The sequence below is a fragment of the Lytechinus variegatus genome, chromosome 19 (assembly GCF_018143015.1).
Source record: "Lytechinus variegatus isolate NC3 chromosome 19, Lvar_3.0, whole genome shotgun sequence".
Classification (NCBI taxonomy): Eukaryota; Metazoa; Echinodermata; class Echinoidea; order Temnopleuroida; family Toxopneustidae; genus Lytechinus; species Lytechinus variegatus.
The window spans coordinates 4,925,118-4,997,206 of NC_054758.1; the positions used below are offsets into that span (position 1 = coordinate 4,925,118).

A 72,089-nucleotide genomic window follows, 5' to 3' on the forward strand; every position below is an offset into this window, starting at 1 on the left:
AAGTGCATGGCACACCAAATAATTTGTTGAGAGCTGTACAAGCAGACATGAGAGTACCCATTTTCACTCTAAAAAGTCTATATACATGTAAGGCAGAGAAAATATATATTTCCAAACAATTTCTTCATTTGTCTGAGAAATTAAGTCGAAGTTCTGCAATCATGGCGGCTGCTCAGGCATTGCCCGACTTGAACGAATTTGAGTCTCTTTCGCTGGCAGAGATTGGGCACAGATTTAAATACAACAGGGATGCCACCAGAGACTGGTGCCGCATGTATAGACTATTAGCATCAGAGATGATGTGCCCTGGATGCGGAGGTCGTTGTAGAGAGAGAATGTTCCACCAGGCCATTGACAAAGTTTGCTGGAGATGCCCTGTTGAAGGATGCCGAAAAGTGACAAACATTAGAAAAGGAAGTTTCTTTGAGAGGAGTCATCTAGAAATTTGGCAAATCCTAGGCATAAGGTATATATGGTCATCTAGTTGCGGGAAAGCAAGGGTATGTCCCAAGTGAACATTAAAAAAGAGCTTGGAATTGCAGACTATACCGTCGTAGATTGGAAACAGTTTTGCAGGGATGTCTGTGTTCAGTATTTCTTGAACCACCCTGAACAGCTCAGAGGTCCTGGCGTGCTGGTTGAAATCAACGAATCCCTGTTCCCAAGGAGGAAAACTAACGTCGGCAGGGCTGTAGCCAAGAAGTGGGTCCTTGGAGGCTATGAGCCAGCATCCAAGAGAGGCTTCCTAGTTGAAGTGCCCCAACGAAATGCTCCAACACTACTCCCCATCATCCAACAATGGGTAGCACCCGGCAGCACCGTTTGGACTGACATGTGGGCGGCATATCATCAACTGCCCAACTTGAACTATCAACATGGTACTCTCAACCACACCATCAACTTTGTTGATCCAGCTACAGGGGTAACAACCAACAGAGTAGAGTCGATGTGGCAGCGAGCCAAGGCCAAGTTCAAGGCTCAGCAAGGACCAACCAACAGAGAACTTGTCGGTGAATACCTGTGAGAGTTCATGTGTTCGCAACGTTTTGCAGATGCTCCATTCTTCCACTTCTGGCACCAGGTTGCCGTAGATCTATACCCCATTTAGATTTTGCTGTAATATTTCCTCAATTTCACTGTTTACGAACATGATTTCTTCATTAATTTAATTTAAAATGCCTGTTAATCATTAGACATTATACAAAAAAAAAATGTTGCGGTAATTATTTCCACTCTTTGATTCTCTGTTAACATTAACAAGACCCATGACATGGTGTTGCCTGGGATCAGGGGGATCAATCTGACATCTGAGGATTGGTGGGCATAGATTCATAGTGTCATGGCATCAGTGATACTGTCCATGCTTAACTGAGAGACGATAGTCAGAGTTAGTCCATTGGGAATAAAGACAAGTGGAATGCCTCTGGCCATCTCACCTGCATCACGCGGTTCAATATAGCAGCAGTGCTGACTTTGAATACTACTCTAACTCGCACAAGATGTTCAGTGATACATGGTTACTCTTATGTCCACTTTTTATGAACGAGACCAATAAACTTACAGAGATATGATGGTTATTCAACAAAAAACCCCAACATGGCCAAAGTTCATTGACCTTACATGACCTTTGACCTTGATCATGTGACCTGAAACTCGCACAGGATGTTCAGTGATACTTGATTACTCATATGTCCAAGTTTAATGAACTAGACTAATAAACTTTCAAAGTTATGATGGTAATTCAACAGATATCCCCGATTCAGCCAAAGTTCATTGACCCTAAATGACCTTTGACCTTAATCATGAGACCTGAAACTTGCACAAAATATTCAGTGATGCTTGATTACTATTATGTCCAAGTTTCATGAATCAGATCCATAAACTTTCAAAGTTATGATGGGAATTCAACAGATATCCCCAATTCGGCCAATGTTCATTGACCCTAAATGACCTTTGACCTTGGTCATGTGATGTGAAACTCATGCAGGATGTTCAGTGATACTTGATTAACCTTATGTCCAAGTTTCTATGAAAGGTCCATCATATATTTTCTAAGTTATGATGACATTTCAAAAACTTAACCTCAGGTTAAGATTTCGATGTTGATTCCTCCAACATGGTCTAAGTTCATTGACCCTAAATGACCTTTGACCTTGGTCATGTGACATGAAACTTTAATAGGATGTTCAGTAATACTTGATTAACCTTATGGCCAAGTTTCATGAACTAGAACCATATACTTTCTAAGTTATGATGTCATTTCAAAAACTTAACCTCAGGTTAAGATTTGATGTTGACGCCGCCGCCGCCGCCGTCGGAAAAGCGGCGCCTATAGTCTCACTCTGCTTCGCAGGTGAGACAAAAAAAGGAGGCGGTTGATTTTCTTTCATTTTTATAAAATAAGAAATATGAGCAAAAATAAAACTGACGGCCAACTCCATCGCCTGATGGATAGAATTGATGAAGTTACAACGATTCAGCCAATGAAGGAAGTGATGAAAGAGGGAGAGATCCAGGATGACAGCACTGGAGACAGGCATCATCAAATTTCATGAGGAATCATCAAAGGTTGCAGTCATGGCCCTGACTGACCTCATGTATGACATTATAACCGAGAATTGAGAAGGATGTATCAATGGTTACGGTGGTCAACTTGACCATCCTCGATGCATGCTGATGTCTTGGGAAGAACAAGTGGATATGTTCTTCCAATTGTCTTGGAGAGATTAACTAAGAAAACCCTTCTCTCCTAGCTACATCAAGTGTACAAAATACATATGATGTTTGACTGAGAACTAGATGTTGCCATATTAGAAGCAACCAAATCTCTAGAACATGACATGTAAAAGGGATGGGTTTAAGTCAGAGACATGGTATTAAGGAAACCAGGAAAATAACACATAAATTGAACATCAATATTTTCTACAAAGCTTGAATTGAACTTTATTTCCTTTTATTCTTTGTGACATACATGTCATTTTTTTCCTTCTATTTTGTGTGTTTGTTTTTTCTCTACCTTATCAACTTGCATGCATATTCGGAGATAGCCAGATAAGAACATTGGTTCAAGGAGATGTTGAATTCCCAAAGAAAAGAAGATACCAGTTCATCATAAATTCAATGCCAGGAGGTACCTGTCAGTCACCACATTGAAAAGGAGCTCTGCCACTTTGAATTCCTTCAATGCCCAGCAGTCATCATTGTGCAAGTTGAAACTAACGACATGTATGTCTGTACCAGGGAAAATTGAGTGCATGACCAAAGAGAGGAGCAAATGGGAATCGAAGAGTATAAACAGGGGTGCATTTTCCTGATCCTCTCCATAGGCACTTGTGCATTTCACTTGTGTACTACTCACCACCTAATGAGTACTTCTACTACTACGACTACCCATGATGGCCAGACATAAATCAGCATCATCATCATCACGCATCTCCGATGACACTACTCTGAACACTCCGTGTATGAAGCGAGTACCTGAAGATGACGAGTCCTTAAAATGGCCAACACAAAAACGCAAGTGTCCAGACAACACATCACTGGAATTGTCTTCCACCTTACCTGAAAATGTCTTGGCAGTGAAGGTATGTGCACATTGAATATTCTTTTTATTTATTTGTTACACTTTTTTTAAGGAGGATGACAGCAACGAGGAGGAAAGGCAGCCTGAGATGGAGGAGGAAGACACAACTGACAGCCAACTCCATCGTCTGATGGATAGAATTGACGCAGTTACAAGGGTTCAGCCAAGGGAGGAGGAGGCGGCGGAGCAGGAAGACACAAATGACAGCCAACTCCATCGACTGATGGATAGAATCAACGCAGTTACAAGGTTTCAGCCAAGGGAGGAAGCGATGAAAGAGGGAGAGATCCAGGATGACAGCACTAGAGACAGGGCTCAGCAAATTCATGAGGAATCATCAAAGGTTGCAGTCATGGCCCTGACTGACCTCATGTATGACATTATAACCGAGAATTGAGAAGGATGTATCAATGGTTACGGTGGTCAACTTGACCATCCTCGATGCATGCTGATGTCTTGGGAAGAACAAGTGGATATGTTCTTCCAATTGTCTTGGAGAGATTAACTAAGAAAATCCTTCTCTCCTAGCTACATCAAGTGTACAAAATACATATGATGTTTGACTGTGAACTAGATGTTGCCATATTAGAAGTAACCAAATTTCTAGAACATGACGTGAAAAAGGGATGGGTTAAAGATAAAGTCAGAGACATGTTGTTAAACAGTGGGTAGAAACAGATCATGCAAAATTGATGACCATTGTTGAGTCAAGGGAAAAATTCATTGGCAATCTCTCCGAACACTTAAAGATCACACAACTGTCACCGTATTTGCATTTTTGAAAGTGGTTGTTGATCGTCTGAAGAGCGAATTCCCAACAACCAGTAAGATACACTATTTCACAGTTGGATGTGCAGCACAATACAAAAACAAACATTCATCAACCTATGTCACCATGAAGAAGACTTTGGAATAGAACAAGAATGGAATTTTTTTGCCACCTCACATGGCAAGAGTGCCTGTGATGGTATAGGCTGTTCTGTCAAGCGACTAGTTACAAAAGCTTGTCTTCAGCACCCATACACAGACTAGATTCTAACTGCAGATGCCATTGTTGGTTTCTGTGAAGAAAACATTGCTTAGATCACCCTGCTTAAAGGAACAAAGAAAGCATTTCTAATGACGATTATGTGACCCTGTAACATTATTAATAAAAATCATAACCATCTACGCTTGTAATGTTTGTCATCAGAGGAGCAAAATAGTTGAAACTGAGTGAAATGGAAAGACAGGAAATTAGAAAACAGTTCAGTTGAGGATGTCTGCCAATGAAATTCTACATCAATCTAAAATTGGCTTCAATGGACGATATTGTTTGTCTTCAATAGACTGTAATCTCAACATTCTTCAGAAAATCTCAAGTTAAAGTAGGGAAAGTTAAAAAGAAGGACCAACTTGAGGGATTACTGAAGTTATACATGTACAGTCATTTTACAGCCTAAAAACCTAGTTTGCATCCAGCTATCATCCAATCCAATCCAAACGCTATCAGCACAACCTTTCTATATGGTTTGTTTTAAGGAGAAAGGTATTACAGGACAAAGAAGTTCCCGTTGATATTTGAAACAAGTTCTGATAAGGTTGATAGCACCCACTTGGACTTCTATTTAGTGGGTGCATCAACTTGATTCGGGCAAGCACTCTGGTGGAAAGTCTGATCCACTTTCATGAGGTTGCCTGGCACCAGGAGGTGGTGAAGACGTTTGTCTCCCTTCAGGAGTATTACTACCTACTACTACATGTACATTACAATATTTGATGTCCCCAAAATGTGTTACGATTATATTATTGGGTAAAGAGGTCAATGTCAAGAGTAAAAACCATGCCTACGGCTTTTTCTTAATCTCAAACCAATTGACGGATCAACTTCAGACTTTTACTCAATTTTTTTCTTAAAAAAATTGTGAAATTCAGTAATCATTTTGATTAATGCAAACCTATTCAAAAATACACAAAATCCTACCGTTTTGACCAAATAAATTTTGATTGTGTTGGCTTTATCTATTGGGAATCAGTAGGAGCTTCCAAACCCTTTCCCAAGAATTGTGAAATTCAAGTTTTCCTTGCAAATGTATTTAGTTCTAATCATTTATTTTACACACTGAACATTGGACCCGTAAACCTCTGGTTCCAAAGAAGCAATAATTACAATGACATTTCTTAATTACAGGTGATGACCAAATTGATCATGAATCATGATGAACATGTGGAGTACGTGAAAAAATATTGTTGGGTAATGAAACTTGAAGCTTACAAAGGACTTGGGGGTAATGGAAGCTGGATCGCAGCCAGAGTTACTGGCAGATAGGGAGGAAATGGCTGACAAAAAGGAGGAAGGTGCATTCCCACAATATTGACCTCCGAGAAAGGGAATTGGAGGACATGGCTGCAGAGACGGAGGAGAAACTTGTACGGGACTTGGAGGGAATGGCAGTTTGATCGCAGGCAGAGCTGTCTATGCCTTGATGAATGCACTATTTAAGAGAGAAGAAATGAGATCATCAGTAGCCACTGGGACAAGTCAGCGAGAGGGAGTACTGGAGAAGCGGATCCTCAATTAGAAGGTTGAGTTTCACTAGTTTTTTCTTTGTATAATCCTAGCCATTTTGCACATGTGACAGGATTATTAGATTGAATAAATATTTTAAGGGAAAATTCATTCTCAAACATTTCGGTTTCAAGGGGTACTCCAGGCAGAAATTAATATAATCAGTTTGGAGTAAAACTTAAGCGAACAAAGTACTGAAAATATCAAAATTGGACAAGGAATTGCATGCTTTTTTCAAAATTACATTTAGATGAAAGAGTTCTGATGGAAACCCAGTTGAGACTGGTGAAGCACTTGCCTCTAAAATAGTCTGTGCCTTAATGAATGCTCTTTTCACATTCAATAAATTGATGAGGTTGTCTGTGGCAACCGGGACTTGTCAGAGTGAGGGAGAACCAGGGAAGCAGGTCCCCGATCAAAGAAAGATAGAGTTCATTGTCAGTATCCATCTTTCATGGTTCTTGATTAGATGGGACATACATAAAACTTCACCATTTTTTAAAAATTTACTATGTGAAGTTTACTCTGTGAATACTTAGTGATTTCATTTTTCCTGTAATTGTATGTGACTGTTATACATTTTGATGTCATTGCTCATAGGCCTTGTTAGGCTGGCCGTCGGTTTTGACGGGTGTGATTTTTTAATAAAGAATAAAATATAATATGCACATCATTGTATTGAGGTAGATGAAACTAATTCTTGGAGATAGAGTATCAGTCAGGAAACCAGTTTGGAAGATCGTTTTGCTCGCGTTACCATGAATCCGAAAGTCGTTTTTAAAATCACTTCACGTAAAGTCATCTTGTTGCCATGGGAACTCTCTCAGTGGGGTGATACGTTTCACACAAAATTTGAAACCGCAGCATAGGCATTCTACACAGTGTGTGGAGTAGCGCACTCAAAATGTGCGAAGATTGCTTCCGGAAGAACGGTTGTGTCCTCACGCTTAAACCAGCAAAGCAATCTTAGAAGATCCAAGATCCCTAAGACCGTTCACAGTGATTCAGTTCGCTTATTGACTCCCAGGTACAGGTGACCCCAAACAAATAATAATGAAGATGCGCTGTAATGTCTACTTTATTTCGAACGAAAGGCGAAGGAAATAAAAAAAAAAGATGTACGGGGCTTGAAATGACAGAATATGAAAGCTAAGAATGAAGCGCGTAGCACGCAAGATGGCGCTGCTCATGATTTAAAGAATGCAATGCAGAATAAACTTGTTTTCAATCATGAGTTATTCTCGGAGATACCACTTAGGATTAAAAGGTCTGAAAATTATCTACATATATTGTAGAATGACCCTTTTCCTGCATGAAAAAAAGTGTATTCTACAGCCAAGTCATTTCAGACGTTGAAAAGTGGCATTCCATTCCTAGATTTTGCCATGATACAAAGTATAAGAAATCTGAAATACTAGATAGTACATGAATTACCCATAAGTATTGTGATTCAAATTGACTTTCATCTCAAATACATCATCTGAGAAGACATAAAGAGGCGTACTTTGTGAAACCGATGACATGTACATGTGGGTAACCACATAACAAACATGCACGATTTGACCTATAACCCACTGTACATTTCATTGCAACTGAGAGACAAAAAAAAACTTGATGTAGAGGTACATCATGTAATATATCTTGGAACCGTTTACATATAAAAACAATTATCCTCAACACTAATTTGTTGTCATGAAAGATACTTACAGAAAAAGTCAAATTGTATTATGAATAATCCATCACTGTAAGTACTGCATTGCCTTTGATGCTATTTAACTTCACCAACATCAAGAATCACACATTACAATTTTGTTGTTGACTCACGTGTACCAGCTAACAGCAAGACAGCACTCCGGTCATCAGCCAATAGGACCTCAAGACTAAACAGAAAGATCATGACAGGTGTATTGACAATGGTTGATCAAGTCTACCAAAAGTTCTGAGATGGGAAGTTCTGCTAGGATAAATGTTCCGCTCATAGATCTGAAAACCTTGTCGGGTATAGATGCCAACAATGTTGTCAGACTTGAATCTTCATGTTGGTAAACTGAAATGCTTGAAACCGTAAGCAAGGTCTGTTGGAATAAATGTTCCACTAGCAGATCAGAAAACCTCCTCCGCTACATTTAGATCTTAATAGAACAGTCAATGTTGTCGTGTTTGGAGCGTTGCATTGGTAAACTGGATTGCTTGATACCATGGGAATAAGTTCGCAAAAGTTCTTAGAAGTCTGGCTTGAAACTTCATGTTGGTAAACTTCAATATTTTTAGTTCTGGAAGGCTCCTGTAAGCAATGGATTGGATCCTCAAACAACTTAAAAAGATAAGTCTTGAGTAGGTGCTCTAGAATGCTTCCAGCCATTTGTGTTTTTCTTTTCAGTAGAAGGCTCCTTTCCAGAGATCTGATATTTGAACTTCTATCAAGAAATTCATGAAGTTAGTCAAGATGCTTCTAATAAGGCGGTAAGCCGGGCAAAATCTGTCAGAAAAATGGTTCAATATACACCATTCTGTTTCTCAGTACAGGACAAAGTGGCTGTCAAAGGCTCTGTCAGCAGATGAGATCACTGGACAACCCACGGGAAGTACAGTCATGCCTTGCCATGATGCCCTGAGATTGGTCGCCTGGGAGGTATCCTTCAAAATGGGCCAGTACACAATGCCTGAATAGAGCAGGAAGTCACTGTAAAGGGTTCGTAGTAGCAGATGCAGTCTTTGACCCTTCATAAGAAACTATCGTCACGTCAGACAAATTGGTCCAAGAAGATAAACCGGAGTCGTTCTGAAATTCGGTCCCAGACACTCCATGCATTCTCTCAGGCTCACAATCTTTCACCCACTCGGGGAAGATGATGACGTTGTGCCATGGCTTCTGCATTGTTCCACAAGCCTGGTAGCTGTAACTGCAACAACATCAAAACAGTAATTCTGGGGGTTAGAAGGATGAAAGTCAAATTCACACAACTAAAAAAACAAAGCATTCCATGGAGATTCAATAAAATAAATCCTTAAGTATCTCTTGAATATTCCACATTCCAGTCATGTACGCGTGGTCATTCGACTACATTTCTAACTGTATGAAGCTGAATTCAAGGAAAATTATTTAAAAGTATAAAAAAAGCATTTGGAAAAGTTTGGAACTTGCAGTGATTTAACATTTTACCATACTATCAAGATCATGTACTTCAAATCTCATAACCATTGAAACATTCTTCTAAGAATGAGAAATTGTCCCAATTTTCTGTCAAATCTTTTCAGATTCACTAGCGGCCGAAATAGAAATGGGTCCAAACCATATACCATATTTTTTCATCCATACGCTGCACTTTGCTCAAACACAGCAAGAATGAGTTTCTGAGACCACATAGCAGCTGTAATAAATTTTTCATCTAAAAAATAATTATTGATCAAATAAACATAAGAGTGAATATTCACATTCTCATGTTCTTACTTTGTCACTTGGCATGATATTTCACATGGAACAAGATTTAAGATTTAGGGTGTCTTAATTTCAATATGATGTTCACCCTAACAAAGAGTTTTATTGTGAAAATAGCAGAAAAGGTAATAAAAGAAATATCGGTGAAAGTTTGAAGAAAATCCATTGAAGATTTGAACAGTCAGTACAATTTTATTTTTTATTTGTCATATGCGAGCAGATTCCCATACGTCATGAATGTGGTATATCAATAAACAAATCATTTCACACCCACTCCTGAAAGAGAATTTTTGGTCAAGAACCATTAAAAAAAAAAGAAATTTGTATGACATATGGAGCAGCTGCTTGTATGTGATGTCACAAACCCCAAAATTAAGTTTCTAGCAACTTTTTTAATCTTTTCTTGATTTTCCTCAGACCTTCACTAATACCTGTTTTCCTGCTATTTTTACAATAACATTTTTGTCAGGGTGATCCCCCCTTTAATTTCAATACGATGTGCTTATTATTGGATAAGAAGGATTCACAAACCTGCATGAGGATACACGTATGTATCTTCATTCTGCTCTGAGTAAAGTTGAGATCAAATCAAGATCAACTCAGCATCAAAATGTGATGACCTTCTCTTCATTCTTGGGTGTGTAGCTGACGGTGACATTTAATAATGAAGCAACCTGTAAAAAAAAAAAGAACAGACAAACAAGTGGAACGTTTGGCAGTTTTCCTGCATTAATGTGATTCAATATAGCAGCAGCACCGACTTTGAAACGATTTAAGATGAATAATTTTTCACAAAACAAGTGGAACGTCTCTGGCAGTCTCGCCTGTATGAATGTGCTTTTCAATACAGCAGCAGTGTTGACTTTGAAAACTCTTTGTGAGGATGGTTTGCTGTCTGTGTAGTAGTGACCAAACATTTTTTTTTTAATCCAGATGTATTTGGCTGTCTAGATATATGCCTACGGCAGCAGCGACAACATGGTTTAGCCAGAGATGAATGTGGCCCACAAAGTTCCTGTGAGTTTCCTGCTATCAACCAACAAATGTACTTTGCAATTTGATGGACTGCAATCCGGGAGGGGGGGGGGAGGGGATGGGTACTTCCATACCATGCGCGACCATGAGGTCTCAAAAGCAACAGGTCTAAACAAGTATTTTCCATATTCTGATAACGTATTGGCGTGTGAAACCCTACCCTTAACAAGTATTGAAGCAAAACCGTACCCTTGGCAAGTATTCCCTAAATTGACCCCCTCAACAAGTAGTGATATTTTAATTGTTATATCACGGACATCGGTTTTACCCTTACCTACATTGGGTTTGATAAGCCCCACCTTGCGCAAATATATAGATAACCTTTTTTCATTATTTTAGTATTTTGGACATGCTCATTACGTTACGTATGTAACATGCGCTGTATTGAAAAAGACATCCTTTTTTACGTGTTTTTCGGGTCGCGCATGGTATCTACTCGTCATTGTAAGCCCCTCCCCCCGGACTGCAATGCTATAGATATACACCTTTAATTCAGCAAGTTTTTTTTCTCCTACAAAATAAACTCAAGTTGTTTGAAGTACCTCTTTCGTACCCACCCCTAATACGTCTAGCACAGCTCGGGCATCTCAAGCCCAGCAAGACCTTGGCTGCTAGCGTCGATGTTCAGACAAGGGAATTTCTCATATCACACACGTTTGTGTTGCTGGATATCTGAAGTCACTTATCAGTTTTTAACAACCAGATCATATGTGTCCTCCAAAGGCACTGAGCATAGCTGAAACCTGTGAGTGTGTAACTAAAACAAAAATATAGCTCCCTTTTGAAGTGTAACAGTATTCCTACTCATGAATGATGGGTTTAATCGATTCATCATGATTTACATGCAGTTTATAAGCCTACTTGGATGTTTAATAGTCTGCTTGCCAAAAACACTGATTGACATTTGACCAACAAATGGGTTTTCACATAAGACTAGCCCAAATACAACTTGCACAAGGTGCAGCCTGTTGCACAAAAGTCATTGGTTGGAGCTTAGGCTGCATATTCAGACTCCTGAACTTGAGTGGTAGGTTTTCAGAGCAGACTGCAGCATATTCAAGGTATTCAGAAGCTGTAACACAAAGATTCAAAATACAGTTTTTTATAATTGATTCAACACAAATCAAAGAAATCATTTGTCAAAGTCAGGTCTACAATCAATGGTTAAATTTCCAAGTGGTCTACTGCCAACTCGTCCACTCATCAAATGGAGCATTGTGGAGGGTTGTGGCCCAGTGGATTAGTCTCCGGACTCTGAAACAGAGGGTCGTGGGTTCGAATCCCAACCATGGCGTAATTTCCTTCAGCAAGAAATTGATCCACAATGTGCTGCACTCAACCCAGGTGAGGTAAATGGGTACCAGGCAGGGACTTGAAACGCAGCGTGCGTAACAGCTCCATTGCTAAAGCCAGGGTAATTATGCTGCATATACTGTAGAGCGCTTCGAGACTTCTGACAAAGTAAGTGTTAAGCGCTATATCATAAGCAAGTATGATTATTATTATCAAATGGTCTATCTCCATATATTAACACATTGTCAAACATCTATTATCTGGTCCAATAATCACTTTGTGTAATCCCCAGTTGGTCTATGACAATTTCCGGTCATTACAAGTCAGTCTAATAACTAATTACTTTTCATTCATATTGCCCAGTTAATCACTTTCCAATTAGACCAAATGGTATGGCTATTGGACAAACTGGTTGTTAGACAAAAAGTGTCCTAAACACGGACAGTCAAACTGCCCCAAACGTCGAGAAACCTCCCTTCACTCCATCCAGCTACTACTCAAACCATCGCTACTCAAGCCATATTCAGATCATCTCATCTGGTTTACAGTCCTTTTCAGGACTTCACTCACTTTCAAGAAAAGAATACTTCTCCTAACTTTCTCTTTTCATCCTATCTAATGAACTAAATACAAAAAAAGAACATATAAAATGTAATTGAGCGTGGCCGTTCACCTACAATTTATGGGGCAAAGCCCGGTAAGTACATAATTCACAGGCCACCATCTCCCAGTAAAAATCTACTTATTACAGAAACTAAATATTTCAAAAAATGTATACATAAAAATTTAACTGGGCATGGCCATTCACCTACAATTTAAGGGGCAAAGCCCGGTAGGCACATAATTCACGGGCCACCATCTCCCCGCCAGATTTAAAGAAATATAAAAATGTAACTGGGCGTGGTCGTTCACCTAAAATTATAGAGGCAAAGCCCGGTAGGTACATGTACATAATTCACAGGCCACCATCTCCCAGCCAGAATCTACTTATTACATAAACTAAATACCAAAAAAAATGTACACATAAAATGTAACTGGGCGTGGCCGTTCACCTACAATTTAAGGGGCAAAGCCCGGTAGGCACATAATTCACAGGCCACCATCTCCCAACCAGAATCTACTTATTACACAAACTAAATACAAAAAATGTACAGAAACTACACGTAACCAAAAAAATATACACATGAAATCTAAATGAGCGTGGCCGTTCACCTACAATTAAAGGCATGGTCACACCGCCCGAACGTTGTTGGAGCGGTCGTGGAGCGGAGAGAAAAAAAATTCCCCGCTCGCTCCCGTTCACCATTTTCGACTTCGATTATTTTCATTTTGTTCTTGATGTTTGTTTTTGATTTTTTCTCCATTTTTGTGAGCGAAATTCGACCCCCCTCTCCCTACCGCTCCATGGCCGCTCCAACAACACTCAGGCGGTGTGACCATGCCTTTAAGGGGCAAAGCCCTGTAGGTATGCAATTCACAGGCCACCATCTCCAAGCCAGAATCTAATATTACACAAACTAAATACAAAAAAATGTTCACATGAAATGTAACTGGGCGTGGCCATTCACCTACAATTTAAGGGGCAAAGCCCGGTAGGCACATAATTCACAGGCCACCATCTCCCAGCCAGAATCTACTTATTACACAAACTAAATACAAAAAAATGTACACATAAAATGTAACTGGGCGTGGCCATTCACCTACAATTTAAGGGGCGAAGCCCGGTAGGCACATAATTCACAGGCCACCATCTCCCAACCAGAATCTACTTATTACATAAACTAAATACAAAAAAAATGTACACATAAAATGTAACTGGGCGTGGCCGTTCACCTACAATTTAAGGGGCAAAGCCCGGTAGGCACATAATTCACAGGCCACCATCTCCCAGCCAGAATCTACTTATTACACAAACTAAATACAAAAAAATGTACACATAAAATGTAACTGGGCGTGGCCATTCACCTACAATTTAAGGGGGAAAGCCCGGTAGGCACATAATTCACAGGCCACCATCTCCCAACCAGAATCTACTTATTACATAAACTAAATACAAAAAAATGTACACATAAAATGTAACTGGGCGTGGCCGTTCACCTACAATTTCAAGGTAAATTGTGTCATTGGTTTATTTCAAAACTTTCTTTTTAATTTAACTCTTGCTTTCCACAATATTCATAACAAGTTCTGAGTCCATACAATGTATTGTATTGGTCAAAAAGAACTGTTTTTATTCTTTAAAACATATTTTAAGATGAGAAGTTTTGCAGAGTGTGCTTTCTTTGGATGTATTTTTTAGAACTGACATAAAATTGAAAGCGCCACCTGAGACCAAATGACATCAATATTTGCTCATGAATATTCATGTCTCTCGCCTCTGCGAGAGTGCCGATCTCAAGTGCCAATGCACGGTACGAGCGCATACCGCGGAGTCGAGTGGGTTTCTCTCCGGGTTTCTCCTGCGACTTTTTCTTGCATTTCCACAGTAGAAAGCGTGTACAATCGTGCAGTCCCTCGTGGATATATACATGCTAATAGAAATAAGTCGTTTGAAGCTCCTTGGAAACAACCAAGGAGCTATTTGAAATGACTATCGTAATGATTGTGATGTAATGCATGTTTTTTTACATCTGGATATCTGGGCAGAGAATCAGGTGCCGAGATGGAGAGAGAAAGAAGGGGGGGGGGGGGGGTGATCTCCGATGAAAACAATGTCTGACGGTTTTTACCTTGCTTTCATCTGTATTTTTTATTTGTTTCGGATTCACTGAATTGTTATCATTTTCTTCAGGTTCTTTATTTTTATTTGATCATTATGTTTAAATAATAGGTCTATGCTACATTTTTTAAAGGAAAAAATAGAAATAATTTTTATTGAACTAGTTTGGCCGCCAAATTCGTTATTTTGCTTCGTGTGACCTATATGCCTATTACATGTATACGATCTTTCTCCACCACTGCCTCAACGTACATGTATTTGTCAATTAAATTGGACAAATACCGCCTGGCCTAGTGTGTGTGTTTTTTTTTAATACCCAGGGGCGGATCCAGGTTTCAATGATATGGAGGGAGGCCGCGGAGGGGGGGGGGGGGACTGAAAAAAATTTGCTCGGTCAATCGACAGCTCAAAGTTATTTAAAAAAAAAAATCTATTTATAGTCGTAACAGTTGCTCATAAGCCCTCTAAAAAAGCGAGTGCGAGGTAAAATTTTCGGAAATTGTGTATTGAGTCCTGAAAATTGACCTGACCAATTATTATCGTTAACAAGGTGAGCACTGACGGAACCAACACGGGCCGGCTGTGCCCCACCCCCTCCAGAGATACAATCAATCTACCGTTAAAATTATTTTTTTTGCTTGTCAAATTTTCCTTGGGAAAATGTGCCCCCCCCCATTGGAAAATCCTAGATCTGCCTCTGAAGATAATTATAATAAAACAAACTAATCACAACGATACGTAGGGCCTATGGTGCACTGGGTAGCCACTTCAGTTCAGTAAACTGTTTTCCCAGCGGGCCATGCTATATAGTTTTTTTCCCGTCCAATTTCATCAAAATTTCAACCGATAATGATGTGATAGTTCAATTTGAAACTAATTTGAATGACCTATGAGATCATCATTTAAATAGCCAAATACTTCATTCAATTTATTCACTTGGCACGCGCGATCTCACGGTTATCTCATGAGTAAAAAGAACGATTAAATTAAATTGCTGAAGAAGTTTTTTCAAATTCGCCCCGACACCCTCCTTACGAACGTTTAGGAATTCAAAATCATTTATAGGATACGGACAGTGTTTTCGTCGCTTTCTTGTTTACTTCTTTTGAATGATTATGGAAATGGATTTTACTTCTAAAGTGGATGTTTACAATTTTTCTAAAATGTTCCATCCATCGGATAAACCATCATCGGAACAATTCGGTTTTGTTCCACTTTCATAACTATCATGACTATATAGACTGTGGTCAATACCATGTTTCCCATCCCTTCCAAACCGATACAAAAAATAAAAAAAAACAAGATGATGAATAAAAAAAATACCTACCATTGGTATAGGTCATCCACCCACTCACTGGCGATCCAGGGGGGGGACAGCCGCCCGTGCCCCCCCCCCTTTGAGAGCCACGATTTTGTTTGCTCGTCAAATTCCTAGGGAAAATGTGCCTTTCCCTTTCGGGAAATCCTGGGTCCGCCCCTGCACCCACTCATTAATCACTAAAAGAATAACCGTTTACAATCATATCCTATAAATGTTACATGAATTACGTCTTTATCAAACATAATGGAATAAAATAATTCTAACTGAAAAGGTCAGAAAAAGATAATGTAAGGTTTAAAATAAAATGTATAACTTACAAAAATAAACACAGGAACATTGGACGCTTAGAGTGCAAATATGTGTGGCGATAAATGAAATTGAAAATGGTATTTTTGGCGAAATTAAACGATCAGTTTGTCGTCGTGAAATTAAATGACAACTTTGGCCATTAATTTGAACGAATTTTCCTCTAAATTGGATTCATACCAAACTTCAAAGGAATGATATAGAACAGAATTGAATGATGGATACATGAAAAAGAACCATGTGTGCAGAGGGTTGAGAAAATATTTCGAATTTGAACGTCCTTTCATTAATTCAAATGAAACTTTTATCAAATTGGACGGGAAATCCTATATTGCTCAAGCATTTGAATTAGTACAGACCTATATTCAGTTCCCTTGTTCGTGTTACTAAAGCCTGTTTTTTTTACATTGATCAGCTGATATTTCTTTAATTTGATATGAATTATACTTGTTATTGTAATTGCTATTTAATTATGTTTTATTGTACAAGGACTATAAGATTAAAAAACAGTAATTACAAATCTGATCTTGTCAACCTGTTTAAATATGATTGAATGAATAAAGAAATTAATAATAAACATTCCATCGAACAGGCAATACGAACATGAAGCTCGGGATAAATTGTTTTATATAATAACATATGGTCCCCCAGTCTAATTTCCCCTCACCTTATTTTATTCATTGTTCCTCCTCTTATATTTTTGTCTTCTCTCCTACCCTCTGCTTTCCATTCTATTACATTTCTTCCCTTCTTTCTTTCCTCCTATTATGCCCACCAATAGGAGGGGGGCGTCCCGTTAGCCTCCTGGGTCCGCATATGATACCGGCACGTCAGGCCTGTATGTTTTAAGCAGTTGATGTTTATGTAACATCAATTCCCCCCCCCCCGAAAGTTCTGCTTTGTATTTTTCTTTTCAACTTGTTATGGTAGTACATGCATGGGCGGAAATCCCAGGGGGACAGGGGGGACGTGTCCCCCCTACTAAAAATAGTAGGGGGACATAATATCAAATGTCCCCCTACTATTTTGGGTCTTTCGTGATGCTAAAATGTGAATAAAAACGGGCGTTATCGGACGAGATGACCTTTATTTTTTTTTTGCTTGTCAAATATATTTTTGTCGAAATGACCTTAAATTTTAGGTATGTAATAGCATTTGTTTTTTGCTTGTCAAATTTTCCAGACCCTTGTCCCCCTACCTTTGGGAGAGATTTCCGCCCCTGAGTACATGTACATACTAAACAGTTATCACGTTTGACTTTGTCCAACTTTGTGACCAAAATGTTATTACGGTTTTCTCAGAGAAATTGATAATGACGTCTTCTGGGTGCCCCCCCCCTTCACCCCACTCCTCCTTGGTCCTCTGGGCTTGGAGAATAAATTACGTACGTATCATCGAGAGAGATATATATATTCGAGGAATTATTGGGGGGAGGGGTCTTCTATTTCTTTGTTATTCCGAAGTTCCGATGATGGTGCAGCGAATGTGCTCTATGCAAAATCACATTTTGGCACGACTTCTCTGCGCTTGGCATGTCAACGGACAAAAACAAAATAAACGCAAACGTGTCATGGATCGAAATGGTAAAAAATATATATTTAAAAAAAGACATTGTTATCAAATGCAGTCAAACCAACATTCATTTTTAGTGCATGCATTGTGCAAAATTTCAGCTCGCGATTCGCGCTCACATTTTGCAAGAATGTTCGTTTGACAATAATTTGCGCGGAAAACCATTCGCTTGCTACGCTCGCTCCCGGAAAAATAAATAAACTAAAAAAGCCTGATTACATATTTTATAAATCAGAAAAGACTTCAAAAAGGCTTTAATGCTGAACTTAATTACTGTAAACGTGCAACTACTATAACGCAAATGATAATCACATGGTGAAAATTTCACTTTGCATAAAAAATACATATAAGTGCCCTTTTTTGCCCCCCCCCCAAGAAAATACGTTCCACTGCCCCTGACTAGCACCCAGCGCACTCGCTTGTATTTTTATTTATCGTCATTCCCCCTCTCAAAAAAACCCCTAACCTTTTGCCCTTTATTTAGCCTGCAATGGAAATAGCAGGAAATTTTATTCAAAACGCGAGCATATCAAACAGGATGCAAATGGAGGTCACTATTTATACGCTTTGGATTCTTGTTTGCCTAGAAAATGTAAAATATTTCAAGACTTCTTATATTTTCATTAAATCTTTGTCTTTATTCTCTATATCTTTAGCTTTGCCACGCGCACATTCGGGGTCCTCAGGCACGCCCCCCCCCCCAGTAGGCGAAAAAGGGGCGCTAAAAATAGGAAAAAAGAAGGAAAAGGGGGAAAGAAAAAGAGGAGGAAAACAAAAGAAGGAAAGGGGAGCGCCGAATTGATGTTCACCCTAGGGAGGGGCGCCGGATTGATTATCGACCTATAGGGGCATCGACTTTATGTCCGACCTAGGGAGGGGCGAAATTGATGTTTTGCTTAGGGTCGTCGAATTGATGTTCGACCTAGGTGGTGCCAAATTGATGTTCAACCTAGGTGGGGAGGGGGTGAATTGATTTTTTACCTCGGGGCGCCGTATAGATGTTCGACATTGCTCGCATCAAATATACATTCTGTTCATGATTGCCAAAAGTGCATAGAAAGTCCTAATTTTAGATCAGAAAACAACAAAAAAAAATCATCCCACTCTTCGCGCTCGCATTGAAGTTTAGTAAGGTGACTATCCTGCTCGCATTAAATGATTTGTTAGATACCCATCCTGTTCATGATTACCCAATAGTGCTCATAGATATTTCACATTTTAGGTCAGAATATCAAATGTTTTCAGCTCACGTTTCGCGCTCACATCAATAATAATTGTTAAGATAATATTTATATCCATCACGTTCACGGTTGCAAAAAAGGCTCAGAATATTCGATCGGAAAAGAGATGAAATATCCCCTCCCCATAATTTTAGTATGGTCTACCACTCTAATGAGAAGTTGAACTAAATTGAAACCCCAAAATGCTTAAAATTCTATGCTTTCTGGTCACATTTTTTTTTTCAAAAGGTGGTTACAACATATTCATGGATCTTTTTCATAAACACATTGAACAAGTGGTCTTCAATGCCCTTTTCACGTGATTATGAAATACGATAATTCAAACTGCATTTTTACGGCACCTATGATTCCCTGGCTGGGCGGGTCGGGCTCAATCCATACGCGCATGTCCGTTGGGCATCGTTTCCAACATTGTATCTCCTTATATACCGGCGTGATAATAGGCGCTAAGTCCATGGATCGGATCGGTTTACTTCTATTTCGTCTGATGCCAAATTGTCCAATTGCCAACTCGCCTATCATTTGGTCTACCATCAGTTCGTTCACTATCCACTTGGCCTATGTACGTACATGCCATTCCTTCTGCAGTTGATCCAGTTGAATATATATCGTTTCAGCCTTTCTCATTATTTTACTGCATAGCGAATTACAAAATGTCCTATCCCCGTTTTTGCTAACTGCACAAGATATTATTTAATAAATATAATTTTATTATTATCATGCAATGAAATTTATATTGTTTTACACGCTGAGTCGGCTGACCACTTGACTACCTTGTAAATATTTTTCCAATGATATTCAGATGAAATCAGTGGCGTTCAAAATAAAGCTTATAGGGCTGTATGGATTCCCAAATTTGTCACGCCCCCCCAAAAAAAAAGTAAGAGAGAAGGGAAACTATAACTGAATACCGGGTCTGAATATCATGTCCAAATCTTTCATAGATTACAAAAAAATCAAGATTTGTGCCCTATATGACCTTCATATTTTTTTATGTTCATTATTTACGCCACTGGTTGAAATTAAATACAACTGAAAAAAAGTCCCCTTTTAATATCATTGCATTATACATCATGAATAGTGAAAGCATGTTCGTAACATCTTTTCGTATTTTTCGCTGTTTATACAATTCCTAAACTTAGGTTTTGTGTATTCCTTATGTTCGCATGCTCAATTTTTTTCTCTTTAGTTCAATATTATTCTCTCCAATATGCCTATTCAAGAAAGTATTACTTGTTTGCTTTCCCCGTGACCGCTTTACCTTTACTTTTGCAGATCGGCTTGTCTCTCAGTGAGTATTCTGAAATATATCTGTATTCTCCTTGATCCCCTAGTCTACAATATTGTAGACCCACATCTGCAGTGTGTGTACCTCAGTTGATTCAACGAGTCTGCATAGCAGACTAGGTCTACTGAGGCTGCAGAAGTGGCTAGGTCTACTGAGGCTGCAGAAGTGGCTAGGTCTACTGAGGCTGCAGAAGTGGCTAGGTCTACTGAGGCTGCAAAAATGGCTCGCTTCGCTCGCCCTTTCAGGCTGTTTTGCTTCGCAAACCAGCAGATCCCACCTCACGAGCCATTCAGAGTTTGCATAGCAGACTATTGATCCCCCTGGAGTTCAGTGTAAAACACCCATAAAGGCAAAATATTATATTTTTTACCGGCAACATATTTGCATCACATACATCAGAATAAGCGGATAATTACCATTGAACCTTGCCAGAAGGGGCTTGCCCCCCCCCCCCAAAAAAAAAAAGAAAATGGGTTTTTTTTTGCGAAAGTCATCCCCACCGTAGGCGACTTTCCCGCCCCAAAATATTCTTATTCCTACAATAGTGCAATCCGTCACGAACACCATGCACGATTGGCTTTTCGTACCAACTGATCAATTTAGCCAAAATAGTTGAACCATATTTCAACACTTTCTACGATCGCCTTGACTGATATGATTTGATTGATACTTTCTGATACGAAAACGATTGTATGCCCCTTGGAAGCAGGGTGCTGGTGTTGCGGCGTGTATTATTTTCCACAGGCATGCAGCATCCCCTGGAATTATGGTAGGTGTCAAATTGGAGAAATGTATGGAATCATGACCAACATTTCGTGTTAGAACCTTATGTTTTTCTTTTGCTTTGTTCAGCACGTAACCCTAGCAAAAATAAATCGTGAGTGTGAACTGAGCACATTTCTTTTCTCAATCATCAAAAATAATTATATTATTTTCCCAATGAGTTGTGAAATGTCGACACGCCGGAATCTCCTTGGTCCCAATCTCAATATGAAAAATACACTTCCTCTGCTATAAAACAACAGTTATCATTCCCTTTTTCCTTTAAATATAACAGGGAAATGGGGGAAATGAGAGTTCCACTTTCATTGCTAAATAAGTGATGTTTTTGTCTTGATCGTGTCGCCACGCATCACAGTCATTCACATTTTTTTCAACAGTTGAACTGCTCGTGCACACACTGTATGCGTAGGCCTATATCCCGGAGGCATATCTGCCTCTCATTTCTTGCAATAAAAATTCATCTTTCCATCTGTATTTTTTTTTGTTTATCGTTTATTTAGGGGTAGCTAATTAAAAGCTCCCATGGGGCACCCTTATCTATTACTTTGTCATTGGTATCCATTCTTGGGCCATCGGTTCTATTCATCCATCTTTTCATTCTTTCAGTCATCCATCCACCCACCGATGGAGTGATTATAGACTACCCCACCCTCCCCACACTGGAGAAATGCTCAGCGACCAATTCTGTGGAAATCCTATTGATACACGTTTCAAAGCCGACGTAAATTACTAGTACATGTGCCCTCGGACGTTGCTTCTTCAAGTTTGCTTATATAGTCTTCTTTCACATACTTCGTTGCCCTGTTTCCCACTGCGTGACTTGTAAAGTTCTGTTGTTAAACATGCTGGTCGCCCCCGTGGTCAGCTCTGCACTGAAATTCACCCTCTGCATACAAAGAGCGGCTCTACCGTAGATCATAGCGCCGTGCAATATGAATATACTCAACTTCTCCTTATTCCATATCTAGGTATAATGGGTGGCTGCAAGAATAGAGTTTTCCGAGAAATCTTGCCCATTGCGTCTGCACCCCCCTCCCGGTTTATTTTTTGCTTTTGCTCATGACGCCTGTAAAGATTGACCAAATAACACTTTATTCGAAATTTGCAACTTGATGTATTGGTCGCACACACACACACACACACACTACCAAGGTCTACATGATGTAGACTACGCTACGTACATACTTTGCATCAACTGCTCACCTTTTGACCTCGCCAGTTCAGCCTAAACAAACGTATAATAATCAAGATGCGTTGCATTGCAAGCAGCTTCACACCTACTTTCATGTCAATAATGTCTGTCTTCATGGTCCTACTAACTTGATTTATCTTCCTTTTATGTTTTACTATTATGTTTCCCGCCCTGAAAATTGTTTTTCTCTTCGCCCTTCCCTTTCTTCATACTCGGCCCTAAACAGAATGGGGTGGCCGTCTATATATTTAGAGTTTTAAACCATTTTTGTTTTAACTTTTTATCAAATAATCTGAAACTGACTGAAACGCTTTACAATGATATCATGATTTCAGGAAAGATAAAGATGGAGGGAACTGAAAGGGTGCATAAAGAGCTGACAAAAAATCAAACTCGGCCCTTCCCCTTCTCTGGGATTCCTCGTATCTCTTTAGTCTTGGAGTATTCAGATTCATGACATACGATTCCTACAGTAAGCCGTATTGCGTAGTCATTCACGTCCGCTAATCAACGTGTTTGAAGTTTCATGTAGCGCATGTATGTCTTTGGTATACATATACAGTGTGTATGTACTGCAGGACGATTTTTATTGATTGGGGAACCAAAGGGGCAAACCCTATCCGACCCCGCCAACACACACAACCAATACACACGCGCCCTCCACTGATTCACTTACCCCCAGTGATTCACCTAACACAGTGATTCACTTTCCCCGGCTATTCAGGAGTGTGTGCATGTTATGCATGTGTTTGGTAGTCTTATCGTACAACAGTCCAGGGGGTGGACTTCAGTATCAGCAGCCACTGGCCGCCTAACCATTGGCGCATTGTGCATGCAGCGTCCGATGCATGACTTCTACCTACCCTGCTCTCACTGTGCGTGTAGCATTCGTCGATAATGCGCATGCGCCATGACGTATTCATGAATATCCACGATGTTATAATGAATATGCATGAATCAAACGGCGTTCTAATATCAATTTATTTCCTAACTCGAGAGGGCGGATCAACAATTGTATCGGTTAAACGAGCTCCTGTAATATATATTTCACCCCTCGATATCACCAAAACAGAAGAGTTATACCAATTTCTGTTGAGTGCTTAAGTAGAGCACTGATATAGATACTTAATGAAAATAATATCTTTACAATTGATTCACTGACCTTGTCTGAGATGAACCAATCATACACTATACCTTTAAGGGGCAAAGCCCAGTAGGCACATAATTCACAGGCCACCATCTCCCAACCAGAATCTACTTATTACATAAACTAAATACAAAAAAATGTACACATAAAATGTAACTGGGCGTGGCCGTTCACCTACAATTTAAGGGGCAAAGCCCGGTAGGCACATAATTCACAGGCCACCATCTCCCAACCAGAATCTACTTATTACATAAACTAAATACAAAAAAAATGTACACATAAAATGTAACTGGGCGTGGCCGTTCACCTACAATTTAAGGGGCAAAGCCCGGTAGGCACATAATTCACAGGCCACCATCTCCCAACCAGAATCTACTTATTACAGAAACTAAATACAAAAAAATGTACACATAAAATGTAACTGGGCGTGGCCGTTCACCTACAATTTAAGGGGCAAAGCCCGGTAGGCACATAATTCACAGGCCACCATCTCCCAGCCAGAATCTACATATTACAGGAACTGTTATACAAAAAAATGTACACATAAAATGTACCTGGGCGTGGCCGTTCACCTACAATTTAAGGGGCAAAGCCCGGTAGGTACATAATTCACAGGCCACCATCTCCCAGCCAGAATCTACTTATTACAGATACTAAATACAAAAAAATGTACACATAAAATGTAACTGGGCGTGGCCATTCACCTACAATTTAAGGGGCAAAGCCCGGTAGGTTCATAATTCACAGGCCACCATCTCCCAGCCAGAATCTACTTATTGCAGAAACAAAATATTAAAAAAATAAAACACAATTGACCTTTGACCTAAATTATCTGAAGTGAAACTCATGGATAGCGATTTATAAACTTTCAAGTTAAGATGACATTTAAAAGAATACCCTCAATGTAGTCAAAATTCATTGACCCTAATGACCTCTGACCTTAATCATGTGACTTGAAAGTCGTCCAAGACGATCAATGAAACTTGATCACTCATATGTGCAAGTTTAATGAACTAGATCCATATACATGACTCTTTAATTCTTATTTCAAAAGATTTCAAAGGGACATCGGCAATTCATCTACGTTAAATACCATTCGCTTGCCCTTTATGGCACGCACCTGCATCATGATCATTACGGAGCAGCGAAAAAAATGTTGCTCAAGGTGGGGTAGATTATTCTGTTGAATAGCTGATCGTTATTCTTCAGTTCTGAAGCTCTGCATGTAAACACACACACGTACGATAATACTCAAATTGTGCAATCGCGATGTATCGCACTATTGTCGCGGAAAATACAGCCAAGTTTGATTTGTATTTGATCTCGGATATCAGTGGAAATTTATCTCTTCGCTTCTGAGTTTGATATAACTTGATACCGGGTAGGATGTGAAAGTCATTGTAGCTTGTCCAGTACTGTGTTCGCCTCACCAGCGACTGACTGGAATACTTCCAAGGGAGTGGAGGATGTGCATACATTGTGTGCCAGAATGACCGGGGTAATAATATATCTGTAAAGCGCTAGACACATCATTCCGATGTATTAAGTGCTATATAAAAGCAGATTATTATTATTATTAAATCACAGCAGGCTTTTTCCAAACCTACTCAACTCGCCAATCGCCGCCCACCACAGGACTTCAAGCGATCTTGGATGACCGTTACTATTCAATATTTTTTTCAAGCAAGGAATGCCCCTATCTGTACATTAAGTTCTCTAGTTGACAATGATGTACAGCAATTTGCGATTACTTGAGCTAGGCCAGGCTCAAAACCACGATTGGCCGATTTCGTATCTCTTTCTTGATACCCCAAACATGGTGAAAAGTTCAATGACAGAAAACAGCCTTTTACCTCGGTCATGTGGTTTAAGAAAATAAGAGCAAGTAGGATTTCGTGAAAAAATTAGTATAATCAATTAATAAAAAAAAATTATAGTTTTCCTATTCACATCATCCTCTACCTTCGTGCAAATTTTCCTTGCGATGGTGCGATCCAAAGCAAAGATCTTAAGGGAGGCTATAATGCCCCCGGTAAAAGACTCTATATAGAGTGTTCTAGCGATGTATTAAAATGCGTATTTTGGTCTGCATCAATTTGCCCATGCAGTATCAGAGTATCCCTAAAAAGGAACGAAATCTGACAAAATTTTTTCCATAGGCTCCTGTACAAAATTAGCTATTGAATATAAGAGTTTAACAGTTTGAGGTGCGTGCGCAAATGTGTGAAATACGAAACGCATACAACAATGCGATGCGCAGCATAAGAGCACAACGACACTCTGTTACATCATAATGAACTATATATATGCAAATCGCATGTCAACGAACAAATTTGATCTTATAAAGTGATGATGCCATTATGGCTTGTTCAATCAAATTTCTTTCTTTTTGATAGCTAGGGCTGGGATAGATGATAATTATTATATTGGATGGCTTTATTTCATGGAATACCAAATATATTCCACTCGTTAGGGCCATTTTATTCCACTCATCTTCGATTTGTACAATATTTTCCCAAACTCTTGGAATATTTCTGGTATTCCATTCTGAGCCATCCAATATTCTCTAATTATTTCATATATCATATTACCTGCTTGAATTTTGATCGAATCTTTTGAACAATGTCCCAGTACTTGACACTATTTGGCTCCTCTTTTGGCAGTTCTTGAATGATGCTGATTAAGCTTTCAATAATCTTCAAAGGCCTAAAAACAAAAGACATTAGACAAGGCTCGACATTAGCGGTGGCCCGGTGGCCCGGGGCCACCAAAAATTCATCTCGGGCAACCATTATTGAAAAAATGTTAAGTTTTGGTGGCCCGAATCGGGCAACCAATAATTTTTCAAAGTAGCGCAATTTTTCTCCCGATTTTGCTTGCATTTATCAACCTTCTACAGTGAAATTGCAAGCCAATTCGTCATGCGCCTTTTTTGTTAATCTACACACAAATACACACACACAAAGAGTGCATAGTCATGACAGTATGTAGGCCTACCGCTAGCATACAGTACCTATTATTCAGCCGGCCGCGCCGGCTGTCTGGCTGAGCTTTGCATGCATGAAACCAATGCAGCTAGCTGTGCACGAGCAGACTATTCAGACCCAGGGAGCTGCGATACGAAATGTTACTGCTAAGAAATCTTCCCCAGAACTTTGGAAATCTACGTCAAAGTCACATTTTACACCAATGAAATGCCCTTCTACAGTCCATATTACTGAAACCTGATTAATTGCAAGCATTAAAAGGAGGAATTATGACCTCTCTTTTGACTCAAAAGGACCGATTTCCAAATGCATTAATACACATAGGTGAGTACATCACAGTCCCATATGTGCATTTGTATGTATGTTGATATTTGGTTTATTTCGAAGCTGTGTCTCTTTGAGCCAAAAATGAATAGGCCGCTCTTTCTTTCTTGTTTACAAATGACTTCTTAAACCACTCTTAAGGAAGTAAATACTTTGGGAAGGCATTTCATTGATATGACATGTGATTTTTTTTCCATCATTTTGTCAAATATAGGGAAGGAATTTTCTCACTGTTTTTTCCAGATAACTTTTGCCATTTTATTTTTTTCTTTCATTTTTTCAGTGATTAAACCATTTATACCCCTTCCCATTGAAAATACCTGATTAAAGAACATGTTTCTACTGAATAATAATAATTTTCCCCATTTTTTTGATAATTTTGTTTTATTTATTTTTCTTAAATTTTCTTTTGTTTTTCTCAAATTTTTTTTATGACCTGTTCTTTGTTTTTTTCTTTCTTCATTTTTTCTTTTGTTTTATGCAAAGTAAAATAACAGCAAGCACAATTTATATACAAGATGTACAAAGAATAGTGGTACGTGTTAGTGATTGCAGAATATTTCAGTTTGTTTTATTCATTTTTAATTAATGTTTTTCTTTATATTTTTCGGGCCACCAAACTTTATTAGTGGGCCACCAAAAAAAATTATTTGAAGGTTTTGGTGGCCCGAACGGGCCACCACCAAAAAAAGTTAATGTGGAGCCTTGCATTAGATCTGAATATTTTTAGAGATTGACATAGTGAAAGGATTTAGCGAGACTGACAAACTCTTATTTGGCAAATGTTTTCAAAATTTAATTGGGTACAAAGGGCTGTGCTTTCAAATATGCCATCAAGATAACTAAACACATCCCCACTTTACGTTTTCTTATGTTATTACATAAAATCATAATATTTTTATCATTTCATATGAATATTTTTATCATTTCATATGAATATTTTTATTATTTCATATATATGAATAATGTCTGCCTTATAATGAAATAAGTTGCAGCAATAAATAAAGCACACTAAATTAGTTGTCAATCCAGTTTCTCAAGTTGTTGGAGGAAAAAAATGAATAAACCTAATTTCATATTATAAAAAACAAAACAACAAGTGGGGATGTGACATTATCAGCCCACCTAATGAATATTCCTGACGATTGTTTTCACAAAATATTGCTGAAATTTGAAATCCAATAACTTTGTTATTTGTTATCCGATTTTGACGAAATTTTCGGCATTTTGCTCAGTGAATTCTACTCTATTTAAGCTATAGATACTTTCAGCCCGGACCATCTCTTTGAAGCATCAAGTTCTCCACCTCTCTCTCACCTGGTAACATTCTTATCATCTTCCGGTTTATTCTTCAGCAAGGCTCGCCATGTTACGATGAAACCGAAATAAAATCCCAACTCATCGCCAATCTGTCTTCCTTTCTCTATGCCCATGGCTTGGCCCTGCTCTCTGCCAAGCTCCTCCCCTTTCTTGAAGCCTTCCTCAAAGCCAGCAGCTTGGCACCTACAATTGACCACCAGCAAAAAAAGAAAAAAAAGATGAAATTACAAACTTTGAAAGCAAAGTATACAACATGGTGAAGTTAATTTACCCACATTAGCTACATTGCAAAACATTTCCTTGACAAAACAAAGGCAAAGTCAAGATGCTGATGTAGTCACCAGCATTTTTCTTTGCAGTTCTTTAAAAAAAAACATTAACATATTTTGAAATCACACTACGAAACTTTCTTTGTCAAAATATGCAGAATTTACTAGACTAACCTACCCATGATCTACATGTTAAGGTTTTATGCAATATTTTTCCTTCTAAAATGTGCAAAGAAATTAGAAATTTGTTTCAGTCTTTGTTGAATATAGGCCTTTTTGTTTATTTTTTTATGTTTATTATTTTCAACCTCCATTTAAAAATATAAATCTTGCATCATTTTGCATTGTTGCTGCAAGAGCCAAAAATTTTCCGGTGATATGATGTGAACAGGATTTTTTTATCATGCACGAGCATTGGCAGAAAGCTCTAATGTGGGAGTAGCGTGATATTTAAAGGACAAGTCCACCCCAACAAAAAGTTAACAAGCATAACACTGAAAATGTCATCAAAATCAGATGTGAAATAATTAAGTTATGACATTTTAAAGTTTTGCTTAATTTCACAAAACAGTTTATCCTGGTCAGTATGCAAATGAGGAGACTGATGACGTCATCCACTATTTCTTTTGTATTTTATTATATGAAATATTCCATTTTTCTCCTCATTGTCTAGTGAAACAACTGGTATTTCCACCATGAACGTGTGGAATTAGCATTGTTTAATACTATATGGTTCAGTCAAGTTGGGCCATGCCTTTCATATCATATCTTACATTTATCCAGTCTTTTTTTCATGCCCTTTCTTTTTGTTCTTGGTCGTGGAACTTTTGGGGGACATACTCCGAAAGTCCCAACCTTTCAATTTGTACGCCATTTGAGTGGGGTCTGGGGAGAAGCCCCAGAACCTCTTGAGATTCAGCCATTTAAACCTTAAAGATGGCTGCTATTTTCAATCAAATCATTGAAAGGGGTGATACAAAACACAATACTTCAACGCAGAGGCGTAATAAACCAAACCCTTTGAGGGAGCACGACATGGGAAATGTGGGAAAATTTCTCAAACGTCAAAGACCGAGCGAGAGAGAAAATTTTAGGGTCTTGTGGAAATTCAATTCTAATTTTGTTTATAAAATTGAAAGGCCATGTCTAGCCCTTGTCTAGGGACATTGACATAGGCAATGCTTTGGCAGCAACTAAGGAACCTCTCGTAGTAATTTATTGTCCCGACTGCAATACACGTGTGGCGATAACTCATCCAATTCTTTCTTCCCGTCTTCATTTTTAATCCTCAGCAGCCCCGGCGTTTTTCTTATATTCTTCGTTTTTCTGTTTTCAATTCAGCTTTCCCCCAAGCATTTTACTTATCTCAATCTATTCTTTCTTATTTCCCTGTTTCCTTTTGCTTTTCTTTCCCTTCCCGCCACAGGTTCCCATTCCATTTTGTCATCTCTTCTGACTCATTTAATAGTATTTCAGGATTTCTTCTTTCTCACATGTTCTTCATTACTTTCTTTTCATGCTTTCCCACCTTCCTTCCGTTTTACCTTTTTACTCTTCCTTTTTGATCTTTCCCTTTTCTTTTACCTTTTTTTTTCTTAATTTCCCTCTCCCTTTCTTTCTCTCTTTCCCCCATTTTAATCATCATGGTGAGCTCTGCCAGGAGGGGCAGACTGCCCCCCCCCCCTGTGTTTACACACATGGTCTTTGAACTTGGCATCTACTTCGATCCGAGTCCAAGTCCACTCTTTTGCTTTCTGTTTTTTTTCATTGGCATTGGCATTGGCCTATTGGCAAACTGGCAGGATCAGGATTGGCCCACTCCTAGTACCAATGAGGTCCAAACATTAACATGTATGGACCTCATAGGCGACATTACCCAAAATTATGGGTTAGACAATTCAGTTCTGATTTCAAACCCAAGACTTTGGTAAATGTACGCCTTAATACAAATTGGAGTTATGCGATATGACTTTCATTTGGTGGGAAGCCTTTAAATATTTCAAAAAATGAGTTGAAATTAAAATGAATTACTATTAAACTTACATTTCAGGCCCTTTTTGTTGATTTTCGGTGAGCATTCCACACAGCTGCGACGAGTGATCAACTCCGAAGTGATACGCGAACTGGTCAGCTGATCGGTCAGGTGATCGGTAGATTATCTTTTTGTCAGACGTTCATAATTTATGTAAAGCGTATCAATCTTCTTCAGTATCTTGATTCCAAAGTATCAGTATTGCAGATAAATGTCATTATTGATTGGAATCAGTGGCGGATCGGGGGGGGGGGGGGGGGTGGGGGTGGGGGTGAGCATTTCTGCCCGATCCCCCTATTGAGATTTGTAGTAAATATTTTGGAATTAAATACGTTGTTCATACTAGTTATGCGACCCCTCCCTTATGATGATCACAGCATTATTTGTAATGGGGATATTTCGTTCATAATTATTCTTGTCTCTTCTTTCTCTTTTTTAGCCTTTTTTTGCTTGTTAAAACCTTTTTTCCTTTTTTTTTTGGTGGGGGGCTCGCCAAATTTTACGTGGGTCAAAATTACCTTCATTTTTTAGTGACAATCTTTTTTTCATTTGTCCAGTTCTACGCGAGACAAAATTACCTTCGATCATTATTATAGTTAAAAACTTTTTTTTTTTTTTTTTTTTTTGGGGGGGAGGTTGCCAAATATCACGCAAACGTTTTTCAGCTTTTACTGTTTTATTTGACTTATAATCAAATATTAAATGGGGCTTACCACAGTTTTTTTTTAAGTCAATTCATAAGAATATTCCTCCTCGGGATTTGAGCTTTCTTTCATGAAATATCAATTTTTTTCATGATTACCAAAAATACTTAAAATTTTTTATCGGTGTATGCCTATAAAGCTTTAGCTCATGCGTTGTGCCTGCCATATTTTAATGCTGATCAACTTTATGCTTTTAATGAATTCCTAAAAACAATAAATTCTCAGATCATCAATTTTGTCGCAATCGAATAATTCGATTGCGTCTCTCTATCAGTTTTGAATATTCATAAAAAATATCAGCTCGTGCTTTTTGCTCATAATATTTTGATTAGTAAATTCTTCTCTTATATAATCGAGTCGGATAGATAGATAGATAGATAACAAGAGAGAGAGAGTTTGGGGGGGTCCCTCAGCTACTTGTCCTCGCTTATTTGTTATTATGCTCATGTTGTGAGAGCTTTGTGTTTTCACATTTTTTTCTTTTTCAACCTTTTTATTGTCTCGGAGCTTCCCTCTATTTCTTTACACTATATAATGTAGTCCTTTTTACCTCATTGTTTCAATCATTGGCGGCAGAAGCCCCAAATTTTTGGAGGGGACAACCTAAAAAATTTTGACGAGCAAAAAAAAAAGGCTCTCAACCCAAACATTTTAGGGGGGGACGTAGGAAAATAAATTGACAAGCAAAAAAAAAAAAGGTCAACAACAAATTTAGGGGGGAACGTCCCCGCTTCCGCCGCCTATGGTTTCAATTCTTTTTTTGTTCTCATTTCAATGAAAACATCATTATTAAACTGACGTAGAAGACTTTATTACGAAATTTTGACATTGTTTTGTTTCATTTGTTTGGCTTTTTTTTTTCTTCTCCTCATTTTCTTTTTCTTCTTACTTTTTCCCTTTCCTTATTTTCTCTTCAGTATTTCATTTTATGAGGTATCCGCCAATTTATACAACACCAAGCATATAGAGGCGGATAATCAGTGAGGGAGCATGACGGTGTGCCGCTCTAAAAAAAAAGGAGGAATATTGGAAGAAAAAAAAAGAAGGGATGGGGAAAAAATAAAGAAAAAAAAAGATGATGATGGCAATGACGATGATGAAAATTATCTTGGTGATGATGATGGTTGTGGTGACGGTTGTGGTGATGATGATGGTGATGCTAATGATAGTGGTGATGATGACGAGATGTAATTTTGTTCTTTTGTCTTTGAAAAAATTAAGTAGTGCAAAGTTGAATTCATTTAAAGTTTATTATGAAAATAGCAGAAAAAAATTGGTATGCGCTCGAGGAAAATCCATCCCCCACCAATCTTTTTCAAAGGTAAGATTTTTTTTTGCCCGGGGGGGGGCCCACTTCCATTCACGAGTGGATACCATGCGCGACCATGGGGTCTCGAAAAGCACCCTAAACACGTAATTTCCATATTCTGAAAATGCACCCCTTAACAAGTATTGGCGTGTGAAACCCTACCCTTAACCAGTATTGGAAACAAAACGATACTCTTGGCAAATATTCCCTGAAATGAACCCCTAAACAAGTACAGGAATGTTTTATTGTTACGGGTCCTTCGGTCGTCGGCTTTACATTATTTGGTTTAGTACGACCCCACCTTCTACACCTCGCGCAAATCGGACTCTAAACACGAAGTGTTGGAGCAAAAAGGACATCCTTTATAAAACATTTTGATTTTGTTTTATCATCCCCGCAAATTAGACCCTAAACACGACGGTTTTCCTAGCGAATTAACAGATACCCTTTTTCGTTATTTTTGTGTTTTTGACACCCTTATCACGTTACGTAGGTAACGTGCCCTATCGTGAAAAGGACATCCTTTTCACTTTTTATTTTGGTCGCGCATGGTATCCACTCGTCAATGTAAGTGGCCCCCCCCCCGGGTTTTTTTGTGACGGCGTAGGCCTTTGCAAGCAGCTATTATTATGGTAAAAAAGTAAATGAAATGTCAAGAAATACATAATGATTTGTATGGTACATTTAGTATATCAATTCATACTTGTTATCAAAAAGAAAAAAGTGGGTCGTTACGGACCATTAAAAATGGGAAATTTGGGCATTTTGTATTTAGGATAGAGCAACTGCTCGTTATAGACGTCACAATAAATCAAGCATTCTACTTCTATCAACTCCATTTTTTGTCAAATAACACCTTCATCGATATTTTGAAATGATTTTTCTCATATTTTCATCATCTTTTTATCAGGGTGAAATTCCCCTTTAATTTACAAAACAGATTCGCAAACAATATCAAGAGTAGTGGGAGGCAAGGGTGGAAATCTAAGGTAGGGGACCAGGGGCTGGAAAACAGGCAAAAAAAACAAAAACAAACTAACAAAAAAACACAAAAAGGAAGGTTTATCACCCCCAAAAGAAGGTCGTCTCGTCCAAAATACATGTTTTACTTCGATTTAAATGATGTAGGCCTATTTCTTTCCATCATATATAAAAGAACAAAAATATAGGGGACATTTGAAAATGTGCCCCTACTATTTTGGGTTAGGGGGAAGTGTCCCCCTGGGATTTGCGCCCATGTGGGTGGGGGTGTTGCACCTCCTTTCGGAATCATTATGGAACAGTGTGAATAGTCGCTGTGATTTAGATCTCATACCTATAAAAAAAATAGAACAGAAGAACGCCTTGACCACAGGCCAAAATGCCTAACAATTTTTCCGCGGCATTAGCGACTCTCGTAAGGGGCGCTCCATTTATAAATAAAGTTGCATGTGTAGCTGTCTAGCTATGGCGACAGAATTTATAGCAGAATTGAAGCCAGAAGCGTGGGAATTTTCAAGAAAATTCAAGAAAAGAACCGGTGAGTACCGATTTAACAGTACTAATCTAATTAGTTACATGTATTGAATTATAAGAATATTCAATTTTTCGTGAAACAAAGCTTAGTTCTAAGCTAGGGCGGCCCAAATGCGCGTGAGTGGAGTCCCAGTTTCTTAACACGGGTAAGTATTGCGTTGTCGCCTAGAGTGGATTGGCCAGCATGGCAGCCCATGACATGTGTACACTTTCACATGAAAGTGCACAAATAAAATACATTCATGATAATTATAACGTTACAGGTTCAGAAGAAGAGAGACTGCATGCAAAGACAAATACAAACCAAGTAAGATTAGAGAATGACTATATAAGAGCCTTACATAGAACTGAATATGTGGGGCAAACACAACAAGTCACAACAAGCAGTAACAAACTACAAACTAATCGCAATAAAACGTCATGGAATTCAACACACCTATCTTCCGCCATTACGACATTATCGAAAATATCACCGTCATCACAAATTGAATCGTTATCCTCTTGAAATTGAGCCATTTCAAGCTGCGTCTAACTTGTACCGTTGGCTGAAAAATGAATGAGACGATGTGTGGTATTAGTTGTTGTACATGCAGCATGTGCGGCATAATAATCGAGGTCTTCTTCGAGCTTCCGGGAATTGGAAACGGTATCACACAAACCACGTGGGTTGAAATTGGCGCTGCGTGTAGGGCCGCGCTCTGGGGACGCGGGGCGACCCCCCCCCCCCCTGGTTCCTCAGGTTAATTCAATTACAAACATAACGAACACGAGAAGAAAATCAAGAGAGCATAAAAATAGTACACGATTTGGCGGAATGGCTTTTAAAGTGTGAATGTGGAGGGGGGGGGGGGGCTTAGACTGGCCAACATGCCAAATTGAAAAAAAAATACAATCAGAGCTGAAGCCCCATCCCCATTAACCCTCGGTTCCATACATCTCTGATATCTCTTACTCGGGGACAACGAATAAGCGCTGGCAGCGAGCCGGCGGCGTCGATCCGGATGGGCTATAGGGGCCGGGCAGATAAGTGCGCTATGCTGGGGAGAAAATTATGCCCAAAACTTTGAAAAGCAATTATAATATAGCATTTTGCCCTCAGTTAGTACCATGAATAGTTAAATATTTTGTTTATAGTGCATTATAAGTCAAAATTATTGGGGAGCCGGGAGAGCAAATGGATATATGTCAGTACACCACCCCCCCCCCCCAAAAAAGATAATAATAATAATAATGATAAATTCATCAGAAGCGATCACCCCTCCATCAATCATGAGTTTCTATCTAAATTCTAAACCAATAATGCTAACGCGAAGCGTGACGTGAGCGATGTGAATTTTTGATTTAAAATTTTACCTGAAGATATGAAATGGAAAGAGTGTTAATAAACAGGGTAATAATGAGAGCTGATTTTTTTTACATTCAGACCATGCACGTGATGCCTATAAACCAATACAGCGAGCGCGAAGCCCCCCCCCCAAAAAAAAAATAATAATAAAAAAAATGAAAAATAACAATAATAATTATAAATTCATCAGAAGCGATCACCCCTCCATCAATCATGAATTTATATCTAAATTCTAAACCAATAATGCTAATGCGAAGCGCGGCGTGAGCGATGTGAATTTTTTAATTTAAAACTTTACCTGAAGATAGAAAATGGAAAGAGTGTTAATAAACTAGGGTAATAATGAGAGCTGATATTTTTTTACATTCTGACCAGAATGTGCACGTGTCGTCTAGCTATAAACCAATATAGCGAGCGCGAAGCGCGAGTTGAATTAGATCACATGCAGAAAGGCACGATGGGTTGCTACTGAGGCCTACGTGCCCTCCTTTTTATATCTATTATAGACATCATCTTTGCATCCAACATAATCAATGCCACAAGGACGCTCATTTCACAACCCTCTGTTCCGATCGTTCTTATAGGAATAGAAGTAGGGCCTACTCTAGCTATTATGTTCATGTATCTCAATCCGCTTATCCTAAGTAGGCCATTAAAATGAGGAGATATTGAAAACTGGCTGCTTATGATATAATAGCCCAAAGCACCAGCTTATTCTCACATTTTGTTAGATTCCTACAACGCCCTTCAAAATCATTCCCTCAATCCAAATTGTTTCTTTATTTGTTTAGCGTCAAGGGATTTTTTTCGTATATGTCATTGCACATCTCAGCCAAAAATTTTGAGGGGTGCATGGCGTGTCTGACAATGATTTTAAAAAGTTGCCAGGGAGCGAAGCGAGCGAGTAAATATTTCAACATTTTTATTACAAAAGTCAAAATTTTTATCGATTTTGAAATAATAATCAGAAAATATACATTTCAACCGTCTATTCCCTTTTCTATCTCTCTCTCTCTCTCTCTCTTTCTGTTGGGGGGGTGCTCCAAGCCTCCCTCCCCCCATTTGTGTGCCACTACATTCTTAGTTATTCATTATAGAAAAAGGGAACAGAAAGGGTTGAGCCGAGGTGCCAGGATTTTTTTTTTTGGTAGAGGCTAAATATTAATTTTTACTGTTAGCGTTCTGGCCTTCATTATGGATTTAAAGGTTTGTTTACAATAGGGGTGCCACTTTTTCTCGTTTTTAAACAAGATTAACTTTTAAGTGGGCCCCTAATGTTAACACACGTGCTTTGATTTAAATGTGCGAGCATTTGGTAATATACTCGAAGATGAGGGCTACAGTATAAACAGATCTATTTTTATTTTTTTGTGTGTGCGTATCGTGTGTATTCTTTAAATTAAAAGCTAAACACTAAGAAATAGGGTTTCAAATTTGATACCTTTATAGTGATTGGTACAATAGAAGCTGCACCCAGGTGCATAATTATTAATGATTCAAATTTGAACTTCTCAAAAGAACAAAGAACAGGAGACGTAATAAGGAGAATCATGTCTAGCGCCCTTGGGATTTCCGCCCATGCCTCAAAGCATGTTTGCTTAAAAAAACAAAAGCCCAGGGCCACGGCCCGTCTATCTAGTCCTTACTAATATGCTCGAATCTGTGCAGCATATTACACCCTATATCTATAGGCATGATAGGGTGCAGAGTTCCTTCACAGCAAAAACTATGGTGTTAAGCGTTGTAAATAGAGGACCACACCAGTTATTTTACACCGGTGTTAAATTGGTGGTGTTAGTTTTACACCTATAGGTGTTATTACAACACCTTTTGTTGTTAAATTTACACTATTTGGTGTTATGTTTAATCTCTAGGGTGTAATTTTAACACCTCAGGGTGTGGTCCTCTATTAACACCAATTGGTGTCAGTTTTAACGCCGCAGTTTTTACAGTGTAGGCATGATATGGTGCAGAGTTAAACCTTGCAATAAAGGTTCAAATTTGAATCATTTATTGTACACCTGGGTGCAATTAATAACAAAACGTGCATTTTTGCACCTTTTCCACTTATATAGGGCGCAAGGGTACACCCCATAGGAGGTTGGTACCATTGGCGGCGGAAGCCAAAAGTTTAGCCGGGGGGTCCACCTGAAATTTTAGGATGGACACAGGTAAAACATTTGAAAAGCAAAAATAAAAAAAGGTCATCAACATAAAATTTAGGGGGGGGGGGTGGAACAGGTCCCACCCGTCCCCCCCCCGCGCTTCCGCCGCCTATGGTTGGTACGAGTGGGTTAAAAAATCTTAGTGTGTATATATAGACCTTATATTCTAAATAATTTGATAAGAAGACGAAAAATATGGAAAACAAGACAAGAAAAATACAAGAGAAGTAACCATGGTAACGAAGACAACCATGTGGAAGGATATAGATAACAACATGTCGGAGTAGTCTAAAGGCACTGACCCTGATTGAAACTTTGATCAACAAGTGTGTCTCCACGCAAAGACTAACCTTCCACTGATCTCTCGACTATTGGATAAATCAGTGGGGCCTTCAGTACACCAGGCATGGGTATATAGGCTGCAATTCAGACCCTTTACTCGAGTGAAGGGTTTGCACAGCAGACTAATGTCAGAGTGCCATATAATAATAAAACCTATTAGCTATTAAACAAAACTTTGAACCTTCATGTCCCGTGTTGATTACACGAATGATACCATTATTGCCCTAGTCACACTTATACACCAAACCTGCAAACGATTGCCCTTTGGCCTTATATAGAAATCCTATCGATACTCATATTGGGTGTGGCTCGTGGGGTGTGACTGCATGTGAGCTCACCGGTTTTGCGCACTTGGCATGCTTGGAGAAATAAGAACGCCTTCGTTTTTTGGTCTTTGGAAACTGACATGGGAAGCAATTAACTACACGAAACATTATCCAAACAAAACATCAACGCGGCCATATCGAATAATCTCCGTGTACGATTCCACCAAGTTAATTCTTTGCTCGAATTTCGAGATCGCTTGTATAAGATTAAATGTTATTTTTTGGCTTGCCACTATTTGGAACGTGAAGTCAGATGGATCGGAGCGTTTATTAAAGTCTGATGTAAGTAGATGTTAATCTCCTTTGTCGTTGCTTAGAAAATGAATTGTTTGGTTGATCTCTTGGCTTATTACAGAGACACGAATATATTCATGAGAATCGTGCACGCTGATTTTTTTTTTAATTAAAACCACGATTTGAGGGGATGTGGGCAAGTTTCGAAAAGCAATATGCAAGTCGTGTAGGCTGAGTTACCAGTTCCGCTGGCCCTGTTCTTTAGAAAGATTGGTAGGAGCTGGACATAGAAGTCATAAAAGAATTACAAATAGGGTATGTCCAAAAGGGAACGAATCCCCGTGTTATTTTATTGTGGTGTGGTTTGAAAAGTGATTCTGCTTCATATTCGACACTGGGTAAGCAATTTCTCTATTTTTTAAGGTATCACAGTTTTAAAAAGGTTTAGAAAGTACTCGTGAAAAGGAAAGAATTTACAAGGTATCGGCCACTTCAGTTATAATTATGGCAGAATACACATATATGAGGGAGTAAGTAAAATAGGCGGAGGGGAATTGGTGGCAAAATATCGGTAATCAAATTTGTAAAAATGTAACATTTTAACGACGTTACTAAACAACCCTATGTTAATCTTAATCAGCAACACTCGATCCCTTATAATATCAGTTTCAACATTGTAAATTCAACTCACTTCATAATAGCTTGAAACAGTAATTTCAATTGCGTCATTAGATTGGGCATTTTAAAACGATATATATCCGATATAATTTAGTTTTAAACATCCCAATATGAAATAATATGATACATTTTGGATTACGTTACGCCATTACAATATGCATTTTACTGCATTAAAACGACAATATCCGATATAAATTTTAAATGCATGCCGATACATAATATTTTTAGACACATACGCGTGTTAAATAGATTTTTTAAAGCTTTAAACTTTTCAGTATTAACTTCTACATACATATATCAGCAAGTATATCCTAATGGTAGATTAGTAATGAATTCTAAATGTTTTTCATTTTAATCGTATTGATTTTATCGCCCTCCTAACAAAAGTCGCCCAATGAAATATGACCCTACAGTTACGAAATCATTCTATAAGCCCTGCAAAAAAAAACCCACAGGTGCTAATTAAAGGTATTGTTTAACTTTGTGAGCAGCTGATTTAAAACATTCTCAAACCAAGATGAAACATGTGTACAGGTGCATGTATTACAACTAATAAACCCTGAAAACAATTATTATTGAGATTGAAAAGCTAAAACTAAAAGGAAAACTACAAGGAAAACCCAGATTTTGTAAATAGGCGTCTTATAGACACCTAAATAGTACACATAAGTGTATGGGATGAAATTAAGATGGTGTTTCCGGTCACTTTATATTTCAATTTTTGAAGCACTAAATAATTATTTTCGAACGCAATTTTTTCTGGGCTTCATTTTTGTAACATATCACAGACACAGGTGACAAGTGTGACCTTCTAGCTCAGATTTTTTAAAAGTCAAACCAATGTTAACCAATCACTTTAAACACCAGCCTGGTAAATATAGGAAAACACCGTTATGATAGGTGTTGAAACAACACCGGTTTGGCGTTGGGCTAATACCAATTAGGCATATAAACAACACCAATTGGTGATAAACCAATATCGGTTTGATTCTAAACTGGTGGTGTTTCATTTAACACTTCTCTGGTGTTTTTCGATATAGATACCAGGCTGGTGTTAATTTAACACCAGTTAACACCGGCGATTTTGCAGTGTTCATTTAATCACACTATTTCAATATTACGAGATTATGTTTGTATAATTATGAAATTTCAAACTTTCTCGTTTCTTGATTTGAATACACTTTTTATCTTAGGGCCCCTCGGGAAAGTATTATGTTATTTCAACATAAAAAACAACAACAATAACAATAATCATAATGTTAATATTATTATTGTCATTACTACTACTACTACTACTACAGCAGCTACTACTACTACTACTGCTACTATACTACTACTACTTCTACTACTACTACTACTACTACTACACAGTAAAAACGCTGTTTAAGATTTTATACAACGCTGTTTACTATATGAACCTTACAGTAGTTGCTTAACAGTTTAAACAATCATGTCTAATTTATTGAAGATTAGATATTGAAAATTAAACGTTGTTGTATAAGATTTAAACACTTGTTTAAACTGTTTAAACAATGTAAGGTTCATATCTAGTAAACAGCGTTGTATAAAATTTTTAAACAGCGTTTTTACTGTGTACTACTACTACTACTACTACTATTGATTATTATCATCATCATTATCATTGTTATTATAATTATCATTGTTATTATAATTATCATTATTATCCGCATGTTTCATCTGATATTCAAAGTGTTCCCAAGTTACCGTCATCTATCAATGAATAATATTACAACCAGAGGAACGTAAAATAATCTTATAATTATACAACCACTAATATCTACATCACTTTATCTTTAATTCAATCGTTTTAAAATCCAATTAAGTTTGGGAATGGAAAAAATACAACTGCTCAAAAGGAGAAAAGATGACATGATAAAAAGATATATCTTATGTTTCATACTTCATAATTTGTCATGTACCATCCACGCAATTTATCATGTTTATGTTAAGAATCAATTGGTAAAATAATTGAATTTCCTTGTTAATCAACGGCAAGTCTATTGAACCTTTCATGAGTGACAAAATCTATCAATAAACACCCCCCCCCACTTAGTAGTGCACTTTCATACGATATATATTAATTTAATATATCTGAAGGGTTTGGGCTTACGAAACAACAATCATGGAAATTTTTATAATTACAGTAAAATTTATGTTTTCATGAATGGTGACAGGATATAGACTTATATTCGAATAATTATTGAGATCAATTAATGCTGAAGGCGAGTTTGTATTAATTTGAACATGTCGCACAAAAATAAAGCATAATATTTGACTCTACTAATAATATTTTATCGAGCAGTCACTTTCGGTAAGGGGTAGCATGGTATACGTCCTTCTATCTTATTGCTGACTTTTGTTTGAAATTGCCTCATATATAGCGTACATCGTTAGTAAGTTGCACCCTTCTGTCAATTTATTGTAACCAAATTCAGCTCCATACTACAAGGCAGACGCTGTTTTTTAGGGGGGGGGGGGGCTTGTGGGCGTTAGACGTCCCACCGGAAAACCAACAGAAGAAAAAGAAGTTCTAAAGGGAAATTATGAGAAAATTATACTGTTTTCTGAATATCATTTTGTTAAGATCTGTAACTAAATACAATTTTCGCTCTCTCGCGACTGTTTTTTTTTTATAAAGAAATGTTGTCCTTTACACACCATGCTCGGGCCCCCTCGAGAATTTTGGCCCATGACACCTCTGTTGCTGGGGTAGTTTTTTTTTGCAGGATCATACCATTCACATTGTCCAGTTTAAATGCAAACACCTCTCATTGTGGTATGCAGCTGGGTAGGTCTATATATACACCTAGACCAGTCTAAAATCTTTGACTTCTTCGAAGATTCACTCTTTGTTATCCACTCCATGTATTTGCTCACCAAACATCTTGACTGTCTTTGATTGAGGCCATTAAGTGTTTACCTGTGGCCGATCGTCTCCCGGTGTTACGAGCTCGAAAATAATACTTAAGATTTGAAGGGAGGCAGATCAAAGGTTTAATAAAAATATGACAAAATGACAAAACCCACTCGGTCGCTTTGCTCATTAACAATATTATTACCCCCATCCCCTTCAGAATCTAGTCCGGCCATTCAGGCTTAAACAGGACATTTCAAACGGGGTTCAGAATTATAAAAAAGACATAATCCAAATAAGCAGCACTTGGAAGGGACCTTGAAAAACAGTAAGGTGCATTTAGAAAGATAGAAAATCAAGGAACTTTGTCTGCAAATGGATGCATCATTATAGAATTATAGAAAGAAAACCTTTGAGGAAATATATCAAGTGCCACATTCAGAGCTCTGTCGCTTTGCTACCTCCCGTGAACAATACCTATCAGCTTTTTGTATTGAATTAAAAAAGGGGATTTATAATTCATAAGTTTGGTGTAAGAGTACTTACATCATTTCCCATGTGAATATTGCGCCCCAACATCATCATACCCGTGCATTATCACCAAATACAGCCTTTACCAAAATGAAACGTTTGAAAACATTTATAATAATTATTTGTCTTTCTTTATGGGAGGGGAAGGGAGATGGGCCCGCTAACTGTACTCATATAATCTTCTAACTATATAAGGAAGTGCAAATCTATATATTTAAAAAAATATATAATTATCATTTGTCTTATAGTGGAGGGGAGGCTCTCTAACCGTACTCATAATCTATTAACTACATAAGTAAATGCAAATCTATATTTAAAAAATAGGACAAAATTTAGTTGCCAAAATATCTGGTGTGAACGCAAGATATTTTGTTGCTACATTATGAATTGTATCCTTAAAAAATTGAAGTGAACCACCCCCCCCCGCTCCTGGTGTGCTTTATTATCTATCATTTTCTGAAGTAAGAGGGGGGGGGGGTCGTCTTCGCATCCTGCGTCACCATGGTCACTGAAGTTTTACAAGAGCATAATCAGTATTTCATTAACTACGTTATCAGATTATGTTCATAATCAATGTGTAATTCAAATCATGATAACGACTATTTGATAACCCACATTAACATTTGGATTGTTCGAATTGCACTAGACATTTTTAATTGCGTGTATGGTTATCTCACGGTTTGTTTACACATCGAGTGTAATTGCATCTTAACAACACCGATTCAAATGATTAGCACAAATCGAAAAGTTTATGTCCAAAAGGGGCTTAATCATTTTGCCTTGGAAAAAATGGACATTGCTTTGGCAAACACAGTAAAACAAAAATAGCACGTTGTTCAAACCTGTCACTCGAACAACAAGTAGTTTAAACTTGTTGTAATTGTTTAAACTTTTTGAACAACTTGTTTAAGAAGTTTAAACAGTTGTTTAAAATGCTTAAACAGTTATTTAAAGGTTAAACACTAGTTGTTAGAGTGACAGACTTCGTAACGGACTTAGAACGTGCTTAAAAAAATAAACAGCGTTTTTTTTATAGTGTAGCCATCGATATGAAAGTTAAATTTGAAGATTTGATATTCCAATTATTCCCTATAAACTTGAGAAAATATATAGGCCCTACTTAAAATACAATATAAATTCATTCATTAAAGAGACCAACAGAGAAATGTCATGAGAATCATCATCATCATCACTAGACCAAAAGCTTCGGTCTCTGTTTTATTGGTTGTTCCGCTGAACTCCATGCACTGGCTCCATTCACCAATTGAACTACGAGAAATGAAAAAATAACTCCTCGAAGCAGTCGGCTGCCAGTTGGATTCATCATCACTCCTTTTCACCAAAATGGATATATTGCCTTTTGGCATGAAGACTGATCAATAATCTCATAGCTTAACTATTTGATTGTAGAGCACTTCACCATGTTACATTCGTTATATGCCTAAGATTAACTGAGTCATTTTCATAATTTCCTTTGTGATCAGCAGCAGATGTTGATTTTAGTTATCAAAATGGTGGTTGTTGCTAGGCAATGGCATAAGCATAAACATTCTACTAGATAATACTGATTACCTTGCTTACTGGACTGGTATACATAATTCAGCCATTGTATTTCTCTAGAAGGAATCTTTTGAACTTTGTTTTGAATAAATTAAGTGTTTTTTTGCATTATGCATTCCATGTGTTAGTGAATTCCAAATTACAGGAACTTATTTTAGGAAGATGAACATTATTGCAATTCCCATCGATTAAAACTAGTTTTATCTGAAGATAATAATATTATATGGCAAGTATCATGACTATTCATTTCTCAATGTCGGAAAACTTAAAAGGGGCACCGCATTGGTAATGCACTTTTTTGTGTGAAAGTAGTGGAATGAGAAAAATACAATGGAAAAACTTTCAAAGGAACTGGAGATCTATCATGGAGTGGGAAGCGAGGATGCTAGGGACCAAAATGACGTTCATATTGTAGCAAAACACCCTTTTTTGCTGTCGAATTCACATCAGCACCCCTGTTAAAAAATTGTTCCCTTGGCCCTGAAATCTTTTAATAGGAAAGTGTTTCATATTTGAAAAATGTGATCCAGACTGTAAATCTGAAATTAACAAGCCGGTTAGTGTTTGTGTATATGATGTTTTTATCCCAAGTTCATTTTCCGTCAAGGCACTGAGTTAGCAAAATTTAACACGAGTAGCACTGTTTTTGTAGATGCACACCTGGTTACCAATGAAATGCGTTAGCATTTCCATTTATTTGCATGCAGGATAAAAGAGCAATGTCGATTGAATGCCTTGCTCACGGGCATAGATACCGGGGGCGGGAATCGAACCCCGGACTTTCTATGACTATATAGCCAGGCGCCTTAGACCTCTCGACCACGGCACCTCCCTTTTTGTTGTTGTTACTTTTGTTTTGTAATAATATTCATTAATCATTCAGTTCAAAATCAAAGTGATGGTACGGTACATTATAAAATATTACAATTATATATTAACAAAACACTGTTCACAAAAGAAAAATAATTATAATACAAATAATCGTACAAAATGTCATGGTATTAACATAATCATATACAGTGGATAAATTCGGTAACAAAAAATTAACCACTTATAACCAATATAAATTCACAAAATCATACAATAGTTATGTAGAAAATGATTACTCAACATTGATTAAACTGAATGAAATTTACAATTATAAAAAATACAGAAGGCGCGATAGCTCAGTCGGTTTCGGATTCCGGTGACCCGGGTTTGATCCCCACTTGGTGCACTAGTGCTCTTTGCTAAGGCATTAATCCTCATTACCAGATCCAACGGAGAGAATCTTATGCCGTCGGTCCTCAGTTGCTTGCTTATAAGCAGTCATGCTTTCTTAGCAATCAAGTTTTTTAAAAAAAAATCACCACCATCTAACATATTCCTAACAGGAAAATGTTGTTCTGCAAAGCTCAAACTTGAACGAGATGGCTTTTAGATATTTTGCAAGTGTATCGGTAAAGGGAATTCAGGGCAGGCCGTTCCTGCTTGTAATGGATATATGCAGGTCATTTAAAATCCCATAATCGATTACAATGTTTTCAACTCTAAAAAAAATTCTCAAGCTTTGTTCTGTTTTGTTTGCATTATTACCGATCTACCGATGTGATTATCGGCTCGTTTAAAGAGTCCTTTTTAAAGAAGTTTTCAGGCATTTCCACTTTGATAAGTGGAATCATTTTTAATTGTGTTGAATGATTCCACATCAAGCATGGGCGGAAATCCCAGGGGGACAGGGGGGACGTGTCCCCCCTACTCAAAATAGTAGGGGGACACAATATCAAATGCCCCCTACTATTTTGGGTCTTTGGTAACACTAAAAAATATATCACTCAAAATGGGAATATAAAACGTTCGTTTTGGGAGGAGATTTTTTTTTTTTTTGCTTGTCAAATTTTCAATACCCTTGTCCCCCTTCCTTTTGGGAGAGATTTCCGCCCTGACATCAAAGTAAAATAAAATTATGCTATATATATATCATTTTGTATTGGTATTTAATACTTTTCATGTTTATATATATTTTTGTTTTATTATAGAATCATCCGTGAGCATCACACTCTGACAATGTCGAGATCAAACCACGAGAAGGCGTCGTCGAAGCGATCGAAAATGGACAGATACACAGAGGACCTCAAGTATTCATTGCGACGTCGACTCTCCGAGTCCGTCGGCAAGGGGACGCTCAGAACAGACGACATCCTAGCCCGCAGTCACCGACAAATCGTCTCTGACTTCACCGACCCACGGCAATGGTACTACTCGGCGACCCATGACTACATTATCGCTCTCATGCGCGAAACTCAGAAACAAAATGGCGGGTCAGTATGGGGAAGTGGGAGTCGGAGGACAGAGCGAGGCTCGTCCAGAGGACATTCGTCTTCGACAACGATGGACGGACGACAGGGAAGGCACAAGGGGTCGTTTATCGAAATCCCCACCGAGACGTCAGAAGATATTCAAGAAATACGTGGACTTGCTGGAAAACCCCCAGACATTGGTATTCGGGATAAACAGATGCAGTCTGATAAAAGGGGAGAAGTGGAAGGCGATGCGAGATCAGTGCAAACACCAATATCAAAGGATACTAGTGCTATCAATAATGAGGACGGGAAAATCGCACTCCTTGATTGTTTCGTGCCAAGCAGAATTTCCCCTGAGGGGAAGTCAAACATCACGATCAAACAAGAAGCAACCGTTCCACTTCATGTAAACACCGATCAAGACATTAGCGTCCAATCGCGAGACTACACAGGATCTGATATTCATGTCAGCAGCCATTTTGAGAAATCGAGTTACGAAAACCACGATATTCAAGCTGGTGTCACCTCCGAAATGACAACAGATATGGACAGATCAAGAGACCCGTGTGAAGATAAGATTAGGACTGAGGAATATAATGTACTCGCCATGGAAGCTTACAGAGCATCAAAGCAAAGTCATCACTCTTGTACCTCTTCGAAAAAGCACAAGGTTTCGGTTGCTTATGGAAACCCACACAACAGCTACCTCACGGGGAAAATGGAATCTTTCATACCGGTGGGCAAACGGAGCAAAAGAAGGCCTGTTTTAGATACAGCAGTCTCGCTTCCTCAAATTGGTAAGACTGTTCAGACTGATCCCGATGAAGAACATCAATTCCAAATGACAAAATTATACAAGTTCAGACGTGGTAGAGTTGGTAGTCGAAAACGGAGGTTGTGTCCTTTGATTGGTCTAGAGAAAGCATCCGATAAGAAAGGAGATCTTCCTTACGTTGAGGACTGGATACGAAAGCTACAGATCAACGGGAAAGACCTGGTCACCGATAAACATCTGGAGCCTATAGAGCGCGTAGATGAAGCATTTCCTTACATGTCGCAACAGCGCCCTCAAATACCACAATCTGCATACCAAGAGATGGAGCTACCATCTGATTTCAAACCTGTGACAGGTTTCCAACAATTCCAGCCACTCCCAAGTCTCTATCTGTACTCTTTGAAACAGAAATCAGACCTCAAAGTTAAGTTGAATTACTTCGATATGCCGAAACTTGACAAACAGAAAACAGATCCAGGTCACCAACAAAAACAGTCCTTGAAGGAAGAACTGACACAGGCAAGAACTAAGGTACACGTCATCGAGAACAGGTTGGAGGAACTGTACAGGGGCGAGACGAATCTTGACAAGATTGTTTCAAGGCAACAGATAAAACCATTGAAGAAACATAATGGGAGGTTTATTGATATCACATCAGGAATCGCGAGTCTCGTCCCAGACACCAACTCGTCTCGGGAACGTCCAGCTGAAAACGAAAACGCTGGTGTCCCAACATCAATGGATCATGCAAGCTTTCAAAAAGTGTCGGATGGAACCAGCGAAGGTCAAACCAAGATCAACACCGTCAGTTTATCACTTTCTGCAAGTGAACTTCCACAATCAAGGAATGCTGATCCATCGACCAGCGAATCCAGATCAGTGACACAGGGAGACGACTTTCACCTGACGTCTACTTCGTCCTGGAAGCAACAGAAGCCAGTTAGTCCTGGAAGAGGAAACAGTGGTAAAGTACTAGAGGGGAAAACACTTCGTGTCTTTGGAGATCGCGGTATGGGTAGTGACCATCGTCAGGCAGACCAGACAGACAACAGCTTGATGAATTGTCCAGATGTGGCCATTGCATCTGTACAGGACTGTAACGCATCAGGGTCAGATATCGATCCGCACACGCGGGATCAACTTGGAATTGAAGCAGGAGATGAAGAGTTAGATGAGGATAAAACCGGTTCGATGTTATCATCTGTAGTTCTTGAAGTCCTGAACGACTTGATGGATCGACTTGACGTACCAGATGAAACTGATGAGCACCCCTCATCGACGACCGATGGTGATGCCTCCGAAGTAACCGAAGAAATGACAATTAAAACGACCAAGGACGTATCAGTTTCAGGGGAATCGCATAGTGAGATTGGTGAGGGCAGCACCCAAGGCCAGGAAAATATAGTAGTCCGACTTTGTTCATTTTGCGATGAGCCACACGAAATAACATGAAATGTTGACTTACTCATCCACTGAATAAAATAAAAAGTCAGCATGACTGCAAAAACAAAAGGGAGACCTATAATTATGGTGGTGTTTGCTTGTTGCTGCAGACTGCTTTCGAAAATAATAACACACTGTCAGAAAAAAAATTTCTCCTCAAAAGGAATAGTAGTTCATGCTTGAATGCATTCAGCAGTCTAGAGGAACACTGTTAGAAAAAATAAAAGAAGGTCCTGCAGCAGAGTCTCGAGAACACCTGTAATCTTACCGAATTGCGTAATCTTACAGGAAATTGGTATTTGATGTATGGAATCTTACAAATTTCCTTGAATAAAACACCTTTTTCCCCTTTTTAAACAGACCTGTTCTGTTAAATTGCAGAAAAATTCTTGTTTTATGAATTTTGCAGAATGATTATTACGCAATTCGGTAAGATTACAGGTGTTCTCGAGATTCTGCTGCAGGAACTTCTTTTATTTTTTCTAACAGTGAATGATGACATTTTGCTGCAAACTTCCTCACACAATTTACAGTTCATCACTTTCGTTTTAAAAACAATATGTATGTGACAAATTTCTTAAGTCTAGAAAAACAGGGGGAAATGTCCGTATTTTGTATTGAAAAAAAGAAAAGAAAATGCCGCATTTTAAGACGAATGAAGAAATTATGTTGGAAACAATTATTAAGTTTCTTTTGGAGTTCTGGAAGAAAAAAAGCTATCTGCGGCTACAAGATCCCCGAGTTGAGAAACAGAATTGTCAAATTTAAAACATGGCGAATTCCGATGAAATTGAATAGAGAACTGAAATTTGGTATATCGGATTTGAAAGTATACAGATATTCTGTTAAAAATACAAATTCTCTTTATTCATTTTTGTATATATCTTGCACTTGAATTTGATCTATCAATGATTTCATTTAAATCTTTGATAGTCTCGTGACTATTATGCTGAAAGGTAATCTGATTCTTGCCTTTTCTTCATTTCGGGAGTATTTTCTTTACTTTATGAGTGCCGTCCTTTTTACAGAAATCCTAAATTATTTTATTTAAGAAACATAGTAAACTATGTAAAATAATTTATTCTTTGAGATTTTATATACCTCTTAAAATAATCTAGTATTGTCTTAATGTGAGTGTATTTTGTTTACATTGGTACTGTCGTTTTATCAACAGATCAAGGAAAATTCTCAACAAACACTGTGGATATGTTGTAAACTGTCAGTGTAGTCTTAAATACAGAAATGTACATCAATTCAAAATATCATTTTGAATTCGGATATCCAACGCATTCTATGTCATATAATATGTAGATAACGGTGTGGATTACTGTTGTTTTTGTTTAGTGGAGTAAGTGATGGAATATGGTAAATTTAAGAAGTAAAGCACCAACATCTTTTCAAATTTAATGAAAATTAAAGTTGTTCATCATTTCGGTGAAACATTTTGTTGGAATGTCGTTATACGAGATGCGTTATTGATGTCATAATCTTTCCAATTCATAAAAAAAATCACCAAAAAGAAAAAGAAGGAAAGGGATAAACGAGGAAGAAGTAAGGAGATATGCAGAAAGAAAAAAATAAGAAGATAAAAAGATAAAACTAAAAAAAGCACAATTTGGATTTAACCCCTTTTCGGGCGACCCCCCCCCCCCGGTGAATGCTAATTAGATGTAACAAAAGGGTTAGAAGTCATCAATATAAATACAGAATATATAGGCCTAATTGTTTGACAATAAAGTGGAATGAGAGCTTGTTCCATTTTGAGAGGTTGATGGCACTCAATGTCCATTATACTTGAAATAAAACTGGACAATATAAAAAACTATTGCCCCCAAAACGTGCCGGTATCAATGGCCGAGCTATCTGTCGGTGTAAAGATGTCGGAAACAATAAAATAAATTGTTGACCTGAGTGTTTCAAAACTTTGCTCTTCGTTGATACTTAAAAGGTCGTTTTATTGTGTCAAGAGATGAATTTAAAAGGGCGAGTGAACTGACCAACGCTTTGTGTGGCTTCTCATTTACTGTGTTATAAAAAAACTAGTCTTAAAAATATATATTTTGAGATAACAATAATACAATGAAGGAATTAGAGTACATTTTTTCATAAATTTTTCATATTTTTCTTTGAGCGGACAATGAATGTTTTGCTACATAAAAGTACTCAGGGGGTGTTTCAAGAAAATATTTGCGATCAATTGCAAATATTCTGTTGCAATTTTACCCTTTTTTAAATTTTACTTATTTTATGATAGATCAACGTTAGCTGTAGCAAATCAATCACTAATTTGCGATTAATTGCAAGACATAATATGATTGACTTAGGAACCAAAAATAGACTTGCAATTGATCGCAAGTTTCTTGCAACACCCATTAGTAACATAATTAGTGTGGTATGAATGTATTGAGTAGTGAATTAGTCATTGTGCGATCTTTCAACTCGGCTTATTTCGGATGTAAAAAAGTTATATGACATTTTAGAGTTCACAAAACATCAGGTCGGTATCCAGATATAAATAGCTTAGGACTTGTGGTAGGCTAAGTTCATTCTACTGATTTGTTACTGCTTTAAAGGACAAGCCCACCCCCCCCCCCCCCCCCAAAAAAAAATGGTGAGTGAGATACATCACCGACTCTCTCATATGCGTATCACTGAGTTGTGCATATCATTGTTTTGTGAAAAATAAGCAAAACTTTAAAATATCATACTTTTACAAACGGACATACTTCTCTACCAGTACATCTAAGAACGGAAGCATACCGAGGAAAAATTTGACAAGCAAAAAAAAAAAAAAAAAATTTCAACCCCCAAATTAACGGAATTTCGTCTGCGTCAAAAAATTGACAAGCAAAAAAAAAAAAGATGGGCTTCACTTTCAAGGGGGGGGGGCTTCTGTTTTAATGCCATTTCTACATTACAAATTTCAATTGTGCCTCTCAAAGGGGGGGGGGCACGGGCCGGCTTTGCCCCCCCTGGATCCTCCAGTGGAGAGAGTATGAATATTCATAAAAGTTATAACACGATCTGACGCTTCTTCAATATCCGAGTGGCTCATCGTCCCACCCCCTCCATTTTTTTAATCACCCCAACAAGGTCGTCGTGCGAAAGTCAGTGCCTGTCATTAAAATTGACCATCTAATCTTTTGTAGCCACTTTTACCCTTTTAAGTTTGACCAGAAACGAGGCAGATTATCCGTGGACAGCCACAGAGATGTGATGACTGTGCAATTTTGAGAAATTAGTTTTTGTAGGAGTTTCTGACCGTTGTTTAATTTCAAAATCAAATGTGTCGCTTTCCGATCAACATTCAAAGTGATCTCATCTCTCAAAAGCATTGTCGATATTTGTTTAACAATCTCAGTTGAACATTCACACTCAAACGCCAAGAACGTATTTTCCGTTTTCGTTTGGATAAAAATCGCAGTCAACATGCCCATTACGGTAAATATTTTGCTTCTATAATGATGTAAATTTTGTGAGGGGTGCTCGGTTAAAGAAGAAGAAGAAGAGGAGGAGGAGGGGGAGAAGGAGAACAACAACAGGAGATGGAGATGACGAAGAAGAAGAAGGGTAGGGGAGGAGGAGGAGGCCGAGAAGGAGGCGGCGGAGAAGGAAGAGGAGGTGTGGAGGAGGAGAAGTAGAAGAAGGGGAGGAGATGGAGGAGAAGAAGAAGAGCAGGAGATTGAGATGACAAAGAAGAAGGAGGAGAAGGAAAGGGATACGGTGGAGGAGGAAGGAATGGAGGAGAAGAAGGAAGAGGAGGAGAAGAAGAGCAGGAGATGACGAAAAAGTAACATTACTTCGTAAGTGAAAATATGGGCATGAATTTAGAAGGTTTTTTTTCTCAGTTCTGCTTTGTTCATGTTTGTGCTTTTATGACAGATCCGAGTTATCTTATTGATGGCACTGATTCACCTCTACGAAAATGGTAAGCTGGAATATTCCGAATGAACTATTCTTATAGATGTTGATGAAAGTATGCTAAAAGTGATAATATTGGTAACTAAAACAGTGTAGTCCTTAGTTATGCTTATGATAATTTTTTTATGAAAAATAAAAAACATTTAATGAATGTTAATGGCATTGAAAAGCAAGCATAAGAACGTCACCCTCCCCCCAAAGCAGGGGTAAAAACAAGAAAGAAAGAACGAAAGAAAGAAAGAAAGAAAGAAAGAAAGGAAGAACGAAAGGAAGGAAGGAAGAAAGAAAGAAAGAAAGAAAGAAAAGAAAGGAAGAAAGAAAGATAAAACGAATAAAGGAAGGAAGGAAGATATAAAGAAAGAAATAAAGAGCATACAAAATGAATAAGCAAACTTAAGGATAAAAAATAATGTTAATTAAGAAAACGAAGAGCCAGACAAAATCTTAGCTGCGTAAATCATCTTACTCTTATAACAATAGGGCCTTTCCAGGAATCATTGTATTGGAGATGGAACCAAGTCCTAAATATCTGAATATACCCAAATAGGAACTTTCCTTCTTAAAAAAATAGCATTGAATATTGGAATAGAGATCAACTTTTTTGCTTCAACCATACATTTATATATAGCCAGACTCTGGCCTTTCGCAGTATTGAAATGCGTTGCTACGGCTGAGTCCCCCCCCCCCAAAAAAAAAAGTTCCCCGCGGACCGAAAAAAGGAAAAGAAAGGCAAAATATCAAATTATTTATTTATTATTCAATGAAAGTGTGTCACAAAAAAAATTATTCAAAAGTCAATTTATTTTTCGCACTTGCGACTTTTCTCAAATTTCCTCCGTATATACCTCATTTTTCAGTCCCCCAAAATATTGACTCATTACGTCACAGATGCAGGGGCCGCGGAACAGGGGGGGGGGCTTGCAAGGGCCTTCTGCTCCCCACTTTAAAAAAAAACACGAAAAAACCTTGAAATGACCATCAGATTGTGAATTTTTTGCACGGTAATCCCCCGCCCTCCCCCACTTTTAAAACCGTTCTGGGGCCGAGTTGAAGGTCGAGGAAAATATCCTAAAGAGCAAGTGCCGACTGTCGTGCTAGTTGAATACTGATCGTAGACATTCTTCAAAATTTATTAGACGTTTCTTCTTTGTATTGTTCAATTATAGGGATAGACGGTGGGTGCACCGAGGAGAATCCCTGCCCCTTTTCACTTCACCTTGATGGTGGGGTTGTGAATGACGCCCTCATCGGGGAACCAAAGACAGCCGAGGGTCACTTGATAATCACTTGCAAAGCACCAGGTACAACAAAAAAACTTACATGGTGATCAGTCTGAAAGCTGTTTTGTAGTGATTTAAATATTGAAATTTTGTTTCGAACGTGTGAAGTAATTTATGAATATTATATTGTTTCTTTCTTTCTTTCTTCTTTCTTTCTTCCTTCCTTCCTTCCTCCCTTCCTTCCTTCCTTGTTTTCCTTCTTTCTTTCTTTCTTTCTTTCTTTCTTTCTTTCTTTCTTTCTTTCTTTCTTGCATGGCTCATATAACATTTGGTTTTACTCTGTGTTTGTAATCAACCTGATTTCATTTGAATGTTTATGTCAAACTATTCTTTTATTGTATACTTAACTCTTGTGATTATAATTTGTAGATAAAGTTTTCATTTAAAAAGTAAAAAAAGTCTTTCTTTCTTCCTTCCTTTCTTTCTTTACATTTTTTCTTTTTTTCTTTCTTTATTTATAATTATTATTTGGTGATCAGCAAACTTATTTTCCCTCGTGGTTCTGATGCAGCAGCATAAAAAATGACACATCAGTTACGAATATTTTTTTAAATCCACATAACTAAGTAATGACAAATTCAATATAGAAAAGCCGAAGTAACAAAATAGACTACTCAAATTATCTTACAAATTAAATTATATTCAGTATCTGCTGAAATCCAATAAAATCGGAAACGTTAATATGCGTCTACTTCTCTAAAGACCCTTGGCCAACCCAAAACTCTGGACATAATTAAGGTCTATTTCATAGAGAATATCCTATTAGCTCAATATTGTATGATTTATTGCAATATGCAAATACAAATCCATACTTAAAGTTATCAACTTAAGATAGATTCTTGGGCCCCATGTTTTAAAGACAATTGATCTAATTAACCACAACTCTGGAAAGCCAGCAGCGTCAACATCTAAAATGTATGTTTGTTTGAAATGTTTTTTTTCTAGATGTGATGTACATACACATACATCCATCTCTGTCTTGCCAATTTGGTGGTCTTGTACACTCTAAAAAATATTGGGTAAAAATGTTCCATGAGGGTAATTATGTGCCCAACCAACATTGGGTATTTCTTTTGGGCATTATATTCATCCAGTGTGATGATGAAATTTTTGCCCATACTAAAGTAATTGCTGCTCATTGTTAACTTTATTGGACAATTTGCTTCACGCATTGGGTAAAATACAGCCCAAAATTGGTTGGACACATAATTACCCTCCTGCTGGTTTAAATTTTACCCAAAATACTTTTTACAGTGTAATTTTGTTTACAGGGGTGTTCAAAATATTTATTATGAAATATTATGATAATAATAATAATAATATGCAACATTTATATAGCGCTTAATACAAATGTTTCTAAGCGCTGCATACTATTACCCCGGCTTATAGCACGGCTACCCTGATCGGGCGCATCGACAATGAATTATGACAATGATTGAGTACCATAGAGTTGGTGTTGATCGATTGATCACATCTCTTTTTCCCCATGTGTAGAATACTTTTGTTCACCAAACCCCTGCCTTAATGGAGCGACTTGTATGTCTTCTCCTGGTAACACACCACTGTACTCATGTCAGTGTGATCTTGGCTACGAAGGTGAGAAATGCGGTAAGTATAACTTCAAATCCTGCGCTCGCGCTCTCGCTATTGGTTCAGTGGTATACCACTGAACCAATAGCGAGAGCTATATATTCATCCTGTTCATGACTCCAATAGATCTTGAAAAGCCCCCTTTTCAGATCAAGAGATTTTAAAAAATGTCAGTTTGCGCTTGCGCTGACATCATTGGTTCAGTGATATACTTATTCTCTTCATGAATTCGAACAGTGACATTTTCCCTTATTCAGTACATAATGTACAAAAAATAATCTTGGCTGCTTTACTCTCTCTCAAAATTAACCCCATTTTTCGCCCTTAAAATTTGGTTCCCTCCTTGAAACATTCCTGGATCCGCCCTTGAGAGAAGACATAATGGGTGAATTATATTAAAAAGCATTTAATAACCCAAAAAGCATTGTATCCTTTTACCCTGTAGTGCCCTCATGGAGGCAAAATGTGGCAAATCTCTGTTTTTTTAATGAATTATGACCCGATGTTTATGTTCTCTTCAAGCAAAATAAAGAGTTCGCGAGGGAATTTCCGATGATCTATTTCTCTTCAACAAATAAAATAATTTCAAGGAGAAGAGGTTATGTATCATTATCTATTCGCACAGTTGTGATCATCGCCAGAATAGAGCCAAAGGAAGATATTTGCAACTTAAAATTTCAAAAATAATTTCAAAACCGCAAGCACGCTTTTATAGAATCATGTTTATTTGTAAAAATCATAAATCCCCTTTGCGTTGTGGCCCAGTGGATTAGTCTTCTGACCTTGAAACAGAGGGTCGTGGGTTCGAATCCCAGCCATGGCGTAATTTCCTTCAGCAAGAAACTCATCCACATTGTGCTGAACTCAACCCAGGTGAAGTGAATGGGTACCCGGTAGGAAGAAATTCCTTGAATGCTTGAGCGCCGAGGTATAGATCAGCTCAAGCCGGGGTAATAATAATAGCAGGGCCCACTGGTAGAACAGTTTTCGATACTGAAGTGGCTACCCTGGGTAAATATAGGCCTATCTATATTATTATCATTATTAAAAGAATTTTGCTGAACTTATATTACCACGAAACACACAGCTTCTTCATGCAGAAATGTAATCAAATGTTTGGTGAAAGCATTCGTTTACACCCAATTCCCCTTTTGAGGGATAACTGTCCTTTTCTTTTCCTCACCCCCCCCCCCCTGGAAATACGACACCGCCCTTGATCTCCGCAATCTATGAATCTTGAAATTTGAATACTTATGCGTTCTGTGATTTAAAATGGGGATAGATAAGCTATTCAGTGTGTTATATTTTGGAAGTTTGTGATACTACCCTATTCAAAAGAAGAAGTGCCCCTTTCTTCACCCCCCCCCCCTTTTCAGCTTCGCTCGGCAGCCCCTGGCTCGTGGTGATTTAATTTGTTATTTTGTTCTCAATTCAATCAGATATTCCCGTACAGCTACTCATCACGAACCAGAATCTCAACGGTTTGCTGGCTGCAAATTTAAGTGACCTCGAATTTTCTAATTTCTTAGAGCTTCAGAAGTCCACCAGGATCAGAAGCTATTACTTTGATGACAAAGAAAACGTCCTCTATTGGCAAAATCTTTCCTCTGAAAGATGGAACTCCCTTCCCTCACGAATGACTTTCGATGTTTTTATGGTTGGGATGGGAGAGTCACAGACAATGCTTATTTCGGATAAAATAGAAGGTAAGTTGGAGAAAATTCGTGAAAAATTCGGGATTCATAATTCAAAGCGAATACGAACAGATAACCCCTGTATACAATAAAGCAGTGGCGTACCGTGGGTCACGGCATGGGGGGGGGGCACCAGCAAAATATTTGAGTCACTTAGTGAGCGCGCAAAGCGCGTTCAGTTGTGAGGTATACTGACCTAATATAGACATTTTGAGGAAGCACTTGTAGTCATTGTAATCATAAATAAAAATACGCATCTCAGCAATCAAATAATGCTAACGCAATGCGCGAGCTGAAAATTTTTGATATTCAGACCTTAAAAAGGGACATTATAATCAAGTTTGTAATCATGAAACGTATCTGTCTTGCTAAACAATGCGAGCGCGAAGCGCTAGCCGAAATTTTTCTATATACTGACCCCAAACAGGGAGATCTTAAGGACTATATTTTAGGAATCCCTTAATAATATACATATCTCACCATAGTCAGCTAATGCGAGTGCCAAGCGCTTGCTGATTTTGTTAGAATTACGTCTGAACACATGAAGCACTGTGTCATGTTTGTGTAGTCATTGTAATCATGATTACCATACACATCTCACTAATCAAATATTGCAAGCGCGAAGCGCGAGCTGAAAATTTAGATAATTCAGACCTGAAGCGGGGCAGTCTAATGCTTGCTTGTAGGAATTAGACCATACGTATTTCACTAACCAAATGATGCGAGCTGAAAATTTTTGATATTCAGATCAGAAAAAGGGACATTTTAAGGACTGATTTTAGGAATTCACGGAGAGCAGACTTGTCTGACCGATCCACTGATACGAAGGTAATCACGGAAGGAAATGTTGAACATGGGGCAATCATTTTAAGTAGTGATTAAAAAGAAGCATATGTCACTACATAAAAAAAAAATCTTGAAACGGGAGTTTTTTCGTACAACAGGTTTATATATCTCTCTAAACAGACAATGCGAGCACCAGGAACAATGGTTTATTGCCATTTCGTCCACTGCCATTTTGTCCACTACCCACATGGTCTAATATAATTTCGTCTACCGTCAGTTGGTCCACTATCCACATGGTCCAATTACCATTTCGTCCAATCACCATTTCGTCTAATAGCCATTTCGTCTAATAGCCATTTCGTCTATTATCATTTGGTCTAATAGCCATTTGGTCTAATGGTATTTTTTTGCCAATTGGTCCAATAGCCACTTTGTCCACTATCATTACGTCTATTCCCATTTGGTCTAATAGCCAAATGGTCTAAAGGCAAATGGTCTAATAACCACTTGGTCTACTTTCATTTCGTCCATGTTCCATTTGGTCTAACTGCATTTGGTCTACTATCACTTGGTCTAAACTCATTTCGGCTAACAATCATTTGGTCTAATAACCAATATGTCCAATTGCCATTTTGGCTAATCACCATTTCGTCTAATATTCATTTCGTCTAATACGCATACTGGTCTACTATGCTGCACTAGCGCCCTCTACGACCCGAGTCGACTCTATTCGCGATTGTGGGCCTAATTAATTACCAATTCTCTTCAACTTCTTGATTTATTTTATCACTGTTGACTAGTGTTGTTCGTCATTGATTACTTTGCATTATGGAAGTGTTTTCCACCCAAAGGGGGAAGCAATGTGTGTCTTATCGAGGTTATACATACACGATACGGGCGAGGAAAAACGGAATGGTATACTGGCGATATCGCCAGCGGACAACGTGCTCTGGCACGTTGGTAACCCAAGAAATAATTACTACGTAGTAGTAATTATTTCAATTATGTATATTATTTCTATTATGATTATCCTTATTATTATCATTTTTGTTAACATTAGTAATATGATCATCATAATTATTATTATTAGTAGTATTATTGTGAATTTTATTATTATTATTATTATTTATTAGTATCATTATGATGATTATCATTCTTATCATTATATCCATTAATTGCTACAGCATGAGTATATCACAAACATTATACTCATCGTTATTGTCAATACTACTAGGCCTACATTTATTTTAGGCGCAGGCGGGCTTCTAGCGACGGGAAACGAACAAAAAGGAGAGGATAGTACAGGGAAAGAAGATAGGACAGATCGGGAAGAGCTCTTTTTTTTGGGGGGGTGGGGGTATATTGATCAATAATATTTCTTTAAAAGGCTATATTGTCTTTCATCTGTTTATCGTATTTTGATATCGGAATACAATATTCTCCTTTCTTTTTTTTAAATAAAAATTGAGCGACAAATTAAAATAAAAGGACCCTTTTCCATTTTCCCCATCTTAGTTCCCCCTTTTATATGTGTGTGTGTGCGTGTGTGTGTGTGCGTTTTAGGGGGGGTGGGGTGCCTGAATTGCTGTACCCACTGAATCGACCCTTGCGATAGTAGTTATCATCATAGTTTTTAGGGTTTTTTTAAAACTAATATCATCAATAATTTCAAGGTATTAAAGTCATTTCGCTCCCCTCCTCGGATAACGCAAATTATTTGTATTAGACGAAATGGCTATTGGACCGAATGGCTATTAGACTAAATGGCTATTGGACGATTTGGGAATTGGACGAAATGGTTAGTAGACGATTTGGTTGGTAGACGAACTGATTATTGGACCTAATGGTTGATGGACGAAATGACTATTAGACGAAATGGCAATTGGACGAGTTGATAAGTAGACGATGTGGATATTGGACCAACTGAAATTAGCCGACATGGCTATTGGACCAATTGAACGGTGGACGAACTGGTTAATGGACGATTTGGCATTAGACGAAATGGATTTAGACGAAATGGTTGGTAGACGAAATGGTTGTAGACGAATTGGCTATAGACTAACTGGCTATTAGACTAAATGGCTATTAGACGAAATGGTGATTGGACGAAATGGGTGGTAGACGAAATGTTGATGGACGAAATGGCATTAGACAAAATGAATGTAGACCATGTGGTGAGTGGACGGGATGGCAGTAGACGAATTGGCAATTTACCGGAACAATGACAACATAGGTCCTGAGAAAATTATATTTCATAAAGTTATGATAAAAATGTTTCCTCTATAATATATTACATAACATGAATATAATGTAATATACCATTATAATGAATAATAATTTCTTCTTTCCCACTACGTTCCTCTTCCTTTCTCCCTCTTTTTCTCCTCCCCCCATGCTCCCCCGTAGTTACGCCACTGCAATAAAGCATCACTTCAATCCTCAATGTGCCACGCGCGTAAAACATTTTCCATAGACTTGTGTGTTAAAATGGCACTTTTTAAAAATTCGTAAGATATAAACGTGAATTTAGGGGGTCGATTGTAGATATATATCTGACATTCCATATCTGACCAGAGAAGGGTATCGTATCGCCATTCATAAAGTTAACTGTGATGGGATCAAATTTATCAACTGAAACAGTAATAGCCCTAATTCTTCCGCCAGTCCAAAAATAGTTCCACATATCTTCCCAATTTTGCAAAGGAAGTTCAGTAGTTATGTCTAGAATCAGTGTTAGCTTTTCAATTATATTCATACACTTTTGTCAATCAGCAATATCAAATTGATTTTTTTTTCGAATGGGTTGTGTCGAACGAATATTCATAGCCTTTCAGTTGTAATTAGGCTCATGAAACCTCAACTACTCAAATCTGGCTAGGTTCACAACCCATAATGCAACATTCTGACCAGTGTAGTCTTGTAATTTAGACCCACTTGAATCAATACATCCATCCGTTCATCATAATGCTAGTAACAAGTCAAGTACTTTTCCTCTCTGATCAACATGATCAAGGATTAGTCCACCGCACTTACGGATGCGAGGTAAGTGCGAAGAGGATGTAAAAATCTTGCCATTCGTTGGAAAACGTTATGCATCCGTTGTACTCGTTTCATACACTATATCCATCGAGCATCTTTTTCGCCAATAATTCTGTCCATTTCTGGAGCGGACAAAAAACGAATGGAGCCATCCAAAAATTTCGCTTGTCCGCTTTATCCTTTATGCATACGTTTTGCGTCCACCGACCACTGGGAACGGGCCTTTAGTTTCTTTATAAAACATATAAAAATGTAGGCTAATTCAATTATTTATGTATTATTGTTAGTTATTTCAAAATGTAGGTTATTAAGAAAGCTATTTATAACACGCATATAATTAGACCAAGAATAGAATCACGTTGTATTCAATAATATCGTGTCCTCGTATTTCAGGCTTAGATAGCTGTTTTACGATGGATGTGGATCGGAATGAGCTCTATTGGGCGTCCGCTATGGAGGGGTATAGACGACGGAGAGTCGGAAGAGAGGCAATGTCCAGAAATGGCTCCGTTTCCCATTTAGACCTGAAACCTTGGGTAGGACGTGGAACCAGTTGTGTAATCGATCAACAACGAAGGTAATTACCTCTTTCTTCGTCTTCTGTACTTCTCCTTCGACTTCTTTATCTTCTTCTATTCTTCTCTTTCTCTCTCTCTCTCTCCCTCTCGTTCTTCTTCTTCTTCCTCTCCTTCTTCTTCTTCTCCTACTCCTTCTCCTCCTTTTTTCCCCTTCTTCTTCAAATTCAAAATTCATTTATTTCTCATCTCTAAAAAAACATACAAGATACAATACATCGAGATCAATCAAAATGAATCCATTTTAAATAAGTAATAAATATTGTAAAATGACAAAATAACAAAATAACAAAATCCATAGGGCAATGAATGCGATGTGGGGGAATAGAAAAGCCAAATAGACGTATCTAGGTTACTCCCTGATTAACATCCATTACCAAAAAAGACCATCCTGTAATCAATTTATTAGATTGCAAGAAACGCACATTTCAAAATAAACGAAATCAACAAACTAATCAAGAATTTAAACAAAAACAACTTCTTCTTGTTTATATTATAGAATAATATTTACGTGAGTAATTCTAAGGCTACGTTCAAATCCAAATATTAATTACGGGCCTCTATCCAAACTACCGGATTCACGCCATCAGAGTAGTGACCATTTTGACACCCCCACCAAAAAACAAATAAATATAAAGACGGTCTTTACAACCAAATGAAGGTCATTTGTTCCAGGAAATATTATACAGCAAAACAAAAGGGTCCTCACTTGCATAATGCATTACATATTCCACTAATAAATATTTTTTGTGCCTCTCCAAACGGGATAAGGGGCCGGATTTGCCCCCCCCCCCCCGATCCACCACTGGTTAGCATATTGTTTGTCTTCCTGCCCATAACCAATGCTCTAGAACCATTGGCGGCGGAAGTGGGGGGACGGGGCAGCCCCCCTAAATTTGAGGTGGGGACAACCCCCCCTAAATTATTATTTTTTGTTGATAACCTTTTTTTTTGCTTGTCAAATTTTTTACCTGTGTCCATCACAAAATTTGAGGTGGACCCCCTTAATTTTTTTGGCTTCCGCCGCCAATGCTCTTCAAACGGGATAACGGGCCGAATTCCCCCCCCCCCTGATCCACCACTGGTTAGCATATTGTTGTCTTCCTGCCCATAACCAATGCTCTAGAACCATTGGCGGCGGAAGTGGGGGGGGGGGGGACGGGGGCATCCCCCTAAATTTGAGTTTGGGGACAACCCCCCCTAAATTATTATTTTTTGTTGATAACCTTTTTTTTTGCTTGTCAAATTTTTTACCTGTGTCCATCACAAAATTTGAGGTGGACCCCCTTAATTGTTTGGGCTTCCGCCGCCAATGCTCTAGAACCACTGCTGCTTTCGATTTTATAAAATGATTTTTCTGATATTCATTGTTATTTTTTATATTTAGGTATATTTACTCTTTCAGCTCTTTGGTATCATCACCGGGAGGAGGAAGGATCACTCGAATTCATCTAGACACTGGTGATTTTCAAACGGTGTTGTCTGGTGTAGACGGAGTGAAAAGCGGAGTGGCGGTGGATGAGAAAGGTCATTATTCATATTCCTATCATGTTCTTGTGTAGCCCCCAAAACTGACTTCTTGGTCCCGTCTTGCATAGAGTAACGATTGATCCAATCAATATCAACTGTATGGAAACCCATCAATATACTAAAACAATCTCAAAAAAAATGATACAATTCACAAAAAACGTGTCTCGACTATCTTATGGCCGCTAGCTTCACAACCCTGAACATTTTCTACAAAATTTTTATCAAGAAAATGACAATAATAGACTAGTTTCACAAAGCATATGCGACCAGTGACTTGTAAAGCTCTAATTTTATTACAAAAGCCTTTTATTTTTGCTTTTTGTTAGAATAGACACTGTCTCGGGTCAGTTTTAGATTTTACTATCATTCTCTTTTATAAGTATTCTGTATTTCTTACCTACATTGATGTCTGGTGAGGGCAGCATGGTGTAAACGTCTGACATACTGCGCTTATCCTGGTATTTGATGATCACTTTGTGATTAATTTCACTTTTAACTTTGTCCCAAATTTATTTTAACCTCCGTAACGAATACTGCCACAAGTTTTTTCTCCCTTTCAAACTGAATTATATTACATGATAATGTGTCTGCAAGTAGAGTGATAATCAATAATAAATAATTGATAGGAATTATCATATGTGTTTCCTGTTTTACACGAAAATAAAGGACTGTTCTTACAAAATGAAATGTATGACTAAACAGATTTAACATCCGTAACGCACCTTAAGAAGATATGCACTTTAGCAGTTCTGTTGAGAATTCAGCATTATATAGAATAAGGTCACCTTTCATAATAAATACAGTTTGCAAAGTTAGGGCTGCTACATAAGGACCACGTTGGACCTTAAAGCATAAAGACATTAACTTCCGTAACGCATTAACTTCCGTAACATTTTTTCTTGAATATGCTACAAATTTATGCTATAATGAATCACTCCGGATCATACAGATATAAATCATATAAGGTACCCTCCACCTACTCACCCATAAAAATGATAGCTATTCATCCTTGTAAAATTATTGTTACACACCTTATTTTCGACATCACTTTGTAAAGAGGGAAAATTGCCAGCGAAAACAATTTCCCGCGAATTATATACGATATTTAATGCTTTTGGAATTTTAAGTAATTCATACTACAAATTTGGAATATTGGCAACTTCTTTAGAACTTAACAATTTTAACTTCCTTTGCTATATAAAGTGCATTAACTTCCGTAACAATTATTGTTACGGAAGTTAATACACTTCTTTGATGTACTTTGCTGAGATTGATAGTACGATTCTAGTTCCAGAACATGTGACATGGCTTTGTCTAATGCTGAAGTCGGCAGAAACGGTGGAAAGAAAGGGAATAAGGAGAAACAATAAAACTTTCATAGACAAGGAAACAGAACGGAAAACTATTTGCAATGACTCATGAGCAATGATGAGGAGGGTTATTTTACCGATCAAAAATGTGAGCGCAAAGCGCGAGCTAAAACTTGTGTATAGTCTTACCTGAAAACTTGAGATTCTAAGCATTTTTTGTAAAAATGATCAGGAGGATATCTGAATAAACTATTAATGTGAGTACAAAGTGCTAGCTGATTTTTTTAGTATTCCGACTGAAACCTTGACATTCTAAACAGTGTTTGTACCATTTACAAGGATGGGTATCTTAATTGATGCGACTGTAAATTTGTTAAGTTTTGATCTGAAAACAATCATTTTTGGACGTTTTAATTTGAGAACAAGATATATATCCAATAAACAATTATTGAAAAGGTAAAACGCGCGCTTTTTGAAGTTTAGAACCCAAAACGGGACATTCTATTAACTTTTTGTAATCATAAAAAAGATGGGTGTCTTGCTAAGGAACTGATGCGCAGCGAGTGCAAAGCGCTAGCTGAAAATGTGTCATTCCAATATAAAATACAGTCATTTTAAGCACACTTTCAAATAAAGAGGATATAAATTGAATAAAAAAATAATTTCATGCAATAGAATACAAAAGAACAAGTGGGGTTACATGTATGTACACCATCAATCAACTCTTTAGATATTCATGAAGATATGCATGGACCAAACTGTTCCCCTAAAATAATGCAAATCTTTAAAATGGCATAACTTCGTTATTCCTTGCTCGATTTTGATCATATTTGCAGTATTTTATTTTTTCAGATTATTATCTGTTCAGAACATATTTTTTGAGCCTGGATGACCCCTTTAATGCGCATGAAAAGAGCTGAAATATTTGATATAGGTCTACCTACGTGAAAACGTGGAAAGGGGTATTCAAACACTCAAGGTTTGTTGGAATTTATTAATGAAATACGTATTTCGATAATCAAACATTTTGGCTATTCATCATTTTTGTAAATCATTTTTGTAACAGGATGCGTAATTGGGTATCTCGATGAAACAAAATAATGAAACGAAAATCGCGATTAGATCATAAAGATTCCATTAATAATTTATGTATTTCTGATATCCTCTTGTTTCATTCACGTCACTTTATTATTATTCGTTTCCCCATGTCCTTTTAAACGTTTTTTTTTCTCTCTCTCTATCTTTTTTGACTATTGGCAAGCGGCGGGATTCCTCGTAACCCAGAGAACTCATCCTGGTTACGGGACTACGATTGTTATATTTTGTTTATTGCCAGAAACTTTTAAGATGAACTGCAATTCTGTGGTCCTGATATTCGGTTTTCTCATTCCAACTTTGAACAAGAACGACAATAAAATTACAGTTTCCGTTTCATGTTATGTTTTCACAATTTTTTTTGGGGGGGGGTGGCAAAAGTAAGCTATGCGAGCCACATTTATCTTTATTAAAAAAAAGGTTACACGAATACCTAAATATGGATTTTCCTAAGCTAACAATAAATATTGCAATTTGTAACTTGATTTAACTTCCGTAACGAAGATTGACAAGGGTAAAGGCCACTCGATGATTTGATGGTAAAGTATCTTGTGATTCCCAGAATTGGTCATGCATTTCTTAGGATCTTGCTTAGGATTACTTGAGGCCAGAAACTTCTAAGACGAACTACAATTCTGTGGCCCGGTTATTCTGTTTTCTAATTTTAACTGTGACCAAGAACGACAACAAAAATGACATTTTTCTGTTTCCTGTTCTATTTTTAACATTTTTTATTTTGGGGGGGGGGAATTAAGAAATGCGTTCCACATTAATCTTTAAAAAATGATATACGAATACCTTAATATGGATGTTCCTAAGCTAACAAAATAAGTATTGCAACTTGTAACTTAATTTTAACTTCCGTAACGAAGATTGACAGAGTTAAATGCCATCGAGAGAATTTAATGGTAGACTATCTTTGGATTCCCAGCATTGGTCATGCATTGCTTAGGATCTCATGTTATGGATGAAACTGATTTTAAGGTTAACTCATTCAAATTATGAACATTATACTGAACGAAAGATGTGCAATGATTTTTATGGTACTTTTTGTTATATGAAATTTGGTAAAATCCTAGTTCTGAAAAACAATATTGAATATTTTTCCATTTTTCAAACATTTTGGCTTCAGAGATAAAATTGTTGATACCATACTGAAACTAAATTGTGTGCATTTCAATTCCAATCATTTCAAAAGTGATTTAATCGAGTAACATAAGTGGGCAATGCTAACGATTAACCTCCGTAACGTTGATATACAGTGCTCGAGTTAATCCGGTCAGTACTTCAAATTGACGCAACAGCGACTTGCCCCTTTTCTGTTTCCACTTTCTCATACATGGTACTTTCACAATATGCATCTTTCAACCCATTCTGTAGACTTCAGTTTTACGATTTTTTCCCCCATCAATTGGTGCATTTTTCTGAGAATGACCCTTATGACATGTATCATAATGTTGCTGGCTATACAGTTGCGAATTGCGATCGTTCAATTCAATTGTAACTTCTGAGGAGGGAGGCGCGATAGCTCTGGTCGGTAGAGCAGAGGGTTCGGATTCCGGTGACCCGGGTAATTCGACTCCCATACACTTGGTGCGCTAGCCTTCCCTATTAATCCTCATTACAAGGCTCCACGGAGAGGACCTTAAGCCGTCGGTCCTCTGGTTGCTTGCTTACAAGCATGATTGCTTTCTTAGCAATCGGGTATATAAAAAATCACCACTACCACCTTTATTCTTTGTAAGACGGTGCCCGGGAATAGCTTATTACCTTGGACATGTTGGAGGAGAGATACCGCCTTGCGGAAACAAATTCAAAGCAAAACTTCAAACATATCTATTTCATCTATAACACGCATTTTATAATGAAAGGATATACAAGTCATGTACTCCGCTTTCTCCTTGTTTTATTTTTCTTTCTGTTTCTTTATTTTCCTGATCACTCCAATCTTCTGTATATATTTTAATTTTTTATGTAACTTTTATAGTGAAATTTGATGTAAATGATTTGTATGTCGATGATTTATCAATAAAAACATAAAAACATGCATTTCATAAGTACATAGCGCAAAAGAATATAAATAAAATGATTATAAAAATAATTTGATTCCTTCTCTTTTTTGTTCTCTCGTATTTTTTTCTTGACCAAGGAACCTTTTTCGGGAGGGGAGAGGGAACCCCTCTAAGCCCTAAGTCAGTGTAACCATGGTAACAGATACATTTTCAAACCTTTTGGTCTATTTCCATGCACAGAAGAACGTCTCTACTGGAATGATGAACGAGAAGAAATCATCTACTCTTTCGACTTACGAGGCGGGGTGGAGCCCATTGCATTATTAAACCTGACAGGTTTTGAACCGATGGATCTAGCCTTTGCTTCAGGCTGGCTCATTTGGTTCAATTTTCTCGATGGCCAGGTCTGCGTAGCGCGGGCTGAACTGAACGCTGAAATCAAATTGTGTCGCCATGCCAGCCCGGATAACAAGAAAAGAGAAGGAGATTCGCAATGGTTTAAAAGGAGACACTTGTCGGTTGTACGTTTAAGTTAAAAGTATTGTTTAACTTTGTGAGCAGCCGATTTAAAAAAATTCTCAAACCAAGATGAAACATGTGTACAAGTGCATGTATTAAAACTAATAAACCCTGAAAACAACCATTATTGAGAATAAAAAGCTAAAACTACAAGGCGAATCCCGATTTTGTAAATAGGCGTCTTATAGACACCTAAATAGTACACATAAGTGTATGGGATGAAATTAAGATGGTGTTTCCGGTCACTTTAAATTTCAATTTTTGAAGCACTTAATAATAATTTCGAACGCAATTTTTTCTGGGCTTCATTTTTGTAACATATCACAGACACAGGTGACAAGTGTGACCTTCTAGCTCAGATTATTTTAAAGTCAAACCAATAACCAATCACTTAAGTCATGCACCGTTAAAATTTCACGCAGCACAGCAGAGTCAGGGGACGATAAACGCCTGGGCCCCGTCTTACCAAGAGTTGCGATTAATCCCATTAACCACAACTATGGAAAGTCAGCAACGTTAACATCTAAAATGCATGTTTGTTCAAAATATTCTCTAGATAAAAAATAGATGTATAATCATACATTCATTCAGTGTGCTTCGTTTTGTTCAAAAGTACATCGTGTAAATTCCATTGCCATTAGAGTTGAGGTTGATTGAATTAATCTAACTCTTATCATGGGCCTACTACTACTAGTACTCCATGGTGTGATTTGATAAAATGAATGATAAATCAATAATTTATTGTTCGAAATAGACATGAAATGAAATACTCCGAAAAGCTTTGCCCAATTGATCGTGTGCCCTGCAGCCGCTGTGCAGCGCCAGATGGACGAGGCCCCATGTTCCCTTTAAAGGGATGGTCCAGGCTGAAAATATTTATATCTTAATACATAGAGTGGAATTCACTGACCGAAATGCCGAAAATTCCATCAAAATCGGATAAAAAAGTAATAAAGTTATTGAAGTTTAAAGTTTAGCAATATTTTGTGAAAACAGTCGTCATGAATATTCATTGGGTGGGCTGATGATGTCACATCTCCACTTTCCGTTTTCTTATGTTATACATATTAAAATCGATTTTTTTTCTTCATTATTTTATACTTGTGTGAATAATTTATGTCTCCCTTGTAATGGAATAAGTTACAGCAATAATTATCTAGTGCACTAATTCAGTTGTCAATCCAATCTTTCTATTTTTGGATTAAAAAAATTGAATAAACCTTATTTCATATAATAAAATACAAAAGAACAAGTGGGGATGTGACATAATCAGCCCACCTAATGAATGAATATTCATGACGACCGTCTTCACAAAATATTGCTAAATTTTAAAATTCAATAACTTTGTTATTTGTTATCCGATTTTGATGAAATTTTCTGCATTTTGGTCAGTGAATTCTATTCTATTTATCAAGCTATAATGCTTTCAGCCCGGGTACCAGTCCAGGGTACCAGTCCCATCCTTTAACGTCTTTTGATCTGACGCGGCCAGGGCTTGAACCTCCGACCTCCCGGTTGTGAGACGGACACAGCAGTTTTATGCGTGCACTGTGTAAAATTACAGAAAATTGATATTTAGTGTACGGAACCTTAAATTTCCTGTATTACACTTTTCAGAAAATTTCAGCAAAGCAACAGACAATATGGTCGGTTAAAAGATAATTCGCCGAGTGATTGAAATATGAATTCTGTTGTAAAATTGAAAAGGTCTGATTTTTCAAATTCACATTGGAGATACCGTTACGTTTGCTTTATTTATTTGAAATAAGTTCGGTTTGTATACCAGATATTGCGGTGACGTCTCGCGCGCCATCTTTGAAAGGCTGCAGATTCAGACACCTTGTGTTTTGCTGTGTCAACTTGAAGCTTTGAGCTAGTCATTGTAACCCAGCACCAGAAAAGAGTAAGTGTTCAAAATTATGTAAATCACATAAGCATAAAATGGAATTCAATACATGGATTTGCCCGTTCTAGCAACGAAATTAGGGCGTGTCTTGGTTATTTCGGATTCCGAGTTCGGATACAGTACTCACTATTTAATACCCGATATGAATTATGGTTTTGTTGAATTGAAAAAAAATTCTACAAAAGTTGATAACAATCAATCTAATAAAATGAAATGACAGATGAAAGGGACATTAAAAATGAATTGATTTTTATGACTTATATCTGTGTAATAATGCCATATGTTGAGTCGAAATGAAGCTTAAATCCAACAATTATTTAAAGTTTTCTGAATGCAATTGAATTAAGAAACATGAAATGAATGCCATACCTTTTCTCTTTTCCAAACAATTTGATTTAAAAAGTTAGCTGGATAATGTCGAAATTTTTTTGATATTTATTAAGAAGACAAGATCACATGTGACGAAAGGTGGTCTATGTATAATCATTATGAAAAACAGGTGGAAAATATGCTAAAATTTGTTTCATGAGCGTAAAAGAAGATCAAACGGTTACCGAGATGACTGGGATCAGAATAGCTTTTAATAGAATCACGATTTTAGGAAAAACAATTTGCAGACCACAAACAGAGCTTTATTACAAAGAAGTGTACAAAATGATAAGAAAGGTAATGTATGGTTTATTGGGTTGTATTGATTTTAGTTATCTAGGCTGAAAACAATATGATTTACACAAATATATATTTTTTATTTATTCAAATATATTTAATCAGGATGACAAGATCAGTTAATAAACTGTTTTACATCATTGTCCTGACATTAAAAACATAAATACATGTAAATCAATAATATATTATAGATGAGAAAAAAATCAAAGTAATATCTGAAAATTTGTGCTTAAAGTGATACAGTGCAATACAGGAATATTAACAATACGTTATATAAAGAAATAGAGTAAATGTAATCAAATGTATGAAATTATGAACGAATTAAGAACTAAATTCGGAGACGAAGCATATGAATTAATGGTTACAGAACTATATAAAAATCGATAAAAATCAGGGTAATAAAAACATATTTATAAGTTGAACACGAATATGAAATAGAAATTAAAAAAAGTGGTATAATTTACACAAAAGTAAGAGAGTGCATGAAAAATGAACAAGAATGTTCTCTTATAATAATTTGAATTTGGTTTAGGTAATGAAAGGAGGAAGAGATTATACGTTTCTCCATTTATAATAAAAATTAATGAAAGGTATAATGAAAATGTCAATTTTGGCAAACTGGGCAAACTAAGACGGGAAAGGAGCGAAATTATCACCCTGAACCCCCTAGGGCCCGACATCGATAAGAATACAACGTGTATGATAAGGTTCGATAGAAAAGGAAATCGCAGCAGGGGGGGGGGTATGAATACTCAAACGCAGTTTATTACGATCAGCACGCAGTAAATTTAAGTCTGTGGTTGGAGACTAAAAATTAACGCGCGGCAGGACTAATTCTCGAACGTACGTACGAGAGCGTTTTATGAAAGGAGTTGTCAGACGTTTAATCCGACAGATACCAAAGTAACACTGCTTCTTAGCCAATCAACATCAAGGAAAGTTGTCAGATCTGTCGGACAACTTGTCGGACAAAAATCTTGATGAAATGCTCCCCTGATCTGGGAAAGATACGTTTTTGAGACGAAAAAACATAATCGATTATAAATGGGTTGTTCATTACTCCTAGTTGAATATATTTTTATTTGCAAGTAAAATAATTTTAACTTATACGTCATGTACTTTTTTTTAATTTTCTTTTAATTGTTAATTTATATTTCAAAAAATTAAATTAAATAATAATATGAACAAAGTTTTTTTTACATTTTAGTATAAACCGCTTAATATTTAAGTTTTTAATATACGATTATTTCGTTTATTTTCTTGATGATATCACTCCTTATCCCCAAAACCTTATTGCTATACAGCGAAAGGTAGGGAAATTTTGACAGGATTATTATATTCACAAGTAATCCTTACATTCGATTCCTTCATCTCATCGAAATCATGTTAATCTTACCGCAAACAATATTTCGAAACGTCTTCAAAGATTATTTGCTTCGCAACCATTAGATATCTATACATTATTCCAAATGCCAAATAAGTCACATTCCCTCACTAGAAGCACTTAATAATACATTCCCTACTAAACTAACATTGTAATAGATACTTTACCACCGTTAATGAAACGGGCAGGGGCAGATTTCAGGATTTTCCAGGGGGGGGGGGGGTGGCACATTTTCACAGGAAATATTTGACAAGCAACAGGTGGGGGGTATGAATACTCAAACCCCGGGGGGGGGGCCA

General features: G+C 37.6%; 2 protein-coding genes across 4 annotated transcripts; one reads left to right on the forward strand and one right to left on the reverse strand.

Moving 5' to 3' along the window:
* Positions 1 to 5,070: 5,070 nt before the first annotated feature.
* LOC121405976 (protein LTO1 homolog) lies at positions 5,071 to 34,516 on the reverse strand. 2 transcript variants are annotated; one of them, XM_041596970.1, is made up of 5 exons: positions 34,364 to 34,516; positions 28,096 to 28,281; positions 26,059 to 26,173; positions 10,102 to 10,244; positions 5,071 to 9,034 (listed from the first exon to the last, which is right to left on the reverse strand). In XM_041596970.1, the coding sequence occupies exons 1-4, from the start codon at positions 34,441 to 34,443 to the stop codon at positions 10,176 to 10,178; spliced, it is 450 nt and encodes a 149-aa protein (XP_041452904.1). In that variant the 5' UTR covers positions 34,444 to 34,516; the 3' UTR covers positions 5,071 to 9,034; positions 10,102 to 10,175. The 2 variants fall into 2 exon arrangements, with proteins under 2 accessions (XP_041452904.1, XP_041452905.1); XM_041596971.1 differs by having other exon boundaries at positions 5,071 to 9,059.
* Positions 34,517 to 38,154: 3,638 nt separating this feature from the next.
* LOC121405655 lies at positions 38,155 to 48,683 on the forward strand. 2 transcript variants are annotated; one of them, XM_041596549.1, is made up of 2 exons: positions 38,155 to 38,387; positions 46,002 to 48,683. In XM_041596549.1, the coding sequence occupies exon 2, from the start codon at positions 46,030 to 46,032 to the stop codon at positions 48,490 to 48,492; it is 2,463 nt and encodes an 820-aa protein (XP_041452483.1). In that variant the 5' UTR covers positions 38,155 to 38,387; positions 46,002 to 46,029; the 3' UTR covers positions 48,493 to 48,683. The 2 variants fall into 2 exon arrangements, with proteins under 2 accessions (XP_041452483.1, XP_041452484.1); XM_041596550.1 differs by lacking the exon at positions 38,155 to 38,387 and adding an exon at positions 38,612 to 38,737.
* The last annotated feature ends 23,406 nt before the right edge of the window (positions 48,684 to 72,089 follow it).

Bases quoted from the DNA above. Each gene is read 5' to 3' on its own strand.
- LOC121405976 (XM_041596970.1), bottom strand. From the start codon at position 34,443: ATGGCTCAATTTCAAGAGGATAACGATTCAATTTGTGATGACGGTGAT. The intron at 26,174-28,095 runs GTGAGAGAGAGG...TTTTGTTTTTAG, and splicing joins GATGATAAGAATGTTACCAG to GCCTTTGAAGATTATTGAAA. The intron at 10,245-26,058 runs GTAATATGATAT...TTTTTTTTACAG, and splicing joins TTCGATCAAAATTCAAGCAG to GTTGCTTCATTATTAAATGT.
- LOC121405655 (XM_041596549.1), top strand. From the start codon at position 46,030: ATGTCGAGATCAAACCACGAGAAGGCGTCGTCGAAGCGATCGAAAATG.